Consider the following 72,089-nt stretch of genomic DNA (forward strand, 5'->3'; position numbering starts at 1 on the left):
TAATTTTCTAGGTGGTTGTTGACATACATAAGTTAGATTTTAAAAGCGTAAGCTGAAAGGCTATTGTATAATTATTATAGATTGATAGATAGATTTTATCTTTCGTATTGCCACTTATCAAATCAAATTTTGAATAATTAATAACAATAACAATAATAATAATTATTATTATTATTACTATTTATTATTATTATTTATTATTATTATTATTTCTTTCTATATTTATGTCCCTATTTTTCTTCTTATTTTTTAAAATTAAAAAGTCATCATTATTATTATCTTTTTTTCATTATTATTATTATTATTATTATTATTATTTTATTCCATTCCATTCCATTCCATTCTATTCTATTTTATTTTATTTTATTTTATTTCATTTTCTTCATTTCCTCAAAACGTTTAGACATCCTTTACACCCGATACAGGGTCAAAACCATATATAGGGTTATTGTTATATCAGATGGGGATTTTTGTAACTGGATATAAACTTCCTCATTCCAGCGCATGTAGATGCTTGTCTTCAAAACATGCATCATGCGCATTTTAAACTTATAAATATTGCATTTAAACTGCTTTGTAGCTTTGGTACAAGGACACAAAGGTGTATACGTACTATGAACTAATATTTAAAAAACCTTAAATTTGAAAATAAACTTGCTTTTTACAGAAGATATTAAATGGTATTCCGGCTGCACCACCTCATCCAAAACATTGTCCTATTTCAGTCACATGAACGGGACGACCCCCAAAAAGATCGCAATTTCCTTCAATGTTCAGTCTTGCATTGCAAATGTAAATGTAAAATTTTGTTCGTTGTATTATTTCGACTTTTGAAGATTTGTTTGTCTGCGTTTGAAAACTTTCGAAAAATGTGTGATTAAGAACGCCCACAGTGACTTTATTTAAACCGTGCAAGAAAAATGCCACTATTTAGTTAACAATAGTTTATAAAATACATACGAATACAATGGTGTATAAATAAATAAAACCCTGTGTTAAATTAAATGTAAGATTCAGGTAACTTGACGCGTATAATTTTGATGAATTCTGATGAAGTCTATCACTATTTATAGTCAAAACGTTTTTTAAAAATTCTAAAAATTTCTACGCGTCTTATCCGTAACATTACCTTACATTTAATTTATCATGTCTGAACGCGAAAGCGTCAAGAAAACCCTGTGTTACTAAAATTAACGGTAGATATATATGGAAGGTGACGAAGTCAATGCCGGCGTAGTCGATAAAAAAAGTTTCCAAATTGCTTATAAGCACATTCTTAATTGGATAGGAAAACATAACAATAACAACACAAAATTGGGGGAAACATTGTCTGTCTATAGCTTTGATAAGTGCAATATCGTTTTATAACTAAGTCATTGCGATGCATGACCAGATGATCCCGTTTTAGCATCGTTTCATCAGGATTCAGCAGTAATGTGCAATATTGTGGAACTGATAAGGATCGTCAGTTTTGGCTTACGATCAGTGCGATTCGTGAAATTCATTATTGATATATATAAAACGTTGTGCCAATACCAAAGAAAAACCATAAATGGCGAGAAAATGGTGAAAAATCGCCTCTTAAAGTAGTGGAAATTAAAATTGGAGGACTTGAAATAAACCAGTTTAGTTTAGTTTTATTCTGCCAAAGGGAGTGACTAGTTATCTCCCCTCTCCACCCCTCCCCTCTTACCAATTTTTGAACCACCATTTTTCCGTACTTTGTATCAGCATACAGTCAATTCAAAAAACGTTGTCGTTGACCGGCTCAAGCCTACGCGACTGGACCGAAAGAAATATGGGTAAAAATCACTGAAGCGGTTTAAATATTCGTTCTGAATAAATTGTTCCCGCTAGTAATAAGATAATAATGGCGAGAAACAATCCATCAAATGCATGTCTTCGGGTTTAAGGAAACAAAAACAAAGTACTTATGATTCAGTTCACAATTTCGAATATATGAAGGCATTTAAAAAACGTCTCCTTTAACACTTCCCGCTCGCCTACGAACGTTCGTGCTGTAAACCAGGCATAACTAGTCAGATAAAATTATGCAGTCAACTCGGCTTCAATAATTACTACCCAGAGTTCTTTTCGGTCCAGTCGCGTAGGCTTGAGTTGCTCGACGACAACATTTTTTGAATTGACTGTATATTCACGTGATAGTGAGTGCAAGGAAACATCCATGGAATTTCAAGAGGATGCCAATACAAACCTTGAAAGCGCGTTTCAATGGGGATTCCCAATTGTCAGTTAAATACTAATTTTACTGCTGGCGTTTATGAATGTTTAGACACTGGAACGACACTATTCCTGAGTAAATGAGTCTGTAAACAACGAACTCAGCGGTATTTATATGTACTTCCCTTTCGTGGTATTTCTGTCTTCGTATAATTCTGACTTTGTTTTTATATGTCAACAAATTCAAACTATGCAAAATAAATCAGTCCATGCCATTTATCAAAAGAATGTGCATTTATTTATGATATGTTCAAGTTTATATGCAACATTCAAAACACTTGTCCTATTCTTTACAAACACTGATTTTATAATTAAAGATTATTTATATATACACATTTTTTCTACAAAATTTTCATAAAACTAAAACTAAAGCTATTCACTTTACATCTACTTTTTAAAAAAAGATACACAAATTACTTGTATGATTAATTTGGAAATCCAATCTTCAATTTTCCCCCGGCCCCTTTAAATATCCTTTAATCCAAGATTTTCCCAAACCTCTTTCTGTATATTTCCATCCCCAATTCCTCCGACAATTCATTTTTTATATTACTCTCCCCAAAAGAAAGAATACCAGAACGAGTCCCGCTCGTCGCGCTTTAAACACAGATAGCCCAACTATATTATCTAACAGTGGTCACGTGATTCCACTTAGAAACGTATAATTTTTCTTCCAATATTCGAAAAACAAAAGATAGATCTGTAAAGACGGTAGAAAGTAAAAGAAGAAAAAAAAACTATATATTTCATTGCAATGTTAAAATAGTAATATAATAATGAGTATAGAAACTTTTTAATATTGTGAATATATCTTTAGCACGAGTGAAAAACGCATGCGCATGCTCCAAGAATGTGTGAAAAGTAATCTGAGATGTCATCGTGTTGTTTTTGTAAAAATGTGTAAATTTGACTTTCAAACTGGGCTGACAAATTGACTCCACAAAATAAGTACTAAAACTTCATATATATTGTCTTTATCAATACAGTATCTTGGTCTGACCAATGTATACTATGAAGAATACGAACCCTTTTTTTCGCTAGCTAAAACGATCTTGAAATCTATAGGTGGAAATGCTGGAATACACGCATGCGCAAACGTTTTTCGTGACATTTTTCTGTCCCACGGAGTACTAGTGGTGTTAGAGACAAGAAATCTAGAACAGAGATGTGACACGAGAACAGTTTCACCGCAAGTTTTTGACTAGCATTATTCTACAATTTTATCAATATAAATATTTTCTTGATTCTAGTTGGGCTACCTGTGGTAAGTTTTGACTGATTTTCCCGACACTCCCGAAATAATCCATTTACTAGCTTTCATCTCTTGGCGTGTCATTCCCTAGAGTATCATTCCTTAGTTTAACGGTAGCGCATGAGAAGACACATGAATATGGATACAACTCAAACAAAGAATCTTATTCTCAAGAGAATGAAACTTGGCCTGTGTAATGAAAAAACAGTACGTGATCGTCTACTATCATCATAGTTGCTGACCTAACGACCATGTTTTACTTTAAAGACCAGACCTTATATCATCTCTTCATAGATCTCTTTCGTCCAACCTCCTCCTGAACCTGATGAAATAAAATATCAAGTTATGATTATCACGAATTAGTAGTAGCAGGAGGCAGGAGGCAGGAGGCAGGAGGCAGGAGGCAGGAGGCAGGAGGCAGGAGGCAGGAGGCAGGAGGCAGGAGGCAGGATTTATGACTCAATGATTGACTCAATAATTGCATTGTGTTGGATACAATAGTCATCAAATACTCGAAGTATTTCTTGAGTATGATGAAGCATATCTGATTTGTCCAAGAATCTACAGCTAAGAAACAATCCGTATAACTCCTGCGCATGGTCATATCACAGAAAAGACCATAAAGCTCATTCAAGTAATAAAGGAGAAGGTCGGTCGATTTGATTTGTAGATTTGATCAACTCAGCTGTTTCCATTGTGTTGTATACAATTAGCCTGGCCTAGACTTGCCCGAATCCACCTCGAAAACAATAGCTCGCCATTTGCTCATCATTTTATGCTAATGATTAAATCCTCACCGCTCCTCACCCACCATTTCCTCATTCTCACCCAAAATTAGTAAATCCTCACCGAAAATCCGGGTCGTGCCATGCGGCCTATACTACTAACGTAACACAAAAATTGGTCGAGGGTTTTTAGGGAAATGCATATTTAGTACAAACATCGAAAATGTTTTATAGATGATAAAACAAAACTTGAGCATTATTTTAATAGATCAGTTATAGAGTACAAATTTTATTAACCTTTAAGTTAATGAGTTTGGGGATTTTCGAAACCATAGGTACTTTTTATAACAAAATCCGCCTTTGGGGTTCCTGTGTTGCGACTTGGAACGCACAGGAGACTCAAGCCAGAAAAGACTGGGTTCCTTTGGCTTTAGCTTATTTTTGTAAATTAATTGTTTTTTGTTTTTGTTTTTATTTTTTAATAGTTAAACTACAAGTCTTGATACACTCTCCTCAACATTGATGTTAAGTTCGTTTTACAAAGGGCTGGTACCTTTGTATCCCTTGAATGTTTTATAAGGATTTGTATTGGAAAATGCGCTGGATGGCAAAAGCTAACTAGGAAACACTTTTTCCATACAAATCATTGTAAAATGTTTGTAAAATGTGTAACGTAAAAGAACCACTGAGGACGCAAGAAACCCTGGCAGTGACCACCCTCAGTGCTAGCAATGAGGTCGGCCTGGCGTAGTGTTCCAAAAAGGTTACTAGTGAATAAGACCTCCTCACATTACCGACATTAATAACCACAGAAATATTCATCATAACCAACGCTAATATAGAAGCTTTGCACCATCACGTGATGGTAGCCATGACAGGAGACAAAACAATAGAGTCGTTCTCCCTTGGGAAACTGAATTATTTCTCATGTAAATCAGATTAGATCAGATTCAATTGTTCCTGCCTCCTGTTATGGCTGCCATCAGGTGATGGAGCAAAGCCTCTATACTGATGGAGTGTTGCCGAGTGCTGGATGGAAAACAAAACAAAACAAAACAAAGCAACAATTAAATTCGGATTCCCGTGGTACACGCAGGGGTCGAGCCAGTGACCTGCCCGGTAGGAAGGTGAACATTTTGTTTGTCCTTCAGTATATCCTAGTAGCGTTGCATGACGACACTAAGAGCGGCTGCGTAGAAGGCTAAGTATACCCATGTCGCACGTGATATGGGAGTAAAACTGTGAGACATAAATATACTGTTTTTACCGCTCGTATACCCTAGTAGCGGAACTCCTGCCCGCGCAAGGTGAGTGATTTTTGATGGCTTGACTACTACGTCACTTCCATCCGTAGGTCCGTGTACAAAACACAGGAATCCCATTTTGATTTCAAAGTAAAACTACGCGAAAAACGTTTTTTTTTTTGAAAACCGAAAACTCTTCATAGCCAAACATCATTGTGTAAAAAAAGTAAAAGTAAGCTCATATCTAGCTCACCTTTGTTTAAACCAGTTTTCAAGTTTTCATAGAGTTGATTTGTCCATAAAAATTTCGGAAATCTCCGAAATTTGGATTTTAACACATTCAAGGTATATTTCACTAAACTTGATATTTTATTGGATTATATGTAGTTCTCTTTAGTTTTTCAAATAAAATTAACCAGGAATTCAAACGTAATAATGTCGGCCATGGAAAACTTTGTCGAAGAATTTTTCAAAAACAAAAATAGCCCCTGGGGTGGCTGGTCGTGGGTTGTGTTCATGTGACAAAATTCTTATTCTCAAAGAAATGACACGTGCTCTGAACTGCCGAAGTTGTTTTTTCATACGATTGACATCAAAAAGTTTCAGCTCACCACAAGAAGCCCGGAGGAGCAAACCTGAGACTAAGGCCCCTTCCGCACTATGCCAAATAAATTTGAAAACGCAATTTCATTTATCCTGTTAGGCCTTCAGTCCAGACTATAGATAATACGCATGAATCCGGAACAATTCTCCACCGAAGACGGACTTTTTCGAATACGGTCTTCAGCAGAGTGGAAGAATTTTTATCCGGCTAAAAATATCCGGCTAAGCGTAATAGTGTGGACGAAAAACAATTTATAAACAGGAACTTTTTTTTATTGTCTTCGGTTACGTTGTCATGGAACCGTTTTGTTCTAGTGATCATCATCGAAAAATATATGCTTTTGGTTGGATTTTTTTAATTTATCGACTTGAAGTTGCTTTTCTGATTCTAAATATACTCTTATAAATTACTTTCTTATGCTTAGAAATCATTTTGTTCAGTACTTGTGACAAAAGAGTGGCTACATCTTTATAAACGCTACGGTAATCGCTAAACTTTGATATCTAGCCACGAGAGGTTTATCGCAATGCATTTTAATGTAAAGTTCTCTTTATTTCGACTATGTTTATGAATTTTTCGGGCATATATGGGCTTAATATGATTAACTTATCGAGTGCGTTTTTAAAATTGTTTTACAAAATTGTTAATGAATTTTAAAAAATTCGAAGTCATTCTAAATATTTTCTGGTTGAAATTACATGATGGTCATCAGTATTTGACAGGTTTTTGATTCAGCTAATGACAAATAGATCATTCTAATAGTCTTACCTCCATAGGTTCTGGTGGGGGAGCAACCTGCTCCCTCAGTGCTCTTAATTCGCCTTCTGAGACTGGCTGGGTGCTAGCTCTCTATTAGTTTTTAGCATAAACCTACTAGCATACTATCGCGAATCCTGCAATCTGATTGGCTAACGCAGTCACCTTCTATTCTGTGTTAGATAGCGAGTAGCAAAAAACAAACAAATGCATGGTCAAGTTTCGTCGAAATCTCTGATTGTTCCCTAAAAAATCGTTATAAATCGATTGTAGACAATACAAGACTGTATCAAGGAAAGGAATGGAGGTTTTGGACAGTACAGCTAGATAAATTGAAAACTGAAAGAATTATAGCAATTTTCAGAACACGAAAAAGCGGCCGTCAGATTTCATTGAGATTTTTATGTGCAAACTTACGACGGACAAACAACTGACTACTGACATAATGATGGCATTTTAAAAGAATTTCCTCAAAGGACAGAAAAAATCCAAAAGACAACTTATTCACATGTATTCAAGAAGAATTTCAAACGGTAAGAACAGGCGAATCAATAAAGAAAGTGTAAGTTAACTGACACAGAATCTTATATAAGACAATTGTAAACATGGCACAGCTTTGAATGATCTGACAACAAAGTACTTGTAAATAAATCCGTTCAGTTTATCACTCATTAATTAGAAAAATGATCCCAAGAACTGACAAAAAGGAAAAAAGAACTTGGAAAGAGAGTTTTGACCGTAATAATAGAGACAAAAAGCTATAGAAATAGAGCAAGTTTAAGCTTATATGCGCGTGAAGACATCGAGTCGAGTTCGCAAAGATGACATGAAAACAGTGATGCCGGTTGACCGTCGTTTTGCTCAGTAAAGTTTCCAGCGTCATTCTTTGTTTTCAATGCTATAATATTAGCTAGTAGGTTTATGCTAAAACAATTAGACTACTCGTTCTCGTTTCCTTTGAGTCAAATAGTCGATTTGGCGCTACGCGCTTCATCGACTATCTATTGACTCATAGAAAACTCGACCTCGTAGTCTATAATTGTTAAATAGTTAATATTAACACGTTGGAGTAATTAAGTAGTTATGGAGCCTAATTGTTAAATAGTTAAAGGCATAATTAAAAAATATATATCCTCACTTAATTTTATTATTAACATGTTGGAGTAATTAAGTTATGGAATGAGATCCGCGACTGTTGTAATATGAGGTAAACAGCGAGGAATATTAACATGAAGACAATGGCCACCAAGGGGAGGGGGTGGGGCAGAATTCGGCCACCGAACTCCAAACGATGTCGTGTTATAAAGCATACGCGTAGAGTTTCTTTGTTTCACGGGCCGAGAAAAAATACATTGTAATGTGTCATTTGGCCCTTCTTCCCATGAGGATATTATAGTAGCTTTTATAGATCGTTTTCAGATGACGTCACAAGTTTTATTGCCGCCATGTTGGTGCACCTAAAGTCTCGTGATTCGGATGTAAACGTATGTAAATTTAACCCAAAATCAGATTTTCTGCAAAGTTATAATGTCTTCTTGTGCAAAACCTTCCACTCCTACGTCCGAACTGGGAAATGGATCTTCATTCACGATATCTGAATGCGCTAAAAAGTTAGATCCAAAGGTCAAAAGGCGATATTTAGATAAAATATCAACGGAATCGACCCTATTTGATAGAAGGGAAACGCTTCAACCCGGATTGCCTTCCCCCAGTTGAATCAACTGATCTCCTTTGCTACTTGGTTTTGGAAACCAGTTTCTACACGCAGCAGCAGTTTGCCAAACGTCTAATGTTGACATTTCAAAACAGCAAATTGATCAAGTTGAAAACGATACAATTACACAATCGAGTGTAACTAACTTTTTTAAGCACAGGGCAGGGAGGATTGGGGCATCCCAGAGCAAGTCTGCAGCTCATTCAGACCCTGCCTTGCCTTCACAGTCTCTGATACAGAGAATCTGTTATCCAGAATTAAATAAAATCACAACAAAGGCTGTACAACATGGCTGCAAGCATGAAGCTACTGCCGTGCATGCTTTTGAGCAATGTATGCAAACGAAGCATCTGAACTTTTAAAAAAAAGAAATGCGGGCTGTTTATAAATGAAGAGCATACATGGATGCATGCCACACCAGACTTTCTTTCCTCGTGTGACTGTTGTGGTGAAGGGTGTGGTGAGATCAAGGGCCCCCTCTGTATTGACAACTGTGATTTTGACTCTTATGTTTTGAAGCCCTCATCTTGTTTAAAAAAGAATGCTGCTGGACAATTCATACTGCCCAAAGAGCATGAATATTACTACCAAGTTCAGCAGCAGCTCTTTACAACAAAACTTCAGTTCTGTGACTTTGTTGTATGTGCGATTAATGCTGATGGTAATATCGTACTTGTAACTCAGCGTATCAATCCAGATATTGACCACTGGAAGAGAGTAATGCCGAAACTACAGACATTTTGGACAATCTGAGGGCAAGCACAACACAGAAAGTTGACTCCTTGTGTTATTGCAGAAAGGAGACAGCTGAGGCTACAGTCAAGTGCTGTAACCCAGTGTGTGATATTGGCAAATTCCACCTGTCTTGTTTAGGTAACACCTCAGTCCCTAAGACCTGGTACTGTTCAAACTGCAGGACTTTGCCAGAGTTCAAACGAGGTGGCACAAAGAAGCAAGCATCAAACAATGCCAGCGAAGCTCAGAAGTTAAGTTCTATTTGTGTATGCAACACTGTACTTCAGTGAAATGACAAATTAGTTAAATGTTCGAATGTGGACTGTGGCAATGGCACGTTTTTTCACTTGTCATGTCTCAACCGAAAAAGAATGCCAAGTAACAGCAAAAATTGGGCGTGTTCTGTGCTTCATAACGCCCTCATTGCATAATGTAACAAATGCTAAGCCCACAGTAACAAGTACTAATGCTAAGCCCACATGTACAGTCGGATCTCCCACTGAACAGGTGCAATATCTTCGAACTGTCCAAAGTCACATGCCCTCACAAACAATGGACAAGTATGGTTCTGAAGGAAAGTTGGGACCTTATGAATATGGACTTATAGCATCCCCAGATAAATGGCTGGACTGTGTAGTCATACATGAATCACACATTCTTCTAAGGGAAAAAACTACCAGCATACAAGGGTTTCAAAGGCCTACTTTAGGTTCAGTTAGAAAATTTGATATAATGACTGGACCTTTTATTCAAATAGTTCGTATAAATAATAACCACTGGGTGTGCTTTAGTACTGTACATAGTCGCCCTGGTTATGTAAATGTCTATGACAGCTTTTCATCTCCAATTACTCACGAACTACTAGAACTAGCTATGCACTTAAAAAGTCTATCCTTTAAGGGAATTTGAGGCGTGCCAGTTCAGCAACAGCGAAATGGAAATGACTGTGGTGTGTTCGCAATTGTTTTTGCAACAAGTATTCTTTATGGGCAAAATCCGTCTAATGAAAGTTTTATTGTTGATCAGATGCGTCCACACCTGTTGCAATGCATTATGGACAGAGAAATTACTCCTTTCCCTACCACTTGTACTTCTTATGTACATATTGTTTGGAACAATTAAACATATACAGTATCAACATTTTGTTATAATTAATATATTCAATTTCACATTTCCCTCACACACAGTGAAATAACATCCAGTGATAGACACATTTATATAAATAATTGCTGAGTGACAACTCTGAGATCGCTGGATCTTATATAAGGTCAATCAAATGGTACAATGCCTGTAGATAGATTTGTCAGTGCAGCAGTAACTGTTATGATTCTGTCTATCATTGGTTTCTTAGCAACTTGGGAGCCATTGGGGTCAAGGGCGGATCCAGGGGGAGGGTCGGGGGGGTCGCAACCCCCTGTCATTTCTGAGGTCAAATGGGCTTCCTGTGGGTGGTAAAAAGGCGACTGGGATTCTTTTGCCCACAAAATTTACCCCCAAGACCCCCCCCCCCCCCCCCCCCCCCCCCCTTCAAAAAAACCCTGGATCCGCCCTTGGGGGTCACTTTGGAGGAATTCGATAGGCAAAACACCAGCTGACAGAATTGTATATTTCCTCCTGCATGAGTAGCCCAATTACTCTTTCTACGTGAATCCTGACATTAGCAATGCCACGGGTACGCTCAACATCAATGGGGTCTAGCTGATCCTTTGCTTTAGTGAAGGTTGGAATGGCAAGTTCAGCTCTGTGAACCATGAGGCTTTCCTGAATTGTGAAGTCACGGTCAGCCATCACCAAATCTCCAGGCATCAGGTTTTTCAGTATTCCACAATGGTTTGGTTATAAACTGATCGGAAGTTCTTCCACCCCACGCGTGCGACAAAAATAAAATACTTCCCTGAGGTGTAATGCCAATTAGGGTTTTAAAAGTGTTGTGTTTTTCTTGATAATTTTTCAATCGAGACATTGAAGGACTTGCTTATCTTCATATCTATACACACTCTATGGTGATTTTTATAATCCGCCACGCACTAACAACAACACAATGGCAGTTTAGGGACTAGTTTCGTCCGTTTATTAGGACCTTATCAACCTAACTGAATCTAACTGAATGATTACGTTGCGATATACTGTTTATAATCATGATGAACGAGAGCGCGCGCTGTAAACTTTCGCGCGCTGTTAAATGAAAAAGAAGAAAGAAAATTTACATTATAACTGTTCTAGGGATCTTCATAAAGTTCCATTCTGTTATGTTATTTACTATTTTATCTTTTTCTTCTCTGCTAATTTTAACAGACTCAGTTATTTGTCTTAGCATTGCATCACCTTGAAAGGATTAAAGGAGTAATTACAGTCATGATCTATCTATTTTTATTAATCAATTAGACCGCCATATTTTTAGCGGTAACGTCGTATCTGATATAAGCGACCACTTTTCTCAATTTGGCATAATTCCAGCAACATAAAATTCAACTACCCCACAGGACGCAAATTAGGTTTTTTTTGAAGGCACGCAGAGAAGAACTTTCTTAGAGACCTTTCAAGTATTGATCTAAATACTGTTCTCTCATGATCGACCAGCGCAAAATGTTGATCAGTATGTGATAAATAATATTGCTAACAAAGTTGCCCCAATCTCTGCTGTTTCTAAACGTAGATTGAAGTAATATTTCAAAGCCGACAACGAGGACTGGACGGGATCCGCCTCGGACTGTAACTAATTGCGCGGACTTGAAATCCCGTCCAGTCCAATATTGGAGGCTTTGAAATGACTTCTCGTGCTCATTATTATTCGACTTGGAGTAGCTGGAACAATATTAATTCAGTCCTAGGACTGAATTAATTTTGTTCCAGTTACTACAGACTGAATTCAGTCCTTTTACATGACTTTACCAGGTTTCAAGTAACATCATGTGACCCAAAATAGCCCATTGATTGGCTGGTTTACTCATGAATCATTAATGAGTATGAGATATCTTTTTCTAAGCTATGGATCACTCAAGGCATTCGTGAGTCAATTAAAGTCAAAAACCAACTAGTCATCAATGGTAACAGGGGAAAATATGTTTACTACAGAAATAGATTAACATCTCTTATTTGATTAAGTAAGATTCAATATTATTATAACCTTTTCAAGAAAAACCAAAACAATACAAGAAAAACTTGGGCTACAATTAATTCTTTACTGCATGCCAAAGAGGGCAAATATCAAATATCGGCTCTTAAAGATCCATCTATTAATGATGAAGTAACAACTAATCCTTCAAAATTACCTAACATCATGAATAGTTTCTTCGCAACAATAGGTAAAAAACTTGCCGATAATGTTCCCCAGTCTGAATCTTTCTTCTTTACCCCCGTTACAATAATAGAAGACAATGAAATCAACTTAATACCTACCTTCTTGCCAGCATCGCGGTATGTTATTAGTGAACACTTGGTAAAGTTAATGAATTTATCTGTACAAACAAGGAAGATATCCTGCTAAACTTAAAATTGCTAAACTAATTCCCATCTATAAAGATGATGATGATACAGAGCCTGGTAATTACTGTCCAATATCTTTGCTATCAATTTTTAATAGACTGTTTGATACTAGGCTACCAAATTTTATCAAAAATTTGTTCTACTATCCAGTAATCAATATGGTTTTAGGAAAAGTCATAGTGCCACACATCATGCTATTTTGGATATCATTAATCAAATTCACTCCAACTTGGATAATAAACTATTTACTTCTGCAGTCTTTTTACACTTATCTCTCGAATAGATCACAAACTACCTCAATTGGCTCTCTTGTGTCTGACAATCTGAAATAATAATAATAATAACTTTATTTATTTATATATCCCTATTTCCATAAAAAACCAATAGTGCTTAACAATTATAATAAAAAATAAATGAATAAATGAATGAAAATTTACAATTATGTATCACTAACGTATTGAAATAAATAAATACCTATCTTATAAGTATATTTAAAAATAGTTTATTCAAGTATAAATTTACATTAAGTTAAAATAATATCCCATAATAATTAATTTCTAAAAAAATAAAAAAATAAAAAAACTAATACATATATGTACTGTTTAATAAACGAGCAGGAGTGTTTTATCGGGTGTAAAACACGAGGCGTAGCCGAGTGGTTTTAGACCCGATAAAACACGATCTGCGAGTTTATTAAACGGCTTAAAAAACTCCTGATGTATGTTCTCATACTGTACCGAATTCTTTACGAAATGAACCAAGTTTGATAGAGATAATCCAAGTTAAAGTTTATGCAAATGAAGACGAATCTATATCAGATATAAAACCTCCTTCATGGTCATGATTTCTATTGTGTTTCCTTCATGAATTATTAATGAGTTTTTTAAATATATATATATATATTAAATATATATAAAATATATATATTGAATTATACTTAAGCAAACGCTTTCTTAAAAAGGTAAGTCTTAATTAAGGACTTAAAACTGGAAACTGAGCCAGCAGTCTTGATATCATGAGGCAGAGAATTCCATAAATAAAGAGCAGCATAATAAAATGCTCTATATCCATAAGAAAACCAGTTGTGGTGTCCCACAAAGGTCTATTTTAGGCCCACTTTTATTCTTGCTGTATATATATAAATGATATATCTAACTGCTCTACTGTTCTTAAATTTCACTTGTTTGCTGATGACACAAACATTTTACATGCAAACAAATGCCCTAAAATTCTTGAATTCCAATAAACAATGAACTTGTTAAGGTCCAAGAGTGGCTAATCGCTAATAAACTAACTCTAATTATCAGAGTACAAACACTATGAGTGTGTAACATAAATACCACTAAATACTTCTAAATTAATCTAATTCTATTGTTTTCTATTGTTTAATTAGCACTATTTACTACTAAATAGTGCAAAGTGTTGCACACTTTTAGTGTTTGTACTCTAGCAAATCGAATTTTGTTATTTTCCATTCATCGAACCCAAATATTGATAATAGAATTACGATTGAAATTTATGATGCTGGACAACAGAGAATCTGCTTCCTTGAACATAAAGACTATGTTAAGTACCTAGGCGTCTTAATTGATGAGTGAAGTGAAGTACTGGTTTAATATGCAGGTTTAATAAATGTCACTCACCCTCCTCCCCTGAGGATATTATAATAGCTACTGGTTATATATACACCCTCCTCCCCTGAGGATATTATAATAGCTACTGGTTATATATACACCCTCCTCCCCTGAGGATATTAAAATAGCTACTGGTTTATATATAAAAGTTCAATAAGTGTTGTCATGATATTTAGTGGAGGCTTTGATTATGATTGCTTGCTTTAATGATGATTAATTCGGCATACTTATTCTGGTGCTTAACTTGATACAATGTGTGTAGAGAGAGGGGAGAGAGAGTCATATTACATTTGTTACATAATAGAGCCTAATGTTGCGTGACAAGTATACATTATTACATCCCCCTTTCCATTAAGGAAAAAAAAAAAACTAATTTTATGAAACGCTAAAAATTATCTTAATAGAAAAAAAATATCATATGTAATAACAGTAATACTACTTGCTCATGCTTGCAAGTGTCAATTTTTTTTTTTTTTTTCTTTTTTTTTTTTTTGTTGTCTTTTTTTGTCTTTAAACGTATCTGTTGGGCGGTCTTACGATTCTTCCACTTCGGGTAACTGTGGTCCCAGGTGCGTGGCTTCCGTTGTTTTCCAGAGGTTCTGCATTGCCTCTGGTCTCTGTTAGTTCTTGATATTCACTGGTAGGTTGCTCTGCCGCTGGGGGTGCTTCTCTGATGTGACACCTGTTGCGTCGAAGCTCACTTCCAGTTTGTGACGTCACTAAGTATGAGCGTGGTGCTTCAAGCTTTTCCTTGACGACTGCAGGCTCCCACTTCTTGGTCGAGGGATTCTGAATGGTGATGTTGGTACCTCTTGCTAGCTCGGGTAGAGGTCTGACATTACGATCGTGGTAGAACCTTTGGATTTCTTGTTTCTCCCTTAACCGGTCGGTTATTTGATCACTGTTGGCACTCCTGTTGATGGTGCGGGGTAGGTTATCTTGTAACTTTCTTCCGAAAAGTAACTCATACGGCGATGGGAGTTTATTGTCAATGGGTGTGGTGCGTAGACAAAGCAGTGCCATACTGGGATCCTGTCGTTTCTCGAGTGTCTTCATGAGAACACCTTTGACTGTTTTAACTTGATTTTCTATGAATCCATTTCCTTGTAGGTAGTGTGGAGAACTGGTTACGTGGTGGAAATCATATTCGTTGGCAAATTCTTGGAATGCTACACTGTCGTACTGAGGGCCGTTATCTGAGCGGACTATTTTTGGGATTCCCTGCTCGCTGAAGATTTGCTTCATCGCATTAATGACAGTTCTGCTATTACTCTGCCCTTTGGGTATCTTCCTGACGAATGGGTATTTGGAGTAAAAGTCAGAGATCAGAAGGTATTCAGAGTCGTGTAAGTGGAACAGATCAGTTCCTATGGTGTGCCACGGCCGAGGAGGTATCTCAGTTGGCAGCAACGGTTGTCTGGTATTAGATGCCTGATGTTGTTGGCAAATGGGGCATGATTGGGTAATCTTATCAATATCGTTGTTAAGGTTCTTCCAGTACACAGAAGTTCTGGCTCTGAGCTTTGTCTTTTCAGCTCCTTGGTGTGCTGCGTGAAGCTTTTGTAGAATGTCATTTTGAAGCGTTACGGGAATGATGATTCTTTGACCTTTCGTTAGTATTCCGTCATCTATTCCTAATTCGTCTCTGAATGACCAGTAAGGCTTTAGACTCTTTGAGATTTCTTTGATGGTTGATGGCCAGCCTTCGTAGATGACTTGCTTGAGGGTGGCTAATTCTTAGTCTGCGCTGGTGTTTTCACGAATCTTCTCAATCATGGTCTTGCTAAATTGAGAGTACACCTCATGTACTTGGACTTCCATGTTTCCAATGGGATGGTGATCTTCTGGTGATAGACGCGAGAGTGCATCTGCTATCAACATGTCTTTGCCGGGTATGTACTTGATTTTCAGGTCGTATGGCTGCAATCTTAGTAGCATTCTCTGTAATCTGGGTGGTGCAGATATCAGATGCTTGAGGTGAATACTTTCTAGAGGTTTTTGGTCGGTAAACACTGTGAATGGTCGCCCGAATAGATAAGTATGAAATCTCTCACAACCGTATACTACTGCTAGAAGTTCCCTTTCGATGTTAGCGTATCTTGCTTCGGTTTCAGTTAGCGACTTGCTTGCAAAAGCGACTGGTTTGCCATCTTGGAGTAAGGATGCTCCAAGACCCTTGGTCGAGGCATCAACTTGTAGGGTTACTTCCTTTCTATCGTCGAAATATGTTAGGGTGGTTGTATCAGTGATTGACTTCTTTACTTGCTCAAATGCTGCTTGGTAGTTGGCGTTCCAAGTGAAGACTTGGTTATCTTTGAGTAGACCTCTTAAAGGTGCTGTAAGTGTGCTTAAGTTGGGTATGAAAGGACTCATGTAGGTTGCTAGTCCTAGGAAGGTTTGAAGATCTCGGCGGTCTCCTGGCTGTTTCATCTGCTTCAGGGCGGACACCTTTGCAGGGTCGGGCTGTATTCCAGCTTCGCTACAGATGATGCCATAGAATTTGATCTTATCTTGCTTTATGTGACATTTGTCTGGATTGAGCTTTAACCCAGTCTTCTCACATCTTTGGATCATGCTGTGCAAGTTTTGGTCATGTTCTTCTTCTGTTTGGCCATAGACTACTATGTCGTCCACGATTCCAATGACTCCCTTACAGCCTTCGAAGGTCTGGTCGATTTTGGATTGGAATACGTCTTGTGACATACGGAGGCCGAATGGCATTCTCAGAAACCGATACCTGCCAAACGGGGAGTTGAAAGTTGTGAGGTAACTTGATTCTTTGTCGAGGACGACGTTCCAGTATCCGCTTTTGGCATCTAGAATTGAAAAATGCTTGGCTCCGCTGAGTTTGGGAAGAATTTCTTCTAGTGTTGGCGTAACGTGGTGGTCACGTTGAATGGCGGCATTAAGATCTTTAGGATCCAGACATATTCTTATTCTACCGTTGGGTTTGCGTCTATAGACTAGGCTGTTGACCCATGCGGTTGGTTCACCTTCTCGGACCTTTGTGATTATTCCTTGTTCCATCATCTCGTCTAGCTCTAGCTTGATATCATCCTTAAGGCTGATTGGTACTCTTCTTGGTGGGTGAATCACAGGGGCTATGTTGGGGTTCAGCGTGATATGGTATTCGCCTTGGAATTTTCCGATGCCGTCGAAGCAGGTGGGGTATTTGGATAATAGCTGTGCTTTACTTTCTATCTTCTGGCTCGTAGCGTGGTTTGTATGACTTTGGTCGTGTGGTTGTTTGGCATCATCCTGTGTTTCCACAGAACAGTTCAGTGTAATTAGCCTTAAATCTAGTGCTGTTGGCAAGCCTATGATTGCACGGCCTGGCGCGTTGGTGATGTAGAAAGGTGCTTTGGTTTGCAATTTATTGTGTGTGCATTCTATATCATATATGCCTAGTTGACCGATTTCTGATCCGCCGTATGCTGTGAGCTTTGTTGCTGATGGCTTTAGGGCTTTAGGTAGAGGGTTTCCGTCTGGACCAATTTCCTCCGGAAACATCTGTTTGAAAAGTCGGATTGGTAGGATGTTGGCTTGTGCTCCTGTGTCTACCTTGGCCTTCAAGTTTGCAGCTTGTGCGTTTCGCATGTTGGCCAATTGAACGCCTAGTGTTGCGTATATTTCATCTCTGGGTTTAGTATTGACGTTATCGACACTTATTGATTCAAAATTCAATGAGTCAAAATGTTCATGTAAATCATTTGTGTTCATCATCTCATGGACGCGCTTGTTTTTGTGACGTGCGTCTTGTGTGCTGTCTTGATATGATGGTTTTTTGTCTTGTGTCGTATGTTGGTTTGTGGGCTGTTGTGTGGACCTGTTCTTTTGGCGGCACATTTTACTCCAGTGGTTAGCTCTTGAGCAGTAATTGCATGTATCGCCATATGCGGGACATTTTCGGTATTCATGAGTGTTTCCGCAGTTCCCACATTTTCTCATGTTCCCGGTTCCGGATTTTCCTATGGCGTGCACGCTTTGGTTGTCAAGCGGTTTGTTGGATAGCTGTGCTACATGCGCCATCGTTGCTTCGTAAGTTCTGGCGTATTCGATTGCTTTGTCAAGCGTTAAGTCGTTTCCGTGCTCTAGTATTCGCTCTTGAGCTTTAACATGCTTAGTGCCTATAATCAATTGTTCAATCAGGCGTTCTTCTAACTCCTGTTGATCTCTAAACTTGTATTTATTTGCATGATTCCTGCACCTAGTCATGAAATCATCAGTGCTCTCATCGTTATTTTGTTTTAGATGTTGTAGCTGATATCTTTCTAATCTAAAGTTAGTTTTAGGTGCAAGATGCTTTTCGAATTTGGACCAAATAAAGTCGGGCTTTGTTTTGTCATCGTCGTCGGCCCACGTGAAACTGTTGTATATATCTACGCCTTGACGGCCTATCCAAAGTAATATATATGAGGATTTTTCTACATCTGATTTCCTTGAGAACGGACCGGTGAATATTAATTGGCAATATTGTTTAAATCTAGCAAATTCGTCGGTGATATCGGCTCCAGCTTGCCAGTTCATGACAGGGGGCGTGAACCCTGTCGCCATGCTTGATGTGTTTCTTGCCGAAAAAACGCTTATTTCTTAATATTACTGACCTTCCAGTGTCTTGTGTGTTTAGTGCTTTACTTCTGACACCATGTCATGATATTTAGTGGAGGCTTTGATTATGATTGCTTGCTTTAATGATGATTAATTCGGCATACTTATTCTGGTGCTTAACTTGATACAATGTGTGTAGAGAGAGGGGAGAGAGAGTCATATTACATTTGTTACATAATAGAGCCTAATGTTGCGTGACAAGTATACATTATTACAAGTGTCACTCACCCTAACTCCAGGATACCGGATACCCACTCGTTCTTGCTTGGGGAGCAGAGGGCGGGCACTAATCCGAGGACGCTAAAGAGAATCAATATCAGTTATACACGCGAAAGGCTGCTACTGAAGAAAGGGAAGCTTCCTGCGCGCTGAGCAGCCTTCCATCTGCCTGCATACACTCTGAATGCACAGACCAATTAGAATGCAAGATTTATAACGGCATTTTATAATTTGAGATAAAGTGGAATTTCAAACGACCAGTACATTTTGTCGTTTGCATTATTAGCTGGACTAAATCTCTAAGGGCTAACTTACCAGTTGACCTTCAAGAGTATCCTCTTGAGAGCGTTTTAAAAAACGGTTTTCATTCATTTGCACTTGCTTTGTCAGGTTTCGACATTGGTTTAGCACTTTCTCAAATCTTTGAGTTTCGCCGCTAAAGAAAAAAGCCAGTGATTTATTGAAGAAAATAAGAAATCGAAACCGCATGCGAGCTGTGTGCAGTTATGAAACACGCGGCAGAATACGAGAGAATTGTTAGGAGAAACACGACGCGCTGCAGATTGCTTTTCCACACTGATCTTAACTTTTTTTTATTTATTTTTATTTTATACAGTTTTGTAAAATTTAAAGACCCATGTATAAAGTGTTATTGAGTTTTATCGAGCCAAGCCCCAAGAGCTTTCTTATAACTGCACACAACACAGCAAGCATTTTTTAAATTATTACTATCATAAAATGCGAATTGCAGTAAACGTTTTTTGGATGACGAAGCAGAAAAGTGCAGCTTTTATTAAAATGTTTTTACCCGCTGGTGATGAGTGAGAGGTCTCTAGTACTGAATATTTATCCCCTATTTATTTACCTGGGAGCCATTCCTCTCAGCACCTTCACTCTCTCCTCCAAGTCTTTGAGTATCGCACACAGCCCGAGAGAAAAGCTGTACATCTGCGCCTGAAGAGGGATTTGGTCCTTCAAATGTGAGACAATGCCAGTTAACTGGAGCAAACCTGTACCTAGCATCTGCATTTCTGCAAGTGATGTCTTTTCTTCATGTAACTGTGACAAGACATTTCTCTTCTGGTTTTGAATGCGGTTGGTTAGCTCTTGAAACCTTTTTAGGAGTTTCGTTATCTTGTCTTGGGCCTCTTTAAACTTTTGGTTTTCCTTTTTCTGTCTTTCTTCCTCCGCGATATCGTGGACATCAAGGGAATTTAGGGTGGAATCGGCAATAGCGTCCTCTTGCTTTAATGCCTTGCAAGATTCTTCGTATTCCGTCCCAGTCAGCTCCCTTACAAGGTACAACTTGCCATTCTGGATGTTCCGACAGAATCTTACATCCTGCATGCAAGGGGATCCTCAATCAGGTTTGGGTCAATCATAATCGCCTTAAGCCAACAATTATATCAATCATATATTTTTCTTGACATTAACAACAGCTGCTGAATAGGAAGGGTATAGTGATAGTGATGATGGTGGGGGTGGTGACAGTGACATAGCTCGTGATGTTGGTCGTAGGAATGAACATGATGATGATAATAAACTGGTAGCGGTAGTGGTAGTGGTGGCGGCAGTGGTGGCGGCAGTGGTGGCGGCAGTGGTGGCGGCAGTGGTGGCGGCAGTGGTGGCGGCAGTGGTGGCGGCAGTGGTGGCGGCAGTGGTGGCGGCAGTGGTGGCGGCAGTGGTAGCGGTGGTGGTAATAGTGGTAGCGGTAGTGGTAGCTGTAGTGGTAGTGATAGTGGTAATAGTGGTAATAGTGGTAGTGGTAGTGATAGTGGTAATAGTGGTAATAGTGGTTGTGGTTGTTGTGCCTAGTGATGATGATGGTGGTTGTGGTTGTTGTGCCTAGTGATGATGATGGTGGTTGTGGTTGTTGTGCCTAGCGATGATGATGGTGGTTGTGGCTGTTATGCATAGTGATGATGATGGTGGTTGAGGCTGTTGTGCATAGGGATGAAGAAGATTACTTTATACTTAACTTACTTGGCCATTTTCTTCAGGGATTTTAAAGCTTCTTTCCTCTTTTAAAAAGAACATCTGTTCGTGCGATGTTTTACTCGTAAAATGCTCATTGCCTCGATATTAGATATTAATGATTCGTTAATGAATAGATAAATTGCAAGCAAGGGAAAAATCAAAGAATTAGTGCACGTATGAATACATATTGCAATACTAATGTACAAAGTTAAAAACAAATTGTGTCCTACCTATATATCGGATATTAAAGTTTAAATACTGTTCATAATTATGGGCTTAGAAATTCAGACGATTTTACAATTCCTAGGTTTAATACTATCACAAGTGGAAAGCATAGTTTAAGATATATCGGGCCGGTTGTGTGGGCTAAGTTGCCAAGGGATATGAAGAATTCCAATTCAACTCATTATAAGAGAAAAGTAAGGAAAATAGATATTGATAATCTCATCTCAGAGAGATGTAAAAATTGTTATTTATGCAATACTTAGATTTTTTTTATTAGTTGATGTATTTATTATTATATATTTTAGTTTTGTCTTTTGTCAAACTGTCAACGATGGGAAGGAAGGGAGAAAGGGAGGGAGGGAGGAAGAAAAAGGTTTAGCGAGTGAACGAAGGAACGCACAAACGAATAAATGCTGAACCATATGAAAGAACAATTAAAAGAACGAATGGAAGAACGAAAGAACGAAAAGAATATCATCTATCATCATACCTATGAGGTTTTCAGCAATATCTCGCCTGTCTATTTTGATCAATGCTTTAGCCAGACAGCCTTTGGTTGCATCACTTCCATGTTGTTGAATGAACTTGATAAGCAAAGCATGGGCTTTGTCTTTGTTAGTATGGTTGCTTTTGTCATCTGAAATATCATCCAGGGTAGTTTTGGGAAACTTCAATTCTCTACCTAAGGACTGCCAGTCACGGCCAATAGGTTTACATAATTCTGTGGCATCATCCTCCGTCAGACGTGTATTTACCAGGCCAGCAGACGACCGTGTGTTCTCACCTGGAAGAGTAAAGACATAGTTAATGGAGCGGAATGATTTGGAAAGTCCATAGGACAAAGCTATTGTTTTGCGTTTGATGTTGAACCGTACCATCACGTGATACTCATGGTGCACAATGAACCAAAGCAAGTGTTGCTGAAAATACTCATTTCCTTATTATTTTCATGTATGAACATTTTGAAAGTGAAAACTTTCATTCGATGATCACAAACTATGCGAATAAATATTTTCGCGCAGATAAATTTAAGTTACTAGATGATAAGAGTAAACCGCTCGAAAGCTGGATTTTCATTGCTCCCTAAGTACAGTACCGCTTTTGTAAGGTTAGGTTTAGTGCTATTGTTTGGATGACCAGTCTATTGTTTTTTAATCCAATCATGTAACTCGTTCCGAGCGGTACGGGCTGGCTCGATGATAAATAAGAAAGCATGAAAAAAGACAATTTCATTTTCGATAAACAATTTTTAGAATTTTAGAATACAATAGTGGCAACTAGAGTGCAAACAACTAGTCCGTGAAACACTAAATAGTACAAAATAGTGCTAATTGCAGGATACCTGTGGTATACCAGCTATAAAATGCCTTGGGTTTTTTTTCTGATTCCTGCTCCGCAAATTGAACAAGTTGCGCAATAGTAGTACCCAGGGTCTTCTGGAACTTACCCAAGATACCTTTGCGGGTATCTGCTATAGGGTTCCCGTCTATAGTCCATTCAATTGTCAAGTACCAGATGTCAATCAATGTCACTATGTTGTCAAGTGATTATGAGTGGGCGGAGCTAGCAGATCACGTGGCAGAAGTTTGTGTCTACGCATACGCATTTCGTTGACTGCTGTTTCATTCGAGACAGCCGAACTAGAAATATTAATTTATCAATTTTGTAAAGAAGGATTTCAAGCCGAGAAGATAGCGATGATTTCGAAGGATTATTTCTAAGAATTTTCAATGAACTTCATGAGCAATAGCTTGTTTTGGTTAACTCTTCATGAATCATCTACTCGAGCAGTATTTTCTGCACGAACAAGCGAAGATCGATAAGGAGAACAGGGTTTCAAGATAAGCGATGGTATTAAAAAATTCATTCGGCGTGACTCGTTATTCTCTTGAACTTGACAATATAGATATTCTTATGGCCTGTATTTATGTATCTATATTAACTGTTTTGGCTTCAAAGTCTACTCACAAATGAACATGAGGTACATAGCAATATTTATTTTAAGCAAAATAAATAAATAAATAACTTGCTACGCATATTCCAGGGTTTAAACTTTACCGTTCGTAGCGTTATGGTCTCCTTTATTTTTTCTTCAAAAAGATGGTGATTCATTAAAAATATCGATAAATTATAAAATTATAAAATTTAAATCAGTTATGAGAGAGGTCTTGAGCAAATATTAGCCTGTATTTGCGTTTTAAATGAAGCATTTTGATTTTAAAGCGAGCTATACAATTTTCGTGCGAATGTGCACATTAATGATACCTAATTATGTATACCAAAATCAGGACCGGAAATAGAATTGGAGTTCCAGATTGAGTTGTTCGATGACTTTGATAAGTAAGGTTTGTTATGATTTTTCTTTCTGAGAAAGTGTTCACAAATAAATTCTGCATAGTTTTACTGTGCATTGCTGATCGACTCAATTCAAAATGCCCACTTATTTATTTCATCAAAAACATCAGCAAATTAAATCACAACACAGAGACCCCAAAAGTGTGAATGTCTAACATTACTTCTCTAGATGCGCAACCTTTCCAGCAATCACATCACATATTTCGATGTTATGCCTATATTTCATAACCAGGCCTATCTTTACCAGGTATCCCAGCGCACCCTGAGCCCAGGGTCTTGAAAACAATGGAATTTGCATGTGCTATTTAGTATTACTAGAGTTTTACGGTTATATTGTTTGCACTCTATCTGGAACTATAGACCCTGACTTCAGGGTTAAGTCGTGCCCTGTACAAGTAAAGGTACTAAAGTACTAAAGTTTTACGGTTATATTGTTTGCACTCTATCTGGAACTAGACCCTGACTTCAGGGTTAAGTCGTGCCCTGTACAAGTATAGTGGTTGCTGAGTTATCCTTAAAATGGGAGCTGGGATATTCATAAGCAATTAATAATGAACACTCCCTTAGAGCTGGGAAATGGAATTTTGCACATTGGGACTGGGATTCACAAACAAGAGAAAAATGGGATTTAGATTTGTTCTTTTGGACTTGGATGTGATTAGGACGCCCTTCAGGATCCTTGCTTAATAATGAGGCAAGACATAAGACTAGAATGAGCCTTTAATTCAGCTTGTATTATTTTGTGGGATACCTGGAAGGGGGACTGAAGGACCTGGTTTCAACATGCATGGAGTATTTAGTTGGTTGAGCTTCCAAAACTACTGATAAAGTATTTCGTGATGTCTCGAAGTATATGATATATGATAAACCAGACCCTGGTTGGGACGGTTTGCTAGTGTCTCGATCTAAGAGTCTCTACAGTCTCTAAGAATCTAAAGCAGAAGTAAAAATAAGTTGCAAAATTTCGAACGACAGTGTTGAAAGCTGTTTGAGGCAGAGCGTTTATGCCAAACTCATCAAAGTCATCGAATAACTCAATCTGGAACATCCAATTCCAGTTCCGGTCCGGATTTTAGCGTGGTTAGGTTGTTGTGCGAAATATGCACATTCGCACGGCTCGCTTTAAAATCAAAATGCTTCATTTAAAGCGTAAATACAGGCTAATATTCGCTCAAGACCTCTCTCATAATTGCTTTATATTTTATAATTTTATAATTTATCGATATTTTTTAATGAATCGTCATTTTTTTGAAAAAAAATTAAAATTAGATCATAAGGTTTTGAATGGTAAACCCTGGAATGAGAGTAGCAAATTATTCATTTTGCTTCTTTAATCAAGTAGAATTTAAAAATAAATATTGCTATGTACCTCATGTTTTTTGATTTTTTTTGTTGGTTGTATAAATATAGGCTGTAAGAATATCCATACTGTCAAGTTCAAGAGCTGAGAATAACGAGTCAACTTGCCGGATGGAAAACTTCTAGCCTGTGCAGCCTGGATCTTTGAGAAGGTGTGGGAGACTAAGCCTCTCGACTTGGACGAAGAACAATAAAAAAAAACTATACGCGTTGCATTTTAAGACTCGTGCCGGCGGAGCCTGGGCACGAGCAATGACACGCTTTAGCTTGTTTCCTTCCGCACTACTGATCGATATGTTACTGTATCATTGGATGTTTTAAACGAAATCTTGAGTAAAGTTTTAAGTGTATATGACACGAAAAAAATGTAATGTTGAAAATGTTAAGTTTATTGGCATTAATAAGAATATCACGGTTAAATTTGTTTCAACAACGTATTCCTCTAGAAATTCAAAAAACATTAGCACAAGTTGTGACGTCATTTTGTTTACAACTCCAGATTTAGTTGCAAACACATAAAATATGTTTGAATGTAGAATTCTCAAATTAAACAAGACTTACCTGGAAATTGAAGTTTGAATGGAATAGGACGTTTGCATGATGGCGTCATTTGACTCCTACTACCAAGATACTTCGCGAATTTTCTTTATTAGTTAAATTTGTATTCCCTCATGAGTATAGTAAGACAATTGGTGCTAATTCACTGAACAAAAGAAAGTGTGCAAGGGAGTCTGGTAGTAGAGGTCAATGGCGCCATCGTGCAAATGTCCTATTCTACCTAGCACAATGGAAATACTGAGGGATTACGTGAGATATAGCATGTGACCAAAACCCATGTTTCAAAAAATGGCGAATGACTAAGATATCCATTATTGCAATAGGAAGGGCGATATAGGGAAGTGCACGTAATCCCTCAGCATCTCCCTGGCTCGGTAGAATTCCAATACTTCAACTTCCAGGTAAGTCTTGGCATTTTGCAACAAGCAGTCACGTGCTGATATATGACTTTACTAACGAATCAATTCAGCTCAAGGTCCCTTAGGGAAGGCTCTGCTGGATGGCAAAGAACTTTAAATTGCATGCTTCGTATCTATCTTATAAGGAAAAGTATTTTTGAAAAGGTTTTGGATGCGACATTAGTAATCCAGCATTAGTAATCTTTAAATAAAGGAGGTCCAATTTTTTTGCCATCCAGTAACAATCACGTGTCAATCTATTGCAAAAATCCTATTACCAACTCGATACCCTTCGGGATCACGTGAGATGTTGGAAGATTGCTTGTCATGAGCCAATAAGAAACAGCTATTTACTTGCAAATGTTTAATGATTAATGGCTTCAAAAAATAACCACACCGAGCGAAAGAAGTGTTATTTCTCAATGATCGCGTAAACTTTGGAGTTCTCATGCAATTACGGATTTTTTGAAAAACAATCTCGTGCAAATTAATTCCAAATTGAACTCGAAATCATCTTACCTATACAAATAAAACCTGTCATACACAATAACATTTAACTAATTATATCTTTTTGGCAATAGAGTGCAAATAATATACCCGTGAAATAGTTAGGAAGAAAGAGGAGATAGTTAGCGCTTAATTAAACAAGACATAGGAATTCAGTGAGGCATGACAAGGGCACGGGCGTTTACTAGAGTAACAACTCAATACACAAATCAAGGGCGCTAGGGCAAAAATTGGTGGTTTTTTAGCCGTTAGACTCCATTATATTGGTGTTTTTTTAGCCGTTAGAAACTGTTTAAACTGTTACTCATCTGTTCTGTTATGTGCTGGCTTGATTTATTCAGTTTTCCCGTCTATATACGCCAAAAATACTGCTGTGACCGACGGTCCAATCGTATGTAACGAACTACTGTATGATCCTATACCTGCCTCGTGACCGTTTACGTAAGCGTACGCGTCGGTTAATAAGTGAAATGAACATTCTTGGTTATTTAGGGGATTTGGATTAACTTATTAACTTATTAACCGACGCGTACGCTTACGTAAGCGGTCACGAGGCAGGTATAGGATACAGTAGTTCGTTACATACGATACAGCAGTATTTTTGGCGTATATAGACGGGAAAACGGAATAAATCAAGCCAGCACATAACAGAACAGATGAGTAACAGTTTAAACAGTTTCTAACGGCTAAAAAAACACCAATATAATGGAGTCTAACGGCTAAAAAACCACCAATTTTTGCCCTAGCGCCCTTGCACAAATGAATAGATATGCAAATGCGAACATGTGAAATTATACGAAGGTAAAGCATGTACGATGAAATATTGGGTCAGTTTTTGTAAGTGTGTTTAAAAATATTTCAAAATGCGCGCCCTTGAGTAGCACACGTGCACTAGTTTACCCGTCACAGCTCGCCTATTTCTTTGACTAATTAGACTTAGGCAACCAATAGCACAAAGTTAGTAATTAGTTAGCTAGCTATCTATTTCACGGGTATATTATTTGCACTCTAAAGCTTTGTGGCTATAAAACTAATAATTATATGTGACTTTGTTATATTTGTAATGAATTCCTATTTATATAAAATCTTTATTATGCTATTTATGTGTAGGGTTAAACACACACGTCTCAACTTCATATGTACTGAATTTGATTTATTCATCAAAAGGTTTCACAGGTATCCGATACACAGTAAGATCCTAAAACAAAGAGCATTACATTACGATGGTACAATACTGCAAGCAAGCAATGGCAAAGAACTTACCAATTGATGAACACACTGCACGAGAACATAACACATGAAGCTGATGATCACATTACACTAACACTACAAATGACAACATGCACACGACGTGAAGCGGCGGGAAAACTCAAAATTCTATACTGTTGAGCTAGTGGCCTCTCTCCATCAGTGCTCTTTTTTAAGAGTATTTAAAGCTGAAGCTACACGGATTAGAGAGAAGTCGAAACAGACGTTGAGATCCTAAGGATCGAACCGTGGACCTCTAGCTCTGAAGGTCGCGCACTAACCAACTGAGCTACGCCTGCTCCTATATTAGGGTCTTTTGCTTTGCCAATGAAATGGGAATGTATATATTACTTTATAATAACAATTAGGATTAAAACAAACAAACAAAAAAACAGCAATCAGGATTTGAACAAACAAACAAACAAAAATACTGCAAGGGGGACTTTAGTCAATAAATAAAAAACAGGTGAAAACTGCATTAATTTTGTTTTTATTTTATCATAATAATAAAATGTTTGTACTTTGCTATTTTGTGTTTATGTTTACAACACCTTGTTCAGACCTTGTTAATATATGTGGTTAAATGTAATTTAGGCAAAGTTAGACTCGAGGTCAATGACATCTCGCAGTAACGTTGTCCCGACGCATACCGCTATCTTCCGCTGTCAACGCATTTATTACCTCACGCTATCGTTGATCGACTCAGCTAGCAAGTTGTTTATAACATGTCGCAATCTATTCTAGTCGAACTCTGTGGCCTATCTGAGATATGGATCATAGCTATCATTACGAAATACGATAAGACGCTACACACGTCATCACGCTAGCTTAATGCCAACCACGCGAACCTTTACTCGCCATCGCTATCGCTAGCACTCCCTATACGACACTATTACGCTACAACACGAGTTTAATTTTCCCGCCCGCCATCCCTACCACTGGTACAGGTAAGTAGAGGTAAGTATTCCATTGACTGATCGCGGTCAATGTGACAGGTGTTTGGTGGGTGGTGACAGGGTTACCATGGTTACCGCTAATTTGTGCCTGGCTCCGCCCATCCCACCGAATATGCACCTAACGCCAAGCTCATTATTAACGATGAGTTTAACTAAATAACAAAACATTTTAAATTTTATCCATAGAAAATTTGTCATTGTGCAACATAAATGGAGAGAAAAAATGGATTGGCATCTGTATTTTCAGTCATCTGTGCGGTGTGTGGTAAAGAGAATGAGGTTAATACATCTGCTGAACACAGAAGTGGACAAAGAGGTCCTGTTTGTCATGATATCAATTCAAGAGCTGTCCTTGGCTGTCTCCATTCTGGAATTGGAAACACTCACTTGAACAATTTACTTTCTACAATGAATATCCCTCCTATGAATTAAATAACTTTCAAAAGTAGAGAAAAGAGAGATAGGTAATGCTTGCGAATAAGTAGCAGAAAGAAGTTGTAAAACGTCCATGCTAGATGAGAGAACTATTGCTATATAGAAATGGTGAAAATGAAGATTCAGAAGGGTGTATCAGTATAAAATGCTCATTTGATATGGGCTGGCAAAAGAGAGGCAAGGGGCACAATTCTTCAACAGGTCAGGCAGCGGTTATGAGCCTAACAAATGGTAAGATATTAGACTACACCACTAGATCAAAAACCTGCAGATATTGCTCATACGCAACAAAAAATGGTAAAAAAGCAAAAAGAAACATGATTGGCGCGTGAATTACTTTGCATCGTCAAAGGCAATGGAGCCTACAGCAGCTGTACACCTCTTTACTCAAAGTTTGGATTCAAAAGTGAAACTCTCTATTTATACTGGTGACGAAGACTCAACTACTGCTGCCCACATTAGAAAAAAAGTGCCATACCCTGTCGAAATGGACAGACTCAATACTTGCAAAAAGGTCTCTTGCAACTAGATTAATTAATCTGAGCAAGCGTGGCAAATTTCTAAATTCTTCCACCCTGTCTCAAAAAGTGATCAACTACTTGGTAAGATGTTTTAGTTACGCAGTGTCTCAAAATAAAGGAAATCCTACAAATTTAAAAAAGTCTATTCAAAGTATAGTACCTCATGCCTTTGGAAATCACGAAAGTTGCAATGAGATGTGGTGCGGTGCAAAAAAAGACCCTAATTACAAACTCTCTGATCTCCCATTTGGCAAAGATCTTTATGGAAAAGATCTTTATGGAAAAGATCTGAGAGCAGCCATAGAAAAAATATTTGATGAATATTGTACTGATCTAGTCATAGCAAAGTTATCATCAGCTGCAAATTCTCAACGCAATGAGTCACTGAACAGTGTTATTGGAACCAAAACTCCCAAAATAAGATATTATGGTGGGAGTGATAGTAATGACTTTAGAGTGGACTGTGGTATCGCACAAGTGAACCTTGGATACCAGTATGTCAGCCAAACACTCGATAGACTAAATATTGAACCTGGAAAACACTGTATCAGTCACAGTGACAAAATGGACAGGAAAACCAATCAAGACAAGGTTAGAAAATCTAGTCTCAATTTCAAACACAGAAGATCTCAGCTATATAAACAGAGGCTACATTTGGATGTAAGGAAAGAAGCTAATGAAGGCAACACTTACCAAAGCAATATAGGCGTTAACCTTGATCCCAACACTTCAAGAGCACAGATACAAGCATTCGATATTCATATCATAAAAATATCAATTGAACAGTTAAAAGAATTTGAAAGCTCTATTCCTGAGTTTACTAACAGGCCAATTCCTACAAAATTTTCTTATGACAAAAACAAGATTTATAACTTTATTGTTTATGACATTGAAACCAACACGTGGGAAAAAAGCAGAAATTTGTCAACTTTCAGCGATTGATCAATCAAGTTTGCATTGTTTCAACAATTATATACTGCCATCAAGGGATGTAGATATCCATGCTACAAGAGTGAATGGATTGAGTGTCCGATCAGTCAATGGTCGTCGAACTCTGCTCAAAGAAAATGCAAACTGTCACAAACAAACGAATTGAGCAAAGCGAAAAAGACATTTACACAGTATTGATTGGTCACAATTCACAAGTTTTTGATGCTCCAACTCTTCTTCGCCAAGGTAAAAATCAGCTCTCTGCAAAACTGTCCACTGTAAACGTTTCCTTCGCTGATACCCGGGGGGGGGGGGTACTCCCCTATATTTGCTATACGGGTATGTGCCGCCCTATAGGGTATGATTTTTCGGCTTTTGGGTCCGGGGTAGGGTATCATTTTTTGACACTTTGTCTGGGATAGGGTATCATTTTAGTCTGACATTGGGTTAACGATTTGGTCGTTTTTGTCTGGCGAACAGGCTACGCTTTCTGCCGACACAAAAACAATAAAAATGTTAGTAAATATTAATTGCAATCGATTGTAAAACCATATTTTCCTTCTTTTAGTCTGGGATAGGGTGTATAATTCTTAGTTTTAGTCTGGGGTAGGGTATGTAAAATCAAAATTTTAGGTCTGGGATAGGGTCAGGGTTTTGAGGTCATGGCGGCACACCCCTACCCAAGTTGGGGTGGTAGTACCCCCCCCCCCCCCCCCGGGCGCTGATACTCTCCCGATGATAAAAAAACTCTTACAATCCAAACAATTGGCAGACGGCTCAATGCCCAAATCGAGCCAATCATCCATTTACCAACAACTTTTCAACGAACCACTCCCTTTTCACGATGCATTGGAAGACGTGAAGGCTTTGCGAAAAATTATATTTGACTCTTCTTTGAAGTTTTCTCGCGAAATGTTGACAGAAAACATGAGCGCGTGGAGAGAGATACGAAGTACCTTGACCAAGAGTAACGAAAACCACACGTATTTTGTCCAGAAAGAAGGGGGAGGGGGGCCAGGTGTAAATTTGAAATGTCCAGAATAATTCTTAAGGCCCCCTTTAAAGTCATGCAAAAAAAAAAAAAAAAAAAAAAAACGACCCCCCTAAGCAAGGCTTGTAGCTTCTTCCAAAAATTGTGCATTCCCCCATTTTTCTGACAAAAATTAGCCCATACCCCCCTTTTTCCTACCAAAATGTTTCCGATTCCCCCTTAATTTAACCTGCCCTCCCCCGCCCCTCTCTGCCGTACATCATAAGCGCAGCCTTATCCTTTGCCAAAACGGCTTGATAATAGTTGTTCTTTGCTCTAAATCTTGACTCGGCACTTGTAAGTGCTATAATGGAACGTATTTTCGACGAGCGCCACACCAACCGCCTATCCAACATGGATCTCAATCCGCTCATGGATCTTGGTCACATGCTCAATCTCACGTGATCCCGAAGGGTATCGAGCTGGTGAGGTAGAATCTTATTTCAGGGATGACACTTACAAGTTTTTCCAACATTTGAAGAGTACCACGAAAGATATCAAATGAAGCTGAATAGAATATGCTTTTTCGTGTTATTTTATACCAACCACATTTTTTTATTTGGTGCATAAACTGCCTAATCTATAGTACGAGTCAACAAAATGACGTTAGTAGTAGCGTACAAAAGTAAACACAAACAGTTGGCTTGAAATCTATTAATTAAACCGTCACAACGCGTCATCATTAAAATTATCATTATTGCTGGGATACCTGTGGTATACCAGCTATAAAATGCCTTTGTTTTTTTTTGTCTTTTTTTTCTCCGCGACAAAATGGCAAAGTTGCGCAATAGTACCCATACATGGATTTAAATGGCGTAAACTATTACCCAGAAGACCTTTGCGGGTTTCTGCTATAGGTTTACCGTCTATGTGCTGACTAATTAGCACTGTGTTTGCTGTTAATCAATGTCAATATTTTGCGAAGTGATTAGGAGGGGGCGGAGCTAGATTATCACGTGACACAATTAAATTCTACGCATGCTCTATTTTGCTGACTGCTGTTATTCAAGACTGAGTCGGATTAGAAATTCTAATTTCTTTGTAAAAAAAAAAAAAGGTACAAGGATTTCCAAGAAATATTAATATAATGGCCCGTAGTCTCCTCCACAGCCGCTTTCAGTGTCGTCACGCAACACTTTAGACTAAATGGCCCGTAGCTTATTTTTACGAACTACACATGCTTGGTTCAACTACTGAAAGCAGTATTCTCGGTAACCGAAGATCAGTGCTAATGAAGGAAAACAGCGCTTCAAAAACAAGCCAAGGATAAAGAATTATGCCTTCTTGATCTAAACAAACCGAGCGTATTTCATTCGACTTTCGTACTATTTTTGCAGATTCCTCAAGCTGATTGTCAAGTTACATGAAATGTTTTGGCTCCAAAGACTACTACGAATAAACTTAAAGTACAGAGAAGTTTATTCGGCCTTTTAATATTTTGTTTTTGAATATGAAGTAATAAGAATAATTTAAATAAACGAATATATTTCGCCTATCTTCTTGACCCTTAAGCAGGGCTGTCAACTCTCCCGGATAAGCCGGGAGTCTCCAGATTTTGGACTGTATCTCCCGGTCTCCAGATTAGAGTCTCAAATCTCCCGGATAATCCCCGAAGCTGACCATTTCTTGTGAGACTCGACTTTCACAACCATAAAATTCCAATTATCTTATGTTGTTTGCGTTGTTTTAGATCGCTAACAAAATCAAAACGTTCCTCATAAACTGTTCTTGCAAGCAGGCCATTGTAATGTAAGCGAAAATCTGATTGGTCAGAAATAAACCAATCACATAAAATGTTACAAAGCGAAAGGTGTCTTTTCGCGCGCTTTTTGACGCGCTGTGACGTCATGTCCCTTCCCTATCAATTCTCCAGATTTGAATATCTCGGGGGTTGACAGCCCTGCCTTAAGTCATTCAACTTCTAGCTAGTTAACCTTTAAGAATAGGTCATTCGGGTTTAGAAATATCTGTGAACATAAAAATCTTTAAAATTAAAGCAACTGTGAGGAAAATCTTTGATTTTTACCGTCTTAAGTAAAGAATTTCGATTCACAAATCACGAGTTAGAAAATTCCCGTGTGAGACACTCTTTGCAAAGCGCGTGACCACAGGCACGACTTAATTAGGAATGGAATGGACATGACGGAACTGGAATTTGGACTGATTTTTATCCATACCTTTAATTTTTGGCATACACTTTTTATCCAAAATGATTTTCACTACTTTGAGCTCTTTGAAGCTTTAATAAAAAAATTATTTTTACTTTATCATTGTTCGGATCCATGTCAAAACAACAGCATTTCTGCACAGACCCATATTTCATCTAGAAGTAATACCTAACTTCCGGTCCTGTGAATATATTTGTTGTTCTAGTGATCCTATGGTTTAAAACAAACAGTCTACACACACTCTACCTCTGGCAAAAAATGCCAGGTTAAGACCCCATCATCCCTCCACTCCCCACGACCCCGCATGCACCCGTCCTAGCGTCTTTTTTACTAGGATAACTGTGGTTTACCAGATACTCCATGCATGTTGAAACCAGGTCCTACAGGTTTCCCAGCTTATCCTGGAACCAGGGTCTAGTTAGAAGGTAAAAGCTGAACAAAAATATTTTGAAAACGTTTGTTCACATAAATTTAACTCAAATATATTGCTTGTTTTTAATTTAATCAGAATTGTCAAACTATGATACTGTCAAGCACTCAATCGGAACTAGCAAATTATCATTACAAATTTATTTCAAAATTATTAACTTGGAGCTGATGAAAAAATCATTGTTCGGTCAGAGTGTTTTGAAGAAAAAAAAAATGATTATGATCCGAAGTAAGAGCTTGGACAACATATCAGTATTTTATGAAGACATTTAGTGAGAAATATAATCGAAAATATCAAAGGAAGTTGTTCGACCTTTGACAACTTAACCGTAACCATATATTTTTATTTGTCATTTATCTTATTTATTTATTTATTTATTTTTTTCCAATAGATATTTTACTAGCACAAAGACGTAACAATTTACAATTTACAGTATACACAAAGCTATACAAAACCGTAACCATATGTACGAACATATTCTTCTTGTCTACTTGGATATGAAACGAAACCTAAATCTTATAATTAAGACTTTGAAGAATGTTCTTTCAAATCCTTCTACTATTAATTAAATTGCTTTTTACATTAGTTCCTGATGATCAACGCGTTTAGGAATGTGCTGGCAATTGTTCAAAAATACTTCCTTACTATGATCGAGAAATAAGCTTTATTTTAAGTGAAAAGTGAGCTCAAAAGAGGAGAAAATCAAAAGCATTATATTGTGACGACTAAGAGTGTTACCTGTTTTGCACTGATTTGGTTTCCCTTTGCCAAAGGTTTCTTGTTTTCCTTCCCAGGTTGAAATCCCGGATGATTTGTCTTCTTCAACACTAGACGAATGTGCTGGCAATTGTTCAAAAATACTTCCTTACGATGATCGAGAAATAAGCTTTATTTTAAGTGAAAAGTGAGCTCAAAAGAGGAGAAAATCAATTATAGCATTATAGCATTATATTGTGACCACTAAAAGTGTTACCTGTATTGCACTGATTTGGTTTCCCTTTGCCAAAGATTTCTTGTTTTCCTTCCCAGGTTGAAATCCCGGATGATTTGTCTTCTTCCACACTAGACGAGCTTTCTAACTGACTTACAAACGTTTCTTTATCAAGGATTTCCTCACTAAGCCCAGTTTGCAAATCTTTGTTTACACTTGCCATTTATTCGCCCGGAAATAAAGCGAAATATTATAATTTGTAAACGTAACACAGCTTAGATGTTTGAAGCGTACTCCGGTATGCACTAACTCAAACATGCATGTGCAAACAACAAAGTCGATAAGTACAGAACCAAGATCTAGCCTTATTTGGCTATTGCTTTGAAAAATTATATCATAAATGAAGTAAAAATAAGTTTGTTGACATTCAATGGCGTAACATGATTGGACAGTTGATGTCACGTGCCATCATGTCAGTCACGTGCGCAATGATTCAGAACTACTGTCAGTAGCAGGTAAATACCCGATATGGTTTTCTAGGTTGTTGTTGACATACAAAAGTTAGATTTTAAAAGCGTAAGCAAAAACTATTGTTCAGTTATTATAGGTAGATTTTATCTGTCGCATTGCCACTTGTCAATTCAAATTTTGAATAATCAATAATGATAATAATTATTATTACTATTGTTGTTATTATTATTATTATTGTTTCTTTCTATATTTATATCCCTATTTGTCTTCTTATTTTATTCAATTAAAAAGTCATTATTATTATTATTATTTATTATTATCTTTTTTTCATTATTATTATTATTATTATTATTATTATTATTATTATTATTATTATTATTATTATTTTGGATTTTTTCCTATTTTCTCAAAACTTTTAGACATCCCTTTACACCCGGTACAGGGTCAAAACCCATATGGGGTGCTTGTTATATCAGTTGGTGATTTTTGTAACTGGATTTAAACCGTTCCTCATTCTAGTGCATGTAGATGCTTGTCTTCAAAACATGCATCATGCACATTTTAAACTTATAAAACATGCATTTAAACCGCTTTGTGGCTTCGGAACAAGAACACAAATGTGTATGCGTACTATGAACTAACATTTAAAAAACATAAATTTGAAAATAAACTTACTTTTTACAGAAGTTATTAAATGGTTTTCTGCATCACCTCATCCAAAACAGTGTCATATTTCAGTCACATGAACGGGACGACCCCAAAAAGATTTCCATTTCTTTCAATGTTCAGCCTTGCATTGCAAATGATTGTAAATGACTTGTTTGTTGTATTATTTCGACTTTTGAAGATTCGTTTGTTTGCGTTTGAAAACTTTTGAAAAATGTGTGATTAAAAACGCCAATAGTGATTTATTTAAAGTGCTTATAAGCCTTTGCAACTTTTTATATTGAAAGCTGGACATTTTTTGAAAACAAATTTGTAAGAACCTTTACGTGAGTCACGAGTAAAAGGGTGATGCTTTCAAAATACTGTATTCCAGAACGAGTGCAGTTGTATAGTAAATGATCCCTTATGTTACGTCATAGTCATTGACATATTGGGAATATGAACCTTCGTATCTTAAAGACCCGACATTCAAATGACGAAATATTTTCACAATTAACCATACACTATTTAAAGAATCAATTCTGAAAATATTGTGTAAAGGCTTATAAGCACTTTAAACCGTGCGAGAAAACTACCACTATTTACTTAGTAATTGTTTATAAAATACAAACGAAAACAATGCGTTTACGGTCTAATACTAACTATTATACGTACTATGTCACGGATTAAATAAAATCACTCTAACATGTATAAATAAATCAAACCCTGTGTTAAATTAAATGTAAGATTCAGATAACTTGACGCGCATAATTTTGATGAATTCTGATGAAGTCTATCACTAGTTATAGTCGAAACGTCATGTTTTTTTAAAATTATAAAAATTCTACGCGTTTTATCTGTAACGTTGTCTTACATTTAATTTATCATGTCTGAACGCGAAAGCGTCAAGATACGAAAACCCTGTGTTACTAAAATTAACAGTAGATATATATGGAAGGTGGCGAAGTCAATGCCGGCGTAGTCGATAAAAAAACGTTCAGTTTTAAATTTGCTTATAAGCACATTCTTAATAGCGCAGCGAGCTGATTCTAAAAATAGCTTAAAGATTCGGACAAACATTGCATTTTGTTTAACCGCTACGAGGATTAACCGAACCGATTTTATTATTTTTACATAAAGTTACAATAATAACCCATGTAAAGTAAGATCAACTGCGATCGGCTGTGAAAATTATTTGCTGAAAGTAAACTTGTAAGTTTGTTTGTCCGAATTTCGCCTTTGTCTTCGTATTGATGACGTCACGGCTGCTCTGCTCTATTGGATAGGAAAAAACAACAATGACAACGCAAAATTGGGGAAAACATTGTCTGCTGATAGCTTTAGTAAGTGCAATATCGTTATAACTAAGTCATTGCGATGCATGACCAGATCGTACTTTGCATCACTATATATTCACGTGATCGTGAGTTCAAGGAAACATCCATGGAATTTCACGAGGATGCCAACGTGGTTAGCAGTTAACTGACAGTATGGCAAAAAAAGAAAAGAAAAGGAAAAAGAAAAGAAAAGTTAACTGACAAATGATCTAAAACTAGTAGTTAACAGTTAGCTGATATTTCATTATTTTGGTTAACATTATGGCTAGCGCTCGTAAAATTATTACAGTTAACTGACATTCGGCCGAAAAATTAGTAGTTAACAGAAAATTGGGGATCCCCATTGGAACCCGCTTTCAAGGTTTGTATGGCTGAAGTTGTGAATTCTTTACTTTACTGCTGGCGTTTATAAATATGTAGACACTGGAACGAGTTTATTCCTGAGTAAATGAGTCCGTAAACAACGAACTCAGCAGTATTTATACAGTCAATGTCAATAACGTTGTCCACCGAAAAAAGACATTTACACATTTACACATTTAGTCATTTAGACATCTAGACTAAAAGGAATATCACGTGTTTCCTCGAACGTTCTGGCATAAAACAAACGCTGAAATACCATTCTCCATCTTTAATCCTCACTAAATGGTCGGGGCATTCTGGATTTTCGATTCACGAGTTGAATTTTACATTTAAAGCTCAGGCTGACGGACAAGAGGCAAAGAATACATAATGAAACACGCGGTATTTCTTTTAGTCTAAATGTGTAAACGGGTAAACGTGTAAACGTGTAAATGTGTGAATGTGTAAATGTCTTTTTTCGGTGGACAACGTTAATGACATTGACTGTATGTACTTCCCTTTCGTGGTATTGTAGTCTTCGTAATGCTGACTTTGTCTTTATATGTCAACAAATTCAAACTATACAAAATAAATCCATGCCATTTATCAAAAAATGTGCATTTATTTATGATATGTTCAAGTTTATATGCAACATTCAAAACACTTGTCCTATTCTTTACAAACACTGATTTTATAATTAAAGATTATTTATATATACATATTTTTTCTACAAAATTTTCATAAAACTAAAACTATAAAACTAAAGCTATTCACTTTACATCTACTTTTTCAAAAAGATACACAAATTGCTTGTATGATCGATTAATTTGGAAACCCAATCTTCAATATTTCCCCGGCCCCTTTAAATATTCTTTAATCCAAGATTTTCCCCAACCTCTTTCTGTATATTTCCATCCCCATTTCCTCCGACAATTCATTTTTTATATTACTTTCCCCAAAAGAAAGAATACCAGAACGAGTCCCGCTCGTCACGCTTAAAACACATATAGCCCAACGACATTATCTAACAGTAGTCACGTGATTCTACTTAGAAACGTATAATTTTTCTTCAAAAAACGAAAGATAGATCTGTAAAGACGGTAGAAAGTAAAAAATAACTATATATTTCATTGCAATGCTAAAATAGTAATATAATAATGAGTATAGAAACTTTTCAATATCGTGAATATATCTTTAGCACGAGTGAAAAACGCATGCGCATGCTCCAAGAATGTGTGGAAAGTAATCTAAGATGTCATCGTGTTGTTTTTGTAAAAATGTGTAAATTTGACTTTCAAACTGGGCTGACAAATTGACTTCAAAAAAATAAGTACTAAAACTTCATATATACTGTCTTTATCAATACAGTATCTTGGTCTGACCAATGTATACTATGAAGAATACGAACCTTTTTTTTCGCTAGCTAAAACGATCTTGAAATCTATAGGCGGAAATGCTGGAATACACGCATGCGCAAACGTTTTTCGTGACATTTTTCTGTCCCACGGAGTACTAGTGGTGTCAGTAGTCACGACAAGAAATCTACAACAGAGATGTGACACGAATACAGTTTCACAGCAAGTTTTTGACTAGCATTATTCTACAATTTCATCAATATAAATATTTTCTTGATTCTAGTTGGGCTACCTGTGGTAAGTTTTGACTGATTTTCCAATCCTCCCTAAATAATCCATTTACTAGCTTTCATCTCTTGGCAAAATATTTGTTTCTTTCAATATTACAGTTTAAACTCTTTTGTTAATATATACATCATGCTTTTCATCATCGAAAGAAATATCCAATTCTTTACTCGAAGCATCTCTCCAGTTTTATTCCAGAAATGTTTGTAACGTCATCATTTGAGGGTCGGACATCACAATTTATATTACTTCATTGCTTGAGGTATGTGTGACGGAGTAGCCGCCATGTTGGATGACTTTATCAAAACCATTGGCATTGGTATCATATGTTCATTATGTCAACCAACATTACGCGACGTGTAGCTTAATCTTCAGGGCCTGGTTGTACGACGGGTGAATAGCGCTATCCTACGGATAAATCTTATCCAGTGGATAAATTTATTGGATAACAGCAACGACTTATCCACTGGATAAGGATTTATCCGTCGATTATCACTATCCACCATTCATACAAACTGGTCCAGTACTGCTTTCGTGTGTCGCCATGGAGACCAGTTAGCGCTAGACACGTGACCATGCAGGCTCGCTGCGTTCCCCAGTCGACAGCACATCCAAAATCTATAGTACCTCTTACATATATATATATTTTTTTTTCCCATACGAAACTAAGCTACAGCAAATTCTATTATTGCCTTGTATATGTGGTTGTTGTGACCAGAGGTGCCTCGAACGTTGTGCGCATGTGCCATATTATTTGTATACACCTATTTCAAAAAACGTTGTCGGTTGGATATCTGAACTCAGAAATCTGAGACCGATTAGAAGTGTGGAGGACTGAGTGTTTTCTCGTTAAAAATTCAATATACACTTACCCAGACAGTTTGCCAGAGCAGGTCATCGCTCAAAGTTGATATATCAAGATATTAACTTTTTGCGAACTACTTATCAAAACCACAAACAATTTACAGCTTACAACCCACAATTCCTTTCGGACTCAGATTTCAGATCTCAGACCGACAAGGTTTTTTGAAATAGGTGTGTATGTTTCTTTAAAATTGTGTTTGTATAACAAACACTCACACTTTTATATTAGTATTTACAAAATTATAAATTCTAAAGGTCCTAATTTGAAATAAATTCCAACTTTCCTTTCTTAGCTATTGGATAGATAAAAACTCTAGTCATTTTAGAAATAGCTTCAAAATTTCTAAAACATTTTTTTCTGTAGTCATACTAGAAATTGTAATCATTTTCCTTTCACAGACTACGTGTCATTCCCTAGAGTATCATTCCTTAGTTTAACGGTAGCACATGAGAAGACACATGAATATGGATACAACTCAAACAAAGAATCTTACTCTCAAGAGAATGAAACTTGGCCTGTGTAATGAAAAAACAGTACGTGATCGTCTACCATCATCATAGTTGCTGACCTAACGACCATGAGTTACTTTAAAGACCAGACCTTATATCATCTCTTCATAGATCTCTTTCGTCCAACCTTATCGATTCTAAAACCGAGTTGACCACACCTCCTCCTCAACCTAATGAAATAAAATATTAAGTTATAATTATCACGAATTAGTAGCAGGAGCCAGGAACCGGAGGCAGGAGGCAGGAGGCAGGAGCAGGGAACAATTATTTACCTCCAAGGGGTCTTTCTTTGGCTTGATTTGTTTTTCTAGTTCTCTCTGTTCTCTTTCTGATTTGGGCATTGTATTAAGCCTCTGCATTGGATAAGAATGGCCTTACAATTAGAACACGAAAAAGCAAAAAAGTTATCAGATTCAAATGTATAGTTACTGAATGTCACTGAACTTACTGTAGCTTTCGAGTCTTCAGGGCCACTAACTCTTGAACTTGGGGTTGGTGCTGAAGGCAAGTGCTTTCTCTAAAACAGGTAAAAAAAACTGACATAAAGATAAAGAAGAAGAAAGAAGAAAAGAAGAAGAAGAAGAAGAAGAAGAAGAAGAAGAAGAAGAAGAAGAAGAAGAAGAAGAAGAAGAAGAAGAAGATGAAAAAGAAGAAGAAAAAGAGACGTACTGCTGTAAATAATACGTATTGGATTTTTGTGTTAACTCCTTTCTTGTGCAGTTGCAAGAATTGACGAATTAAGTAGTTTTCATTGCTCACGTCTCTATTGTGCACTAAATATCCACTGAAAACGATTGCATTTAACCTCTCCCCAATCCAAAACTCATTATTAGCTTATTTGAATATTCCGGAGCATGGATAATAGTGTTTTCATTGGAACCTACTATATTACTTAACTTACCTGTCTCGCTTGATGAGTCAAGTCTTTCAAACTTCCCAAAGAAATCTTCTCTTCGATCACATTTCGGAGCGAGAGGCAGCGCGCAAGAAGTTTGTTTAAACGGAGTGCTTCTTCGTCACTGAAGATGTGAAAAAAAAAATCTAGTATTATAATAACTCTTTATCTTCATAAGTCAAGCATACAATATAATAAGTCAAGCATGCAATATCGAGTAGGAACGAGTTTGATATGAATTGCGGTTCTGATGTGATGTTTATTGTGTTTTGCTGTGATGTTTTTTTATTGCGCGTCTCATGCGAATTTCATACATTAAGCTTATTATAAAAATTCTCATAATACATTTAATAAACAAATTATAATATGGAAATAAAAGCTCCAGTTGTACGGTGGGATTATTATTCTAATATTCTAATCTATGCAATTCTAAAAGTGTGAGTTAGTACCCCCCCCCCCCTCCCCCTCCCCACAAATACAGTTAGCTTTATATTAATAGCTTTTGATCATTTAAATATTCATTGGGTATATTTGGTCGTATAATGAATTTGAAGTGAATTCGTTTTAAAAGGGAACGAACTCGGTCAACGATAAAAGGAGCAAAATACCTGATGATCATTTTTAGTAACGTCTTGACCCGTTCCTCTAAATCTTTAGCAACAGCGGACAGTGAGATAGAGACGTCGTATATCTGACTCTTTGGCACGAAAGGTTCCTCCAATTGACAGAGGGCATCGGCTTGTCGAACTAATCTGTGGGCAAGATTATGCATTTTATCTAGTAGCTTCTCATCTTCATCCAACTGCAAACCAACTTTTATTTGGTCTTCTTGTCTTTCTTGCCTCTCAAGAGTGTGTTGGATCTCTTTGAGATCTTTCTCAAGCGTTCTTAGTAGTTCTTGGACATCTTCCAGCTCTTCCTTTCGTTTTGGATCACCAAAGTCACTTACGGTACTTCCTTGCTTTGATACTGCGTTTTTCCACTATTTAAAAATGCAAAAATATATCGTATTACAAAATATATTTTTACTCGATAAACTACCAGGTTTAGTTCGTATAGAACAGACAGCAGAGACACCTTCGTGATTTGTCAAACGCATTTAGTGCAAATTAGAAAACGCGCACGTGGTTTATACAAAATAGTTGAGCATGCGCATTTTGTGTCATTTCATTTCCTTGAGCATGCGCAGTAAGAATGCTATGGCTCTGGTGTCGATGCTGATCTCAAATATGATACAATAGCTTAAATATACCTTTAAATATTGTTGAAGTTTAGGTCCTTCAAGCTTTTCTAAGCGAAAAAGGCTACCGTCTTGGTCTTCACAGATCGAGATCGTCTATAAATAAATTACACAAGCATCTTAGAAGACACTCCGCCTGGTATTGACTTTTGGAATTTTGTAAAGTCCATTTGTCAGGTGGAATTGAAACAAACATTTTGCATAATTTTGACAATTGCTGGGGTTTCAAATGACGTCATTTCTTGTCTTGGGCGCCAAAACCGCCAAAAACCGCTGAATAGTATTTTTTTAAAGTTTATTGAAGAACCATACGGGTTTTGAACTTCAAGAGGGACAAACCATCAAATTGTGGGAATGTTTGTTCGGCTTTATGACTTTTGAGAGCACTGGAAATACGAAATATGACAAATCAATGATCTTAGGAATATGATCTTAGGAGTTTTAATTTTTTTTCCTGATCGATCACTTCCGGTGGAGAAGTTTTGCTCTTCGAAAAACCTCGCTCGTAGGTATCCATTAAATGCTGATTATCTCGAAAACAAGCTTGGGACACCCATTTTTCATACTTAGAATCAGTATTAATGAATTTCTCTTTAAAAAATCGTAGTTTTAAAACTAAGTTTAATTTGTTTTCCAAAAGTAACCTTAAATATTTTTATCACCTGATTGAAGTTGAAGAAATAGAAAGCGCGCGCGCGTGTTGTGTAAAGTTATAAAGCACGCGGAGGAGCACGACGCGTAGCGGAGCTTTGTCCTGACTTTGATCAAGCCCAGAGGTTGTTACAATGTTCGATCAGCGAGTAATCCGTGCCCTGAATTAGATAACATTAGAGGTGGTCGTTTTATGAGGGTAGTTTTAGCATTGTGGACTTACCTTCTTCTCAAATGAGTCGCAATGAAGGTAAGACTCTTCCTTCAAAAGAATAAAAGTCTTCCGGTGCTTTTTCTTCCCGAGAAAGTCTGCATTGCCTAATTCCAAGTGGTAAAACCGCACAATCAGTAAGCTATATATAGATGGATGGATGGATGGATGGATGGATGGATGGATGGATGGATGGATGATGGATGGATGGATGGATGGATGGATGGATGGATGGATGGATGGATGATATTAAACAAAAGCACGACTTGGCCTACATACCAATAATTTTTTCAGCAATGTCCAATCTTCCAGCTCTATGTAGTGCAAAAGCCAAATCGCCCTTTGTTGCACCTCTGCCTTTCTTTTGCATGAACTTGGTCAGCACAGCTAAGGCTTTTTCCCGGTTGCTGTTTCTTCCATTCTTCTCATCTTCTATCTCTCTGATTTCAGCTTGGGTTAACTTCAGTTCCATTGCCAATTCTTTATAGTGTTGGCTAATATCTTTAGACAAATTGCAGGCGTCTTCCTCTGTTAGGGGTTCATCGGCCAACGATGCTCGCCTGCCCTCAGCTGGATTAAAAAAGTTTAGATTTACCTTTGTGTTAAAAGCAAAACATATTGGTGTTTTTAGTAGCATATGGCATGGAGTTTTCTCAGTGGCACTACTGTGTAGTTCAAGCCTGGGTTAGCGGGTTCGATGCTTGACTGAAGCACACCGTATTCGTGGTGTGACAATGTTTTCCCACAATTGAACGTCGGGATAACATAGTTATTCTTTTCGTATCCTTTGGGATACTCATGATCATTTGAAGAGTAAAAACAAAACAAAATGAGCTTTCTGGAGGTTTGTCACGCTGAATAGCCCCTATGGCATTATGACGTCACTGCTTGTTTATGTGGGGGATAGAATCGCCAAATCTAAAATGGCCTGGTTTTCAGATATAATATGTGTTAATATGTACTAAAAAATATTCTGAGCATTTACTGGCTATTCTACTTCTCTTCGTGGATTGATACGGGTTTTAGAACAATTGTCGGTGAATTTGCGTTGATTTGACCCCCTCCGACGACCATGATCCTTTGCGTTTAAACAATAGATTGTTTTGATGTGACGTATTAGTGAAATAGGGCAATAAGCCTTTCATAGTTTAAGAATCGACTCCACTGCGCATGCGATTTTATCCCGAATTTCTCATCTTCTTTTGTCTAAACCTTCTTTTGTTCTTAATTAAACAAAAGAAGGTGAGAAATTCGGGATAAAATCGCATGCGCAGTGGAATCGATTCTTAAACTATGAAAAGGCTTATTGGGAAAACATTGTTACACCGCGAATAAGGTCTATGTGTTTTTCTTTTCCTTGTCACGAGGGCCTATTCACATTTCCGACTCCACTTAGTTACCGTTGCTATGTCTCACAAGCTCAACAATTTTTCTCAGGATTTAATAAACTCTGATCGCGGCGGAAAATGAATCATAAATTGCTTCATGTCTTGAGAAAAGAAAAGAAACTGAATTCCTCGTAATCCTCGTAGTACACTTTTTTAAACAAATACTGTATAGTTGTTTGTGGGACAATATTCTAATTCCACTGAGAAAACAGCTGCAGCAACGGAACGATGTGTGTTTCGCTCATAAATTGTCTGCGAGTCGGAACTATTAATTCTCCTGGTTCCCCGATTTTTTTTCCACATCGTGTCGTAAAAATCAACATGAGTGAGGGCTGTACGTATAATAGAAAATTTAATGTAGTGGAAGTATGTGTGGCAAATAATAGACGCAATAGACCCCTTGCATGCGACGTCAAAGGAGCTCAATTTGGAGGACAAAACAAAATAATTTCAATTCCGATCCCTGAGTGGTTTGCCCTCGAACTTGAGTTGCATTCCAATGTGCTGCAAGGAACTATAGACTGTTAAACTGTTACTTTTGGTTACAGCGACTTTTAGTCCGTTACAGTCAAATATCTTATTCCATCATCGATCAGGTTACTCATAAGAGGTTTAGGTTACTGATTGTGTTCGAGCACATAAGTGAAAATTTATAAGACTACAAGGTTAAAACCATATATAATTCAAAAAATAATACAGTTTTTGGCTTTGGGAAGCTCGGGTAACCTTTGTCAACATATAAATCGTGGCGTCTTAATAATGTGACAAAATAATGTTATTATGTAAAATAGTTCTCTGCATTAATGATGAAAAAATGTGAAGGTTAACAATTAAAAGTGCTAAGAAATAAATTCAGAAACAATAGAATCAAGAAACCTGAAAGTTCTCAGTAAAACTTATACAAAGGAAAGTAAAGAACCTTCTTAAATTCTAAAAATAATGTCCCTCCCCCCCCCCGCCAGGGAATCAATTATATATATTCGGGATGCGTCACCGAAAGACATCACGCGTAGCACTGAAATCGTTATTACATTGTACTGCATGATATTTAGCTTGATAAAATGTGTCTACATTTGTAATAAATTTAAGAAAGTATTAAATATGTAAAGACTAGCTTAACATGCAAATAAATCAAGTAATTAATTGATGTATTGCTTTCCTAACCGGTTACTTCCGCATGATTGATATGCATTGTATCCACTAATGCAATTTTAAATTGTTTTGAAATCATCATTGTGCTAAATAGACGTACACTCCTCTCGCAATTTAATAAGATATAAAAGAGAGGAGTAATACGTAAGGTAAAAAATCTATGACCTGCGTAATACCTTCTTTGTTTTGGCACTTCATATTTGGTCGTCGTACAGACTGGTCGTCGTACGAGCTGCAATAATCTGAAGTAGCACTTAAGCTTCCTGATGAACAGCAACGGTTTAGAAACAGTTTTTCATCTTGATATTCGAATTCCCGTTGAGAAATTTGGAAACTCTCGTCGAGAGGAGGTCCTGAGACTTGTTTTGCCATTTTAAACCACTATTGAGCACGGAAATTAAAGCGTGAAGCCCACTTAGAGAAGTGCGAGAATTACAGTTTAGATCTCGGATATCAGTTCTTAAAACTTTCACGTGAACAAAGTCGATAGGCAGGCAGCTAGTTAAGCTATGCCATTCTCAGAAGACCAGTTTTAAAACTTCGATTGACGACATTCAAATAGCTGTGACATCGGGAGAAGAAATATCTGAACACCACTGAAAATTGTCGGGTTATTTGGCACAGTGATGTCATTTTGAGTCTATTCATGTGACACGCGGGAATTTCCCTGAGCTCACTGCAGAATCCCATCGCTGTTACTGACAAGCTTTGTTTTTGATAATTTAATTGTCGGCCTTCTTTCTGTTTTGATTCCTCTTTTTCCCACAGTTTAATAATCTTAATCAAAATTAAGCAGAAATTAGTAATCCAGCTTTGCTGCCGCTACAAAGTCTTTGCAATTGAATACAGAATTGTATTTCAATTAAGCTAAATCGTGAGACTTTTAGCGAAATATGAAAACGTGCAACCACATGAAAACGACAGAATATTAAGTGTTTGTGTTGAGTCGGAATGACATATAAGTTACAAAAAGTTTGATTTTTGTTAGTAGCTAAAAACACAATTTCGCTTCCCTAGCATTGCATAGAATCCTATAGGCATTGAGGAACCACATTCTAAAGAGCTAAGGTTTGGTTTCAACTTTCCTCTCCGTATATGATTCCATCCCTGATTAGATTGCATGTCTATGCAAATCCCTTGACAAGGACTGGCATCTTGCAGAACTTTTGCTTATACAATAGGCATATCATCGAGTACTGTAGCTAATATATGTATTTATATATCGGTAGTACAGCAATTTAATTGCATATATGACATATAACTTTTCGTAGCTCGCCCCTACGATAATCATATGATCTTGACCTGTTGAGTCTGAATCTGCCACATCAAAAATATTTTTTTTGTCACAATTCCGTTCACTCTGTAGAGGAATTTGCAGCGTGATTCATAACAATATCTAGACATTAAGTTACTAATACTTTTGATATAGATAATACTTAATTTAATATGAAAAATATCAATTAATAATATTTTTATTGTTTATCTCGCACAGTCTCGTTCAGTCGCGTCTGGAATGAACTTCCTTATTTCCGTGTCACGCAAGATGTTTTCTGTCTCGGAATCTTTGTGCCGCAGGCCGTCTGAATTCTATATATAAACTGAGAACCACATAACTATTTAAAGCTATTGTAAAAATTCAAATATTCGAGGTTGGATTGTTATTTTTTATCAGGAAAGAAAAAAAGACTCTTTTTGTGAAAATGTAAACAACAATCCGGTAAAACCAAAAATAAACACAGTACCTTCGCGATTGCTCGTTCCTCCAAAGATGAATTCCGTCTCTCCGTTTAAAATGCTCTGGTAGCCCTCTGAAGAAGTTGAAGAAATGCTGTTCCTGGAACCTCTTTGCTTCATGTTTTGTGGCTGTGAAGAGCGGGGAGAGTCGACGTTTTGTGGCTCTCCTTGAAAATCAGCTCGGCCCATCGATAGCATCGGTGTTGTCATTACTGATCAATACAGAAATAATAACAATTTGTAGACGGGTAAATGCTGAAAACGTTTACCACTTGTCAAGCGATTCGCTAAAGCCGGAAAATGGGTTCAGCAAATCCAATATTCAGGATTTGAAAGATTGAAAAAATTGCAAGACGGCCGTTCACGACTAGAGAGCGCAGCGCACCCGAGGTTCTGGCCAGACGAGAATATCAATGAATTATAATATATTATGTACTTATGTAAAATGATATCTAGCTGCTGTACTTTGATTGGGTGAGCTAGCTCAGAAAAGGGGGAAATATGAGGACGTACCATTAGATAACGGAGAGTGGGCAGTGGGCTGCGTCAATCCCCCAAAAAATATCAAGCAAGCACTTCAACTACGAAAAAAAAAAAAAAAAAAAGCTCATCCTGTATTTCAGAAAATTAATATCGAACAAACACACAAACTATTCGTGCTGAATTTGTTACGAAAATAATCGTGCAACATAAATTTTTGCCCCCCTCTCGCTTCTCCCCTCTCCCCTCCCCTTAGGAGCTTAATTTAACATCATTGGTTTACGAGGAATCTGAAATAAACGACTGACGCAGCGGGGAGAAATCCCTTGATGACATAAGCAAGAGTATTTTATTTGATGGAACCAGTCTTCGGATAACGGAAAATATTTATGACTTTTTAACTGTACGTATTCTTAGACATCAGCTTCATAATTATTTAGCTTAACAACGCCATATATCAAATATCACATATTTATTTATTGATACGATAATTACACAAAATGACAATGACAATATGATAATGACACAGAAGTATTATAGATGAGTACACACTGGTAAACGAAAATCTATGAATCAGTATTGTAACATTGCCGATTAAAGGAGTCCGCAGGAAATTAGCTGAGATCAGCTGACTAGAGACTACTTTGCTTGAATAGTCACGCAAGTGATAAACCTTTTTTGCTTCCATCAGTCAAATACTAGGGGAAACCCCCTTTGAATACATTATGCGGGCTCAATAATGGCAGCGGTTTAGTTTACTGCCTTACTAGACACACTAACCAGGACCACTTGAATAAAACTGACCAATCAGATAACAGTAAACTAGACAGAGATAATAACAGTGTTAGCCAATTAGATTACTACATTCTCACGCTCTTAGGGATCAAGGCAAAATAATTGTCATCTCACGGTACCCGATTTAGGGGGGAGGGATGGTGTTACCCGGTACCCACCACCTCTGGAAGTGAAATCTTATATTTTGTCTCCAAATATCTCCAAAACTAAAAGCCAAATCACAGAAATGAATGGACTGTCTGTTTGCATGTATGCTAAAAAAACATATTTGTGTATAGAAATTCCTACTACAACCCTCATTATCGAGCATTTGAACAGATGTCCGAGGGGAGAGGGGGTATGTACCGGTACCCACCGCTTAATTCATAAAATCGGGTCCCTATTTTGGACCATTGTTTTGACCTCCCCTTATTATATCGATGTGCTATCTGATTGGCTGGTTAAAAATATCGAACTAAATGTTGCAACATGAAGTGTTAATCATACTAGTTTATTGAATAGAACGGTCTGAACCCAGGTGAATGAATGTTAATAGAAGTATTATGATCATCCGGGTGGATGTAGGCCTGAGAAGGACTGCTTGATGTGACTGACGTTTCGACAACCTGCTGAGCGGAAGTCATCTTCAGAGTCAGTGAAGAATAAAGTCAAATTGGTCATATTTATACTGTCACGATAACTATAGCGTAATTACGTAATTGGCGGCATCGGTCTAATGAGTGCGAGTCGCTGTTTCGGCGTTGTGGACGGTTATTGTTTCTAATGAGCCTATCATACGGAGCCGGTAAGTTAATTGAGCGGTTAAGTGGATGATGCTCAAACTTGGTGAACCAACTCTCCAGCACAAGTCGTTGCTGCCTATTGTTACAAAAAGAAAGGCATTCACTGGATTCCCAGTCTATCGTATGACCAGTCTTGGTATGATGCCTGGCAATATTATTGTGTTCATCCTGTTTCACAACAGCACTTTGATGTTCTTTACGTCTGATATTAAACGATCTACCCGTCTCACCGATATATGTTGCCTCACAGTCATTACATGAAATCTTATAAATAGCACCGACTCGATCGTTCGGGCTGTCACAATCTTTGTCAACCTTAGTCAGGACCTTTCGTAGCGTGGATATAGGTCGATGAGCCAAGCTGATGTTATGTGGTTGTAAAATGCGTGATATGATCTTTGACGTACCTCTGATGTATGGCAGTGAAATGAAAGCTTTTGGTGCATTAGCCTTGTCATCAGGATTATTTTTAGGTCTACTAGGTTTAATAGCGTTGCTATCAATAAACTTATCACTGTAATTCTTCGTTTGCACGTTACGTCATCGCGGCCATGTTGGTACCATTTAACAAAAGATTTCTCATTAGCATCCATTGTTAAAGGTACCACAATGGCCGCCATGTTTTTGTCTTTTAACTCTCTTGGGAATGCTTGCAACCCATCAATTGTTCTTATGATATGTTGTTACCAGTTTATCAAAGTAGTCCCGGTTCGAGTATCCACACAGGTAACCCGTCTATATGCTTCTTTTAGGAAATTAACTTTGCTTTTTGTGGGTTTCCTGTGTTAATCAGATCTGCGCGCTGTAATCATATCGGCGCTGTAAACTAATAGCAGTAGTATAGGGAATGGGGGTTCTAGCGCAGTGACCACACGAGGATTTTCCGTTTAAAGTCACTAACCCGTGTTTGCGTAGCCCTCATTCCCTATGAGACCCCCAGGATTACCCGTGAGGGCAACAGCGCACTCGAAATATGTTAGTTTACGCCAGGATTACCCGTGAGGGCAACAGCGCAATCTCGACACGGGGTAAGACCCGTGTCAAAAATCCACCTACGGACGACCCCCACTCCAAGTGTGGTTGAGGGTAACAGCGCACTTAAATATGTTAGTCTATATATGGAGTGCGAAGAATGTAAGAGAACTTTTAAGAAAGAAGCGGATTTGAAAAAGCATTTGAAAATGAAGACGAAGTGTATGAGCAGTTATGATTGTGGATGTGGTAAGAAGTTTGAGACTAAGGTTAAATTGTTTTGGCATTGTCAGGACTGTGAGTACGACTACGACGACCTAAAAAGTGCTTGGTATTAGGTATAAAATATTTCCTATTATATAGATGGAATCCCAAAGCAACTTCAGCACGGTGTCAATACCCGGTAACGGTGAGATTGACGTTAGACAGTTTTGGCGTCAGTCAGAAAGGAAGGTTAAAAGGACTCTCCGAAAAGGTATAGAAGAATTAGGAGCCCTGAAAGCGAGCATAATGGTAGAAGTAAGTTTGTCAAAAGACGAGGTAATGACGACAGCAATGTTGCGATCAAAGTCGTTAGTGATATTAGAATCCACGAATCTGGATAGGTCACTCAGTGAAGCCTTAGAAGCAATAATGGAGTCGCTGTCTAACTACACGAAAGAAGGATCGGGTTGGACAGTAGAGGAGGTTGAAGGAATAGAGATAAGTATAGCCAGGTACGTACCCATACGAGGGGGGAGTTACGTACCGCTACCAACGTGGGTAGAAAGGAAGAAGGCTATTGTAAACGTGAAGAATGAAGACAATCGATGCTTTATGTGGGCAATCAGGTCTGCACTGTATCCAGCAGAGAAGGATCCCTGTAGGACAAGTAAGTATCCCACAGACGATTTAGAGTGGGATGGTGTGGAATTTCCCATGCAGTTGATAGACATCCCCATATTTGAGGAAATAAACGATCTAGCAATTAACGTTTACGGAGTCAGAGAGCAGACGATAGTGCCGTTAGTTCTGTCAAAAAGTAAAGGAGAGCGCGTACATTTATTCTATCACGGCGGACACTACTCATGGGTTAAACACATTAGCAGACTATTCTACAGACATACTAAGCACAAAGGCAAAAAGTACTTCTGTGACTGCTGCTTGCTGTCATTTACATCCTTAAATGCCCTAAAGAAACACGATGAGATCTGCCGCGGAGTCGAAGAAGTGGCGCAACGGATCCAGATACCCACCAACAAAGAGCTTTCATACGCAGACCATCAAAAGCAGATGCAAGTGCCTTACGTGATATATGCAGACTTCGAAGCGTTGATAACTAAGGAAGAGCAGAAACGTGGTGCCACGAATAAGGTAGGATTACACGAGATCTGCTCCTTTGGTTACATAGTAGTCAGATCAGACGGTAAAGCAAACCCTCCTGTGATTTACCGAGGTAAGAACGCAGCTAATGAGTTTCTAGAAGCATTGCGAGAAGAGGAGGGGGAGATTAGAGAACAATTAAGACGTCCAAAGAAGATGGAATTTACCAAAGAGAACCAGGAGGCTTTTAACAAGGCAAAAAAATGCCACATTTGTCAACATACGCTTCTTCAGTTTGGAAGACGAGCCAAGAAAGCGTGGGATGAAGATGGAAAGTATCTAGGAGAAGCTCATTTTAAATGCGGGAAGTATGCTAAGAAAGGTGAGAAGCCGGGAAAGCCCTCCACGCACTGCATTCACTGTCACAAAGCATTTGTTGAGGATTTCTATGTGGATAAGGTTAGGGATCACTGCCACATCACGGGTAAATACAGAGGAGCGGCTCATTGGAAATGCAATATAAACTTCAAAGTAAATCCAGACATGGAGATTCCGGTGTTCTTTCACAACCTCCGCGGTTACGACTCCCATTTGCTACTACAAGGAACAGACGGCTCCGACGTCAAATGCATACCCAACAACAAAGAGCGCTACATGTCCGTAACTGTGGGTAAGCTAAAGTTCTTAGATTCGCAGCAGTTTATGGCGGACTCCTTAGCAAACCTCGTAAAGTATAACACCAACTTTCCCATTTCCAGTCAATATGGCGCGGAAAGGAAAGGAGTCTACCCATACGAATACATGGATTCCTGGGATCGATTCAAAGAGTCCCTACCACCCAAAGATCGCTTCTACAGCACCCTAAACGAGTCCGGCATAAAGGATGAGGAGTACCAGCATGCGTTAGACGTGTGGGAAAAGTACTCCTGTGAGAACATGGGGGACTACCACGACATCTACCTAAGGTCTGACGTAGTGCTGCTTGCAGATGTTTTCCAAAGCTTCAGAAAGATGGCTATGGAATATTACGGATTGGATCCCGCTAATTTCTACACGGCTCCTGGGCTCAGCTGGAGTGCTTTGTTAAAGAAGACAAATGCGCAGTTGGATCTCCTAACGGAGTACGACATGTATCGGTTTATGGAAGACGGTATTCGTGGCGGCGTATGCGGACCCAGCCGACGTTACGCCCGCGCAAACAACCCCTTAGTAGAGCACGACCCAGAGAAACCAACCACATACATTTACTACCTGGATGCGAATAACCTTTATGGTTGGGCAATGTCACAGTACCTACCTGTGAGAGACTTCGAATGGGATCCAGTGAAGCCGATAGACTTCTACGTGCAGGTAGGAAAGGAGGAAGACAAGGGTTACGTTTTAGAAGTGGATCTGGAGTACCCAGAGCGCCTGCACGACGAACACAATGAGTTCCCCTTAGCACCAGAAGCGATAGAGATACCATTTAAGCAGCTAAGTCCGCTGCAAAAGCAAATGTGCCCTGGTTACAAACCGTACAGGAAACTAACTATGAACCTGATGGATAAGAAGAAGTATGTGGTACATTACCGCAACCTGCAGTTCTACGTGCGACACGGAATGCGCGTAGAGAAGATCCACAGAGTCCTAAAATTCACGCAGGAACCCTGGATGCGCCCCTACATTGACTTTAACACGCAAAAGCGTACCGCAGCGAAAAATGACTTTGAGAAAAACCTCTTCAAACTGATGAACAACAGCGTGTTCGGAAAGACAATGGAGAACATCCGCAAGCGCGTAAGCGTAAAAATAGTCAGCACCAAAGAGGAAGCAGAAGCATACGTGTCACAGCCAGGCTTCGTTAGATACGTAGAAATGCTGAACTTCTACGTGATTCACATGAAAAGGGCAAACCTCTTACTAAACAAGCCCGTTTACACAGGCTTTACGGTGCTGGATCTATCGAAGCTGCTTATGTACGAGTTCTACTACGATAAGCTTAAGCCAAAGTACGGAGACCGCTGTCGCCTCCTGTACACAGACACCGACTCCCTAATTCTAGAAGTGCAAACGGAAGACGTTTACAAAGACTGCCTCCCCGACATAGACGAGTACGACACCAGCGGTTACCCGAAGGAGCACTTCCTTTACTCTGCGAAGAATAAGAAGGTAATTGGGAAGATGAAAGACGAAATGTTAGGAAAACCCATAGTAGAGTACGTGGGTCTGAAACCAAAGATGTACAGCGTGCTAAAGTTAGACGGCGTAGAAAAGAAAGCTAAAGGCGTAAAAAAGTACGTGGTTAAGAAGGACATTACGCACGAGTCCTACCTCAACGTATTACGAACACGCAAGGAACAGCGGCATAAGATGAACAGCCTGCGCAGCTATGGTATCAGATACATAACGTCACGCAGGAGAAGGTGTCGCTGTCTGCATTTGACGGTAAGCGATGGATGTGTGATGACGGAGTGCATACGATAGCATTCGGACATCACACGATAAGCAGTTCTTCCATGACGAACCCACGTGTGGGGCCATCGTGAAGATAATACAAGATGGGCTGACCCTTCTTAGCTATTACGCTTCGGATCTGGTAAGTTTCCAAAGACCAATTAGGATCCGTAGCTCTTTTGGATCCTCCTTCTAATTCACCCGGCTCATAGAGATATCGAACCGTGACATTACCTAATTTTTTTTCATGGGGGAAGACCGCTCTTGAACTTCTGACGTAGGACTTGTGTTCCACGTGTTTCTTTTTTATGGCATCCTTGGGTTTCATTCCCGTAGCCCTGGCCGCCTCGTTGTTCAAAGCCGCGACGACCTGGGGGAGCCTCTGAGTCCATTCCCTGTTGCGTTTGGAGGGATCTTCCAGCTCTTTCCAATACTGGTATCCAAAGAGACGCTCAGCCAGGGTCTTATTGAATCTTTCGACAATGCTCTGACCCCTGTGGTACTCTGCTTCGGCTCTCCTAATCTTAATGCTGTGGTCTTTCAGGGTCTTAGTAACCACGCCCATGAACTCCGTGCCCGCATCCACTTGCAGCAGGTTAGGCCATTTTAAGACGCGCTTATAAATCCTACCTAGGGCTTCTGCGACTTCCCCAGAATCCTTGCTGGTTATGGGTTCGGCGTCCTTGTATCTGCTTGCGATATCAACTACGGTCAAAGCGTATCTATAGGTCTTTTTTCTCACCTTGTCGTGCGGTAAGAAAAGCAAATCTGCCTGATGAACCTCATTGGGGGCATTTACGGTAAAGCTGGGTCTGGGAATGTACTTAGGCACGGGAAGATAAACCTGCCAGAGGGTTTGTTTTCTTAGCCAGTTCTTAGCCGTTTCTTCTGATACCCTGGCCGCGGTTGCAAGTTTCTTGATGGCCGACGCTCCTTTCCAATAGCCTTCGGGTCCATAGTAAATCCTTTTAAGTTTGTCCTCTACGCGGCCCATTATATGAATAGAATCGCGCTTCGCTTGATTCAAGCGAAGGATAGGACAAGATTGATCTTACGTCCGTTAAAATCCACCGTCTTTCCGTCCACTTTGATGGTGATGTTTATGCTTTCTACCAAATTAGACAAGTCATAGCTTAAAGAAATGGGAGTGTATTCTACTGGGTCAAATGGATTACCTTTGGGCAGAAACTTGGACATAAGAGAAGACTTTTCTCCATTGTTGTAACTATGGACTAAATCGCAATAGACTTCGTAAGAGGATGCGACTTTCCATTTCACAGGTATGGCTGTGTTGGTAATTGTCTTGCCCGAGGCACATAATAAAGATCCCAATGGGTCAGACTTTCCAAAAGTCATTGAATAATTTGACATATTATGTTTGAGGGTCATTTCGTGCGGCAATCCTGTGGTGAGAGTATAACCGTGTTTTGCTAATTCCTTGGCCAGTGTGATTGGCGTATAATGTCCATCGGGCAGCAATACGGCTTGATAGTTAGATCCTCCTGTATGCTCAGTGACTATGCCCCTAATCAGGTTATACCAAGAATTGTACAAAGAGCAACTTATGAGCCGAACCTTATAGGCTTTAATGGGGGGATTTAAATAAGTGGTAAAGTTATTTTTATCGCTTTCCAAAAAGACGATCATTATATTAGATACGCCAAAGCTACGCCTCCCGCCAGCCCTGCGACTCCTACGAAGACCAACTCATTGTCTTTTTGTTTCTTAGAAGGCTGGTAGTAATTCTTGAACTGAGGCTTTCTCATTCTAAAGTCGGGATGCGCCTGCGCATAGAGCTTAAAGGCGTAGTCTGTGTTTTCAAAGTTCTTATCCGCCTGCATCTTGTCTTGGTAGTTCTTGTCCAACCAATCCCTGTAAGCTTGTCTTTTTTCATTCCAAGCCGCCACGTCTCGCGGATATTTCTCCAGCGCTAAGTCGTGTCTCTTCCTTTCGGCGGCCAAATCTCCGCTGCGATCACCTCTAACTAATCTATCCAAATATTGACCACCATAATTAGCTCCAGTGAATGCTAAGGCTGCAATAACTCCACCTGCGACCACGCTAGCCATTTATATGTTAGGTAGGTACTTTTCCTTCTGTAGGTAATTCTTTGCCATGATAGCCCCGCCTACGGCAGCGGTCATCTTAGCAAAATTAGCGAAGCTCTTGCTTGGGTCTTCAGTAAAGTCTTCTTTGAGCACTTTCTTACCTACCCAACCAATACCCGCAACGATGGAAGTAATGATAGCTGCTTCTTCAACAGTTTTCAATAACGCGGTTGACATTATATTACAAAGCGAGAAGGAAAATCTAGGTCGCCGCGGGTGATAAATTTACTCCATTTCAGGGATCTTACTTTTTCTAACCTCCACAGGTGCGTGCACGGGCGCGTGATATGTTGGTGGTTCTACTTTTGGCTTTGCTGCCCGCCATTGTAAGTAAAGGCTGCCTGCTGCTATAGCAACTCCTAACGCGCCAATGACGTATCCTGGATTAATAAAGGATTCCTCTTCTTTTTCCTCCACCTTTTCTTCTTTTTTGGCTTTGTTCTTTTTATTCATCTCCGCGAGCTTCTTTCCGGCAGCGACTCTGCCTGGAGATTTAGCCTTGGTAATCTTGGTATCTTCTACGGGTGGTTGTTCTTCGGTGCCACTCATCTTATATTAAGGGACTTGAAGGACTTGACAAGTAACTTGATGACGACTTGACTAAGTACTTGAGGCGACTTGACAACGACTTGACTAAGTACTTGAGGCGACTTGACAACGACTTGACTAAGTACTTGAGGCGACTTGACAACGACTTGACTAAGTACTTGAGGCGACTTGATCAGGTACCTCAGTAAGTGCTGCCTGGAAGACCTTTTCGACTTCTCTATCCTTCTTGAAGTCCTTCCAAGATGTTCCAAAGGAACCTAGTACCTCCTTCAAGTCGACATGCTGAGCTACGTGAAGTGCCGCAGAGGCGACTGCCATTAACTTACCGCACTTCAAAGACAACCACCCGCAGGTTATCTTAAGTTCTTGGGCGATGACATAGTCCTCGCTTATGTCCTTCCGCAGTTGCTCCACGTCGTCTATGGGCAGTGCAAGTCCAAGCAATTTAGTCGCAAGTCGGATAGCGGAGTCTGCTACGGCGTCCGTGGTCTTACTTGCAAGGGCGGCCTCATACCTCTTATGGAACTTCTTGACTTCCTCTTCCGACAGCTTATTAACCTGCTCATGGGTAAGTTCCTTGCCTATCATTTCTTTACACTTCCCCGAAGACACAAGGATGTTAAGTTGTTCCTTAAGGTTACTTTCGTCTAACTGCGCGAGGACTTCATCTAAGAGCTGCTCAATGTCCATATATGTTAATGGAATACGGAAACCTCAAAGAGAAGATCATTTTGGAATGTTGGTGCGTTTTTAAATGCCGCATGTATTCGTGTAACTGTTCCTTGGATATCTCACCGCCGTAGTCGCTTAAGATGGTTTCCAGGTCACTCCGGCTCGAAGTATAAAATACTACGAGAGAGCCTATGTTTTCCCTGAAGGGCTTAGAGACACTGGTAAGCTGCTGGGAAAGCAACCAAACGCTGATATTGTCGTGTCTACCGCTGAAGGCGAGCTTCACTAATTCGGAGGTGCGCTTTTTTACGTCGTCCCCGCAGGCAATGTCATCCAGTATGAGTAAAGTCTGCGTATCTTTAGGGAATTGCTTATGCCAGAACTTCAAATGGCTGGATAACTCGTTAGGGTCTAAGATATCTACAAAGAAGTCGTCATCTTTCACTCCTATGCCCGTCCAGGTGCGGTTATTCACGTAGGTGGGGCATAATAGCACGATATAGTCGAAGCGGCATCTAAAGGGTCCTAATAGCTGCTCCACGACGAACTGGGTCTTTCCGCAGCCGGTGGGTCCTACTATCAGAGCATTGCAGGGAATATGGTTCGGATCCATTATATATACGATGGACCCAGTAGACGCAGTTAGAAGGATTGCCACCGACGCAAAAGATAAAAGAGACACCATAGAAATGCAAAGGGAGGAGATAGACCGGTTAAAAGAGCGCGTGCAGGAGTTGTACGATGAAATGTGCGGTCTGAAGCGTGCAGAACGGTTTGGCGCGCTGATAACGATGGCAACGTGGGCTAAGGAGTCCGTTAAGGACTTCATGCGATATCCCCTGTAGAATGTTAACAATAAGGTTAAATCTTTGTTAAGTATATGTGGAAACTATTCCAAAGAATGCCTCAGAATGTTGACGTTTAGGTTAAATCTTTGTTAAGGATGCCTGGAAACTATTTCAAAGAGTGTCTCAGAATGTTGACGTTTAGGTTAAATCTTCGTTAAGACGTGCCCTTCAAAGGGGTTGTTATTTTTATTTATTATTATTAAATATCCCTAATTATTCTTAATAATAATAAATAAAAATAAGAATGGGATTTGAGACTCTTTGCACAAACCCAACTTTACTATTTTAAGCCGCCTACTAATCCTTACGGGCTTTCCACATATACTTAACAAAGATTTAACCTTATTGTTAACATTCTGAGACACTCTTTGAAATAGTTTCCAGGCATCCTTAACAATGTCAACATTCTGAGACACTCTTTGAAATAGTTTCTGGCTGTTAAGGACTTTATGCGGTATCCCATATAAGGGTTATTAAATCCTTATTATATATGGAGTGTGAACGGTGTAACAAGGAGTTCAGCAGCAAGCAAATGTTAAAATACCACCTGGAAAAGAAGGTATGCGCTAAGAAGGCACGCGAAAGGCGTTGCAAGGAGTGTAATCGCCTCTTTAGCAGCGCGCAGATGTTGGATTACCACGTTGATAACCGCGTTTGCCTAAAGAACGTATGTGAGCGCTGCGAGGAGGACAAGAACGACGAATGGCATCGACATCGGTGCCGCGGCAATTACGACCTACTGAGCGTAGCCTGTGAGGAACACGGCGACGTTGCTGCACGATGTTGCCCAAAGGAAACCCAAAGGAAGTTAACGCGCCGGAAGAAGGAAATTGACCAGCGCTTTGCGGAGTTTGACTGCGTCGAAGGCGTAAGGTGGGAAGATAGGGAATATTGGGAGGCAACCTGCGAGCGTTGCGGCTGTCAAAGAAGTGACCAGCATATTTGGCAGTGCCTCTACGACGGTCAAGGCGGCTTTAAGGAGTACTTAGATCGCTTTGAGGACTGGCATGCCGGCAATGAGGCGGCAAGGAAAGCCCGTAGAAGTTAGAAAGGACCTAAGATAGTAAAGTAGGGTTTGTGCAAAGAGTCTCAAATCCCATTCTTATTTTTATTTATTATTATTAAGAATATTCGATAATAATGAATTAAGGATATTTAATAATAATAAATAAAAATAAAGACCCCTTTTAAGGGCGCTTGCATAATCTAATAATAAGGACCCCTTTTAAAGGTATATGCTAGCCTACGCAGCTGCCTTTCTGGGAGGCATTCTAATTACCCTTTCAATATATGGACTGTATTACTTGCGAACTACCTGCCGACTGCATTACCCCTCGTAAGCCGCGTAAAAAATACACCTGCCTTCATTGTGACAGGGTATTCTCCGAAGGATCCTTTGTGGGGCATTGGTGCTCCGCGGATCCTAAAGCGCAGCGGGCGCTTAACTACAAAGAGGAGATGGAGTGACTGTTCTTTCAATGTCAAACTTCCATCGGCCATTTACCTTACCATAGCTGCGTAAGTGGGTGAATTCCTCGCCCTGAATTACGTACCGCACGCAATCCGGCGCCCAAAGGGAATATTCCTTGCCTTCTAAGTCTTTGAGGACTAACCGTAAACGGTCGATGTCTTCGAAGACGACGTAATTTTTTATTTCGTATGCTTTACCGTGGACAAGATCACGCCAGTGAGTCAAGCTGAGCTTCATTATACCTATGGAATATCTTTAGGTGCGTTTTCAAAGTGTCGTAGGATTTGAACCGCTTTACGCAGCCCTTACAGGGAATACGAATGCCGTCCGCATAATCCATGAGGGCACGACAGATGACGTCGTAATCGTTGCTAACCATAGTTAGGTAACCATTTACATCAAGCTGCGCAATTTTTTTGGATTGCTTCGCGGATAAGACGCCGTTTCCTTTTGGGGTTTTCAACTCAATACACAACCCGCGGTATTCCTTATGCGCATTTAGGATTAAAAGGTCTGGCTGGCCGGCTTGGTAGCCTTTTCGCCAGCATGTTATGCGCTTGCTGTCAGAATCCTGCAGCTCGCCAAGGCCTGGTGCTATGATGAATTCAGGGTAAAACCTACGCATGTAATCGACTACCTTCGCGTGTAGGTCGGCTTCATTTTCGATCTTAAATACTAACTTGTTTGGGCCGTCGAAGCGCTTGTTCATCGCATATTTACCCGTCTTTCTCAACGCGGGTAGGACTTCTTCGAGGACCCAATCTTGGAATTCTTCTGCCTTTGCCATCTTCGAGGAGAATATCAACTGATACAATCCGGATTCGTTCACATACAGGGAATGTGGGTGTGAATTGGAAGGGAGGCGATTCACCTCCATTCTAAGTTCGCTAAGCCTTACCTTGTATTTATCGCGAACGTGCACCTTAATTGCATCTTTTGGGCGCTCGTAACCCAATGCGGCCGCTACTTCCTTTGCTTTGAAGTACAATTTATCGCCTTGCACGACTTGCAGTTTCGTACCGTTGCTTTCAAATACGCGAAGCATTGTATATTCAAGAAATATTTTAACATTGACGACTTCATTCCTCAGCCGTCCTAGTAGGCAACGCTTTTCAATTGGTTCATTTCTACGCTTAACTGCGCGTCAGACACGACGAAGACGTAGCAGTTTATTTTATCACCGTCGCCCGCGGAGGCATTCTTGGTGCGTTTGATTTCCAATGTTATGCCATCCTGCGTATTTACTAGACGGAGGCCTTGACCATGTAGGTCTTCGTCGTTAATGGTGCGCATGTCAATCCACAGCGCATATTTATCCTTAAAGAATTCCTCGGGGCTAATTTGGTCGCCAAACTTGCGCGCGGCCTCCCTGTACACGTCTGCGGGCTTTATCCCCTGGGAGTAGACCTTGTTTGGAACGCCGTTTATGTTGACCCCTACGTTAGTAATGTTAGGGTTGTGAAAGGCCTCGCTGTCGCGCTTACCAGCCTCATAGGGTTTGGCGAACACCAGCATCAACCCCGTGAGACTTCTTCGGGGGAGGTTAATGCTTTGGTTGATAACCTCATCCGTCTTATCCAAGAAGCTAAATGTCTTATACATCACTACGTGGTCGTATAAGAATGCCTTCCCGGAGCTGTATTCCATGCCAGCGCTACGGGCCAGCTCTTCGCTGTACACCGTTTCGTACTGTAATTCTAGATTAGTAATAGAGTATGGGGTTGTTGTGGTAAGTGCAGTGCTTAGCCCACCAATAATGTTATTAGCATCTGCTAAAGTTACTTCAAACTGTAGCTCGGATAACTGTCTTGGGTAATACGCGCCGTGATTCGTAATCACTTCAAAGTCCAGTGGTATGACATACTTACTACCATAGGCTGTCTTTATTCGCTTTGCGTCTGCCACTGCGGTTTCTCCGCTGCCGTCAGTAGGTTGCGTTTTCGTAGGTGTGCGGACCTTACGTAAAATGACACTACCAATTCCTTGTTCTATCCTTTGCGCGCGGTCAAAGGCCGTCAACCATAAGTCTTTGTACGTGGTATACAGATCGTACCTATTTAAGTCCAACAAGGATTCCCCAGCAAACTTGATTCTCATCTTAGAAACAATGTTGCGACCCACGTTGTTAACGATAATCCTTTCATCTGTGGGGCTTGACTGTACCGCTAGGTCAAACCTCAAAGCCAAGGTGCCAGGAACCAATACTAGGTTATCCGTTAGGCGGGGCACGCCTACGTACAGCGTCTCCCCTGGCTTTGCGCTACTGGGGGTAAAGGTGACCCGGTGAAAGGTGCGTTCCGCTTTCAGCCCGCCAACCTGCTTAGGTAATACGTTGGGATTTAACTTTGAGCTTATCATATATAATGGAAGTAGAAGGAACGGATTTTGACCCCCTTACCGAAGAAGGCCAAGTAGACATTAACGACGAAGAATACGAGTCTTTACTTCCTGATGACAACGTTGACGGGCGGGGCCTTTTTGACAAGCTAAGACGCAAATATGGCAGCAGGGCCCGCGAGGCCTGGCGTTCCTTAGAGGATAAGTGGCAATCAAGGAACCCAGGGCGACCTATTCCAGAATATTTGGAATTGCAAAACTTGGATTCCACGGACCTAAGAACCGAAATGCTAAGGGGGCTTTTGGACGACGTAAGGGAGAAATTTCCAAATGTGGACTTGGCCCGCCTTAATTTCCAAACCGGAGATAAGGGGCAAATTCAAATCCAGTACCAAGGAAGGGATAAGTGGTATAATCTCTACCAAAGGAAAGACTCCGACAGGCTCACCAGTAATCTCCCAAAAGAAATCAAAGACGCATTAGGAAGACCTAATTTGGTGGAAAGACTAAGAGAAAACGATGAAAACACCAGCGAAGCCTTTGAAAAGTTCAAGACCCTAATGCAGCGGCAACGAAAAGGCATCGAAGCGATAAGGGAAGTCGAAGGACTAAAGGAAACAATGGAGGAAAGGGAAGCAGATTACATGAGGCAAAACCGACTACTCCTCGATGCTCAAAAGAGAGAACTTAACGATAAAAACCAAAGAATAATAGAAATGAGAGAACAAACAGACAAAGCCCTACGCGATAGGGACCAAGCCCAAAAGGCCTTCGAACTTGCCCTGCAAGACCTAGACATAAGCAAGGAAGAAGCTAAGAACTTACGTACCACCATAGCTGGCTCTTTAGAGGAACGGCGGCAGTTGGTTGCCGAAATTAACACTAAGGAAGAACAAATCCGGCAAAGAGATCAGGCTATTGAAGACCTGGAGGGACAAATAGAGCGGCAGCAGGAAATAATCAATGACCAAACTCGTCCCGAAGAGGAAAGGGAGGCAGCACAAAGGGAATTAGAAGCCCTTCAGGAAAGAGTCGCGGAATTACAAGCGCAAAAGGACAACCTGGAAAGAGAATTGGGGCTTACCACCAAGGAAAAGGTAAAAAGAGCTCTGGTGAAGTATGGTCTTCCGCTGGCATTTGCGGTCGCTATTTCGAGCGTAGTAGGCGTGATCTTGTCCGCGCTTAAGGCTACAGGCGCGGGCGTAAAGAAATTAGGCAATGGGCTGACGGACTTGGGAAAAAAGATGGCAGCCGGTCTTCCTGGGCTGCTGGGTAGCGTTCTTGGCCTGGCGCTTAGGGCCGGCGGAGAACTGCTAAAGTTTGTGGGGAATAACATTTGGATATTAGTCGTAGCTATTGGGGTGGTACTTCTAAAGAAGATGAAGGCTTAATCTTATCCTTGTGTATTACTGGTGGCTTATCGTCGTCGGGCATCCGGGGTGTTCTCGACTAATTGGGATAAGTAAAGATAGTATTCGCACCGCCTTGATAATGCGGAACTAGCGGAAGCACGCTCATAGTGCTAATGGGCTTATGATTCCAAATAGCATCCGGCGTAGGTTCGGTTGCCTTACCCGCAGCATTCATTCGGGCAATGCTGGGCTTGGCGCCGGAGGCAGTGGCATCGCTGGGGCGAATCTGAAGCTTCGCATATTGACAATTGGCTATCATGTGAAAAGTTAATGGTACTAGGTCTTCGAAGCTATATAGGTTAATCTCGGATGAAAAATGGGCCGGGTGCCTATTATTATTTTTCGTCCTGTAAGGCAACAATGGGGTGTTGGTCTCGTCAACAATCCTAAATCCAATATTACATGAATACCGCTCCGACATACTAATAGTACATACGATTAATCCTAGCCCCCCAACATCCACCCACAGTCCGGTGTCGTACCACTCGTCGCCCGTGTAGTCCTTTTCCTCTAGGTAATGAAGAAACCAGTCCTCTTTCGTGTGTGGGTTCATATATTTAAAGACTAAGCACCGTAAGAGTGCTAATGGTCGCGTGGTTAAAAGGCTTATCTCTTTGATCCTCTATGCTATTCACGCAAACGCGCCCAGTATCGTCTACACGCATTTTCAGCTTTACCTTCCCATGGCAATCAGCAACCATGTGTAAAGTCCAAGTCGTAAGATTCTCAGCACTGCCGGGGTACGGCTCTACGGAGAAATGCACAGGCTCCCTGTTGTTTGTCTTCACACGCATAGGCTGCAGTACGCCGTTGTCATCCAGGAACCTAAAGCCGACGTTGGCATGGCTCTCTGTGCCAATGCAAATACTGCAAAGAATTAACTTCTTTCCTGAGTAGTTCAGATCCACGGACATGCCCGTGACATCAACCCAAGATGCCTGGGTGTATTTTTTCTCGCCTGTGTAAGTCGTATAAACACAATCTACTCCAGCTACGTAGGGGTTGTTCATCGCCATATATAATAGCTCAGACCAATGCTTGCAGCTGCTAGACCGGCTTTTAGTAAGTTATGGTCATATTCCTCGGTAACCTTCTTTACTGGTTTCTTTGGTGGCTTTTCTACATGCGCCTTCTTTGATGGTTTTTCTACGTGCTCCTTCTTTGGCTTCTCCACGAAATGGGGAATGTTCCTAAGAGTGTCAGAGTTCACGTCATTCACCCCAAACTTCATATTCTTAGTAGCTCGTTGAAGTTTGTTGTTGTAACCCACGACGGAATCGGCGTTGATGACCAAATTACTTGGCATTAGCCAACAACCAGGTGACAAAGCGTAATCCAGTCGCACTTTAGACTGCTGCACTGCAAGTTGATATCTCTGCACCGACTTAGAGATCTCATTCTCGATAACAGCGCTTTCGAAGAGGACAAGGAATACTTGTTGCGTTTCCTGCGACGCACCGGAGGCATCTACGATGGGGCTGCGAGTGCTAACCTGGGCCCCTAGAATGCAGTAAACAAAGGCTTCGATGCTTCGATTAATCCTTGCGAGATTCTTTAGACCAATGCCCTTTGCGGCAAAGAAAGGCGCCCAAGGATACTTTTCTTTGCTTTCTATGAAGTAAATCAAGTCACCTTTTGACGCTTTACCCCCTAAGTCGGAGAATTCCCATCTGCTAGGATACCCCATACCCGGAGTCTCTATGCTGGCGCCAACATACGAAGCATAGGTGTAAGTCTCTCCTAAACCATGGGCGGCACCCTCTTTGTTGCGAAAATCAGGGTTGGTAAGCTTAAACTCATTCCTTAATCGCTCCCATGCGACTTTGTCATATTTGTTATCCTTCGGCTTAAAGATAGTGTCACTAGGAAGCGGTGCTCCTAACTCAAACAATATCCTACGAATAGTAAAAGCAACATGAAATCGCAGGAAAGGAATATGGAACATGTCCGCGGCTATACCGCATCCTTTAGTAGCAGCCCAGACAGCAAAGTTTAACTGCTGCGGCCAATACCGCATGTTGGGACCTGATAACCATTCTCTGGATTCTTTCCCTGAGGTATGTTTCATGGCAGTTTCTCTAAAGATGTCTCTGACTTTTATTTTGAAAGTCGTAGGGCCCACGGGGATTTCTAAGGAGGTAACCATCTTAGCAAAGTCATTTGCGCCACCTTTGTTATCGTAAAGTGGGTAATCCTCCGTTGCCGGTAATACATTCTCTGGAAAATTAGGCTGCCTTTCTTTATGCTCGGGTTTTGGGTTCTTTGGCTCCAAGTCCGCATTGCTGTACATTCTGGAGCCTTCATAGTAAATCCCATCGGGTCTTCTTTCAAACTTACTAGGGTCTGCATGCGGAAACATCTTCCTAAATGCTCTCCAGTTGGCATAATCCCTGTTGTCGTGATGTGGCTGCTCCTCAATATCATTCCCAAAAGCGTCGTACATTAGTATATATAATGGATGTTATACCATCAGCACCTCAGTTGTACCCAGATGTTCCCAATTATCACGCTACCACTAAGGATACAGGTCCTAACGAATTAAACGCTGAAAACTTTAGGCTCAACAAAGCAAACTTAATCCTGGCTTACTTGGAAGGGCAAGCGAAACACTACGAAGAGGTCAGGAAAAAGTACGCCAGAGCCCGAAGCATACTACATAAAATCGCGATAACTTCCGGCTCCATGTCCGTGGCGTTAACAGGCACTGGCGTTGCTACTTCGCTTACCGGACCTGGAATAGTCGTTGGCGTTCCTTTGGCCAGCGTTGGAGCCGTCTGCGGCATCGTTTCCGCTGTTACGACAGGCATTATGAAGCAATTGTCCGGTAAGATATCCAAGCACGACACACACATAGCCCTAGCAAGAGCAAAGGCTAACACCATCGCCGACTTAGTCTCCCAAGCTCTGCGGGACCGCCGCATAGACGACACGGAGTTTTCTTTGATCCTCGCGGAGGAAAAGAAATACGGCGAATTAAAGTCGGGCAATAAAAAAACCATCGTGAAAGATCTTTCCGAGGAATCTCGCAAAAAGATCTACCAGGAGGCAAAAGAGGAGCTCCAAAGAAAACTCGCTCAGTAGACATCTGCTTTGAAAAGAACGTAGGGGGATTTCGGCTGCACATTTCATCTTCTCGGAATCCATTCTAACAGCGGGTGGTTGGGGTCTATTTTGTAAAATATTTCGTAAATTACGTCGGGGTAATAAGGAATATCCTTATCCAGCCGACAGAATAACCACTCGGCCCTTTGCATATCTGGGACATGAGGAATACGCCTACCGGTAATTTCAGACAAAAGATAGGGAATAGCTTTGTAATATTTCCCTAGCTTTAATTTTTTCAATGTCTTTCGTAGACTTTGTGGGGTTGACTCTTCTAAGTGGTCTATGATTTTCTGCCTTACTTCATCGTCTAAATATATCGGATGTAAACCTTGGATATGACTCATCCAGTCTCGGAAGTATCTTATTCTCTTATATGGGGTCTTCGTACGACCTCCATTGGCGTAATACTGCTCTCTGGTAGCATTTGGTACGGCATTACGAATATTCTTACCACACTCGTAACACTGTGCTGACGTGTCATCTTCTATTTGCATTTTCTTACCACAACACCAAAAGGGTTCTGGCTTAGGTACGATAACTTTAGGTCTTAGACAAATTATGCAAAAGTCGTTAACGAACTTCTTACATTCTTCGCACTCCATATATAGACTAACATATTTAAGTGCGCTGTTACCCTCAACCACACTTGGAGTGGGGGTCGTCCGTAGGTGGATTTTTGACACGGGTCTTACCCCGTGTCGAGATTGCGCTGTTGCCCTCACGGGTAATCCTGGCGTAAACTAACATATTTCGAGTGCGCTGTTGCCCTCACGGGTAATCCTGGGGGTCTCATAGGGAATGAGGGCTACGCAAACACGGGTTAGTGACTTTAAACGGAAAATCCTCGTGTGGTCACTGCGCTAGAACCCCCATTCCCTATACTACTAATAGCCGATTAAATTCAAACCAATAACCGTTGGTAACGCACTCTCTACTAAACAGTGTTTTACTAGAAAGTGCGTTACACACCACAGGCAACCCATTAGGGAAAAAAACAAGAAAGAAGCAAAAAAATATATCCGGGTTCCCTGTGGTACCCGCGCAGTAAAATAAGCAGGTGTCGGGGAATCAGAGGGAAGCGAATTTAGGGGAGGGCTAGATTTTGTCTCTTGATTCCAGAGTTCATCACAGTTTTTTTCGGATATCCTCTCACTGCAGCGCAAAAGCCAACAGTTCCGTTTCACGGCTACAAATAAAAATGTATAAATAAAAATAAATGAATTATAAATGATATCCTGCTTTTCCTCCTGCAAATATCCTGCAATAAACATACGAACCCTGATCATGAGATTCGGAGCTGCACGCTGAAATTTGAGTTTTTCGCAATTAAACCTAGTCAGTCAGTATCTTCCAAATTTCCTCCTTTACCCCAGTCAATTCAAAATCAGCGTCTCTACAAAAAGCTATATCAGCTGATACGTGAAAACGAAATAAGAAAAATACCTAGTAATACATAGTATGTATATAACCTATAATATATTTGGAACCAATCACCCATGTACTCTTAAGTATAAGGTGCCAAATAAATTGTATTGTGTTGTATTGTATTGTACCCCCTCCCCCTAAAATAATAACAAATTTCCTCCTTTCCCCCTCCCCTCTAAAATAATAACCAAATTTCCTCCTTCCCCCCCCCCCCCCCCCTCTAAAATAATACCCAAATTTTCTACAATATTCCACTGAAGTATAAATTGCCGTAGACAGCTGTTCATTCATTCAGTTTGGGGTTTATTTTGAAGATAATTAAGTACTTGTCCCAGTTACACTACCAGAGCAACTAACCCCACCCATCTGGCTGACTAAATCGGGTTTCATAATATAGAACCATTAAATAATTTACCTATTTATTTATTTTTTCTGTGACAATCCCTGTATATATATTTTTTGCGTGTGTTTGCTCGATATTTCTTGACTGACGGGAGCGTCGCAATATTTTTTTTGTAGGCCGCGCTTGATCGATATTTTTAGGGGGAATTACGCGACCTCTTCCCCCTCCCCACCCCCCTCGATTATTATCTAATGATATATTAGACTGGGATTATAGAAGAATTTTTTTAATTTATTTTTTATTTTATTTTTTATTTTGAAAGCAAGAAAGCTTAAGATAATATCAGACTTCGATTAGGAGAATTTCTTTAAATGTTTAAAAAAATTTTATTTTAAAAAAATTTAAAAATTAGAAAAAAAGTTTTATTTTATTTTATTTTTATTTTGAAAACAAAAACGCTTAAGATAATATTAAACTTCGATTAGGAGAATTTTTTAAATTAAAAAAAAAATTTTTTTTCTGAATTTATTTTCTTATTTTGAAAGTAAAAAAGCTTTAAAAAAAAGCAAAAAAGATTATGAAAAACGGGGGTTCGACGATGGGGGAGCGGTGAAGAGAAAAATGTCAACATCCGCTAACGTTTAAATCGAATTATAAGGTTTTATCCTAGATAAAACCGTATTTAAAACCATAGTTTGTGTTTATTTTAGTCATGTACTACAATCCAAGTTCAAGGTCATGTGTACTAGTCTAATTATAGCAATGACGTAGCGCCCTGTAACCAGGCCCAAGACCACGTTAGGAGAGCAACAACACTAATAAGAAAAATATATGTTCAGGAGAAACGAGCTTTATATGTGGCAGTGAAGCTTCGAAGAGACTGAAGCGGTAATATTTTTTGCAGGTCTGGTTGTTTTTGTTTGGCGATAATAGTGGTTTGGTTTCTATGGAGATCATCTGAATCCTCGAGGCCAGGAATTTTTTGATTTTGGGGGTAACTTGTCTACGGATACATGTGACCCTAACCTAGCTTGTAGGATCGCTTTCAAAACAAGTTGATTTATGAACTTAATAACGTATGTTATCGTTTTGCCAAGGTTAATTGCATTTTAAAGAGTACTGTGATACGTGAGTACTTTATTTCAATAATATATTGCTTACATGAACAACTAAAGCTTTATATACTATAGTTATAAGTCAATTCTCTCCTAACAATTTGCACATAAGGTGTAAGTGAATTTCAGTCGAGAAATCCCGATTTTCTTTTGCTAACTGATACATCCTCTCAGGCCATCGTATTAATCTATTAACTTTACATTTACCAGAGTTTTAACCGTCGTCGGAGGTTAAATAACTACATAACTGGTCCTAGAAATTGACAAGTGTGTATACTCCCAAACGGCTCGCATATTGTCATCGAATATGGCCACGGTATTAAGCCATGTAGCCGAGAACCCTGACCCAGAAAACTCGATGGATTTAGACGATTCCGAACGAGGAGCTCAAGCAGACGAGGTCAACGGGGGCAGTTTCAACTTTGATTCTTACATCGATGAAGAATTCTCTAACATCTTCGACAGCTGTGGTGAGGATTCCGAAGGCGATTTTGAGGACCATCCGAACACCAACTTGTCACATTCTTCTAGAATATTAGCACAACAACTTCAGATCTTAAAAGAAACTAATATTGAAGAGGTTGGAGCCTCTTCTGAAGTATTTACACCGGTTGAAAATATCCAAGTAGATGCCGCAAACAAGGTTTCTTTAACCACAAGAAGTAAAGATGGCGAGGGGGTGTCATCGACTTCAACCGAAGCGCAGAAGTATCTCTGTGAGAAGTGTCATCGACTGCAATCAAATTCATATTCGCTCGATTCTGGGATTGGGGATGGACATAAAGAAGATATATCTTATACAGGTCAGTAATGTATATATTTTTCATAAGATTTTTAGTCAACAAGGAGACAATAAGCTTACTTGATGTTTACTTTAGCTGGCGACACCTCGCCTCATACGACTGGGCTTTTTTCGTCTAAATTTTAATTTTACATTTTCTAACTCTTTGTTTTTGTCTCTAATAGCTCATTTATAACACTTAACGGTTAATAATTCCTAGCCCATTGCTTTATTTTTGTACAATTTCCTTGTGAAAACCCATAAAATGTTTTACAACGTGCTATAAATTATGCAGCGAGCTAGACTAACAGCCGTGACTCAACTTCCGGCTGTCAAAATGTTTTTAGATCAAAGAATGATTGTGGAACGAGACTATAAAGGAGATTACTTTGTGCTTAGTAATTGTGCCCAGTACCTATTAGGGGATTTGAAATTAAGATAATATTAAGTGTTGAAACAGATTTAATATACCTGTTCTAGATATATTTTGTACAATGTATGCCACATTTTTGTTGTAAACAGTATTCCATTTGATAATTGGCTTGATATATACCAATCTTGTTCTAGCTGGTTCATCAAATGGGTGTGCTATTTTCATAAATCATTTGAGAAGGATATTGGCATTTCCTACACAAGTATTACGTCGAGGAAATGATTTTTAAGAGTAATAGAATTAATACACAATCATATTTTTAAATAATTAGCTTATATTAATTATTATTATTATTGGAGTAAAATAAGTATAAATAAGGGGTTTCCCCTAGTTCACTGTTGCGTGCCATTACATGTTGTGTAATTCTTTATGATTACTGAAATATCTTTGTTTTGGAAGT

At 39.2% G+C, this 72,089-nt stretch overlaps 3 protein-coding genes and 1 pseudogene across 8 annotated transcripts in view; 2 read left to right on the forward strand and 2 right to left on the reverse strand.

Annotated features, from left to right (window-relative positions):
* Nucleotides 1–11,315: 11,315 nt before the first annotated feature.
* LOC116287675 (uncharacterized) lies at nt 11,316–35,622 on the reverse strand. Its single transcript, XM_089033546.1, has 9 exons — nt 35,289–35,622; nt 35,054–35,155; nt 21,911–22,204; nt 21,202–21,293; nt 20,084–20,559; nt 19,534–19,654; nt 19,228–19,299; nt 13,053–13,080; nt 11,316–12,729 (listed from the first exon to the last, which is right to left on the reverse strand). The coding sequence occupies exons 1-8, from the start codon at nt 35,467–35,469 to the stop codon at nt 13,054–13,056; spliced, it is 1,365 nt and encodes a 454-aa protein (XP_088889672.1). The 5' UTR covers nt 35,470–35,622; the 3' UTR covers nt 11,316–12,729; nt 13,053.
* On the forward strand, nt 29,225–33,415 carry LOC148909527 (uncharacterized; annotated as a pseudogene).
* Nucleotides 35,623–38,643: 3,021 nt separating the features above from the next.
* LOC116287686 (uncharacterized) lies at nt 38,644–48,717 on the reverse strand. Of its 3 annotated transcripts, none has more exons than XM_031694365.2 (9): nt 48,335–48,717; nt 44,332–44,622; nt 44,065–44,159; nt 43,203–43,286; nt 42,559–42,932; nt 41,957–42,074; nt 41,504–41,572; nt 41,328–41,408; nt 38,644–41,225 (listed from the first exon to the last, which is right to left on the reverse strand). In XM_031694365.2, exons 1-9 carry the CDS (start codon nt 48,534–48,536, stop codon nt 41,193–41,195), a joined length of 1,347 nt encoding a protein of 448 aa, XP_031550225.2. In that variant the 5' UTR covers nt 48,537–48,717; the 3' UTR covers nt 38,644–41,192. The 3 variants fall into 3 exon arrangements, with proteins under 3 accessions (XP_031550225.2, XP_031550232.2, XP_031550241.2); XM_031694372.2 differs by lacking the exon at nt 48,335–48,717 and adding an exon at nt 46,769–47,312; XM_031694381.2 differs by lacking the exon at nt 41,328–41,408.
* A 21,439-nt stretch (nt 48,718–70,156) lies between these two features.
* Nucleotides 70,157–72,089, forward strand: part of LOC116293564 (uncharacterized) — a 9,580-nt gene continuing 7,647 nt past the window's right edge. Inside the window, exons 1-2 of one of the 4 annotated variants that reach the window (XM_031701014.2) lie at nt 70,157–70,248; nt 70,686–71,278. In XM_031701014.2, the coding sequence (XP_031556874.1) occupies nt 70,783–71,278 (496 nt within the window). In that variant the 5' untranslated portion in view covers nt 70,157–70,248; nt 70,686–70,782. Of the gene's footprint in view, nt 70,489–70,539; nt 70,590–70,685; nt 71,279–72,089 lie in introns of those variants that run through there. The other 3 variants (XM_031701006.2, XM_031701028.2, XM_031701021.2) reach the window with 3 other exon arrangements.

This window comes from Actinia tenebrosa, unplaced genomic scaffold (assembly GCF_029948245.1).
Source record: "Actinia tenebrosa isolate PJP-AT-01 unplaced genomic scaffold, QUT_ActTen_1.0 PGA_scaffold2__45_contigs__length_23673736, whole genome shotgun sequence".
Classification (NCBI taxonomy): domain Eukaryota; kingdom Metazoa; phylum Cnidaria; class Anthozoa; order Actiniaria; family Actiniidae; genus Actinia; species Actinia tenebrosa.

Bases quoted from the DNA above. Each gene is read 5' to 3' on its own strand.
- LOC116287675 (XM_089033546.1), bottom strand. From the start codon at position 35,469: ATGGCAAGTGTAAACAAAGATTTGCAAACTGGGCTTAGTGAGGAAATC. The intron at 22,205-35,053 runs GTAACACTCTTA...TTACTCTTCCAG, and splicing joins ACCAAATCAGTGCAAAACAG to GTGAGAACACACGGTCGTCT. The intron at 19,655-20,083 runs GTAAATAAATAG...TTTTTTCTTTAG, and splicing joins CTGAGAGGAATGGCTCCCAG to CGGCGAAACTCAAAGATTTG.
- LOC116287686 (XM_031694365.2), bottom strand. From the start codon at position 48,536: ATGACAACACCGATGCTATCGATGGGCCGAGCTGATTTTCAAGGAGAG. The intron at 42,933-43,202 runs GTATATTTAAGC...ATTTTTAAATAG, and splicing joins AACTTCAACAATATTTAAAG to TGGAAAAACGCAGTATCAAA. The intron at 41,226-41,327 runs GTAAATAATTGT...TTATTTCATTAG, and splicing joins CAAAGAAAGACCCCTTGGAG to GTTGAGGAGGAGGTGTGGTC.